The sequence below is a fragment of the Culex quinquefasciatus genome, chromosome 3 (assembly GCF_015732765.1).
Source record: "Culex quinquefasciatus strain JHB chromosome 3, VPISU_Cqui_1.0_pri_paternal, whole genome shotgun sequence".
NCBI lineage: Eukaryota > Metazoa > Arthropoda > Insecta > Diptera > Culicidae > Culex > Culex quinquefasciatus.
The window spans coordinates 199,457,992-199,530,080 of NC_051863.1; the positions used below are offsets into that span (position 1 = coordinate 199,457,992).

At 36.6% G+C, this 72,089-nt stretch overlaps 1 protein-coding gene across 1 annotated transcript; it reads right to left on the minus strand.

Moving 5' to 3' along the window:
* Positions 1-15,830: 15,830 nt before the first annotated feature.
* LOC6049345 lies at positions 15,831-50,833 on the minus strand. Its single transcript, XM_038266068.1, has 5 exons — positions 50,242-50,833; positions 35,121-35,639; positions 34,932-35,036; positions 31,446-31,549; positions 15,831-16,959 (listed from the first exon to the last, which is right to left on the minus strand). Exons 1-5 carry the CDS (start codon positions 50,831-50,833, stop codon positions 16,354-16,356), a joined length of 1,926 nt encoding a protein of 641 aa, XP_038121996.1. The 3' UTR covers positions 15,831-16,353.
* Positions 50,834-72,089: the final 21,256 nt, after the last annotated feature.

Sequence of the window (72,089 nt, forward strand, 5' to 3'; positions counted from 1 at the left end):
AACAATTAGATATTTCTTAAATATAATTAAAAGATTCAAGACATTCAAATCATAAACACTCGAGGATCTGTTCATGGAAAACCCAACTAGCAACAAACCACCCATTCTCTCTCGAGAAAAAAAAAACAAGCACACAAAAGAAGCACTCGGAAAACTTTCCACGGTGAACACACAAGCTTTCCCCGGCTCGTTTGTGGTGGTGGCAGTGCTGCTGGCTGGTGGCGTTGTCTCTTCGGGGAAAACTTGCCAACTTGCGTGCTGCAAAGATAATTAACCAAACTTTTTTAATTAATTATTTCAGAATAAATTAACAAAATCAATCTGAGCGCAAAAGTTCAAGTGTTACCAGCTAACCAGCAAGCCCTCCAGCATCGAGAACACAACAGCTGCTTTGGGTGGCGAGGGGCGTTGGAGTTCCCCAGAAATCACTGCCCGCTTGGGGACGACAGTCACGTGGGAGACTCCGCGGGGACGTGAATCGGCCCGGATTAAGGTTATGTGGCAGTTAAAGGCTTGCCGGCGATTGTCTAATTTGTCGTGATGGTTTCGGTTGACTTTAGTTGGTTGGTGGGCTGGAACAGACCGACCCAAAGGCGGAAATCCTTTTGCAGAATTTACTAACAACGGAATCGGAGGAAGCTTTAGAGTGCCATGGTGTCAACATTTCAATAAAAAAATATTTAAAATGAATTAGAGCTTCAAAAGTCCGGAGATGTTCAAAAAGCTTAAAATGGCTCAAATTTGAACACTCCAATACTAAAACAATGTCGAGTAGTCACCATGCTGCACCAGTTGTGGGCGTCCCGCTTAAATTAATTAGGCTTGGCCTCAAAGTGCGAGGAATCTTGTCCATAGCTGTTAAATTTGCCTAATTTAATCAAAGTGGCCCTCGAGATCACCCGGGCAGTGCCAAGGGTTCCCGGTTTTGCGGCTTGGGGTTTGGTAAACACACATACACACACACACTCAGCCGGACTGAGAATTCGATATCCGGTCCGGTTTAGTCAAAGTGGGGTTTTTGATTACTAATGGTTTGGAATGTCGGTTAATTATGCGCCAATTAGTGCGTTTCATCCTGCCCTTTGGTCAGCAGTGGTGACCGGGGGCGTTTTGCACTGATGGTTCCGTGATGGGCACGATTGCAGCCGCGGATCGGAACGCGATTTGAATTAACTTCGGGAGTTGAATTTCCGCGTCCGCCACGTAGATGGTTTCCAGTGGATTGAATTAAATTACCTCTTGATTGATGGAATTAGTGCTCAGTGTTAGCCATTTTGGTGTCAGCTGTCGTTACAAATATTTCTTTGAAATATATAAATATCATGTTAGTTTATCAATGGAAATTTGCAAAGGGCTTTTGTTCAAACTTAATTAAAACTTTTTTGAGAGATCCTCTATGTTTCCGTTAAATATATATTCAGGGCATTTCACACTCAATTATCTGAAGGCCTCGAAAAAAATTCACTTCGAATAATCGAATCACTTAAAAAAAGTTTGACTTCTAAACTACTCTAAAGTGATTTGGAAATTTAAAACCCAAGATGACGGCCAAAATGGACGTGCCGAAATATTGAGAAAATAAATTTTATAATTTTTAAAGCATCCAACCATTGAAATTTACAGACATTGGGACGAAAAATAGTTCCGAAAACTTATCAAATGATGTGTTTCATGAGTCATTTACTCATCAAAATGTTTGCATATTTTGATGAGTAAGACAAGAAACAACTTTGTAGAAGGTTACAAACCACTACACATTTTGAAAATTATGTTTTGTCTAAGTTTTTGAATATATGGGATTTATTCAGAAATTAAAATCATAAAACAGTGTAAAAATGTATTTTTTACAAGAATTATTTGATAATTACATATTTTTTGTGTACAAATATCACGTGTCTACTCTGATTTAGCTTGTTCAACCGAAACTTTGCAGGTTTGTGATTGTTAATGGTATTATTGAATTTTAATGAATAAATTTGATATTTTCTTAAGCAAACAAGCTTCAAAAGTCATATTTTCATGAGTATAAAATAAAGATAAAATTTTATAAAATGTTTTCTGTACGAAATGCACTCAAAAGTATCAGAGTCTTCCAATTCAGAATTCTGAAAACACCGTCACAAACATTTATTTTTGTTTGAACAAAAATTAAACAGTATTTTAACAAAAAAAAATTAAATGAAACTTTATTTCCAAACTATTTGAACAAAAATCAAGACACATATATTTTTTATGATGAGATTGAAGATAAGAGTCTTATAAACTTCTAAAATATTGCTTATTCCTTGATCATTTAATACAAAAAAAAACTGAAACAATCATTTCATACTAATGAAAAGTATTTCTCCTAAAGCTAGCTACAGTAATTTGCTGTATAATTTCGAGTATAAAACATGTTTTGTATCCATGCAACTAGTTAGTGTTTGATTAAGGAAATATTTAAGGAGATATTTATTCTTAAAAATCTTGTAATACCCTATCAATCTCAAACCTGTAGAAATTTCGGTTGTATCAGCTAATTCCAAGCTGAATCAGAGCAGATCGGTGTTATTTGTACACAACAATGATGTAATAGTCTTTTTGTTCTTGTAAAAATAATATTTCAATACGGTTTTATTATTTTATTATTTGAATAAATCCCACATGTTCAAAAATTCGGTTAAACTAAATTTTAAAAATGTTTATCGGTTTGCAACCTTCTACAAAGTTGTTTCTTGTCTTATTTTGCACATTTTGGCCAGTAAAATACACATGAAACACATCATTTGACAAATTTCGTGGACTGTTATTTAAAAGTTTCCAATAAATGATTAAGGATTTTAAAAGAAAAAACTTAAAATAGAGATATCTCAGAAATTTCCCGATGAAACATTTCGCACTTAGAAGCATTGGAAAGCTGAGAAAATTTCCTATAAGACACATTTGAAAGTAGTGATGACTATTTTTTCTCCTTAAGGTTTCCCAGAAAACACGTCGTGACGAACCTTTTTGAAACAATACGAAATTTTTGAAACAATTGTTTTCAAAAAGATCGGAAAATTTCACGAATGTTTCATACTTTGACATCGTAAATCGGACCATTAGTTGCTGAGATATCGACGTTAGAAAATGTTGGGTTTGTTGGGTGAGACTTATGGCCTATCTACAATCACTTAGCTTAGAAAATTTCACTTAGCTTAGGAATTTGAATCAATGGAAATGAATCTGAGTTTCTACAATGGAAAAGTAATCAAATTAGAAACTGACGTTTGGTTTGGAAAATTTCAAAATCTACGGTAAGTTGACGTTTCCATATCAAAGGTAAACAAACAACTGCATAGCAACGTATATCAGCCCAGCAAGTTTTCTAAGTTGATTGTGGATGACGAACGTAAGTTGCAGACTTTCCTAAGTAACTACTTTACTTAGATGTTCTAAACTAAGTGATTGTAGATAGGCCATTAGAAAACATCATTTTTTCTGTTTAAAAACCTTTGCATGGCAATATCGCAGTCACTAAGGGTCGTATCAACAAAGTTCAAAAAAGCAAAATATAGAGAATTTTCTCATCTTTTCAAAAATATTTTTTTCAAATGTTGGCAAAGATGAGCACTTATTTAAAAAATGATAAACTGTGACTATTTTCAAAAAGTCACCTAAAAATGGATTCAACTTGAAAACGATGCACTTTATCGAGATTTTAGTACAGTACTTTTTGATTACAAATGAAATTGAAAATTTTTGTACGACCAATATTTCGATTTTTTGAAAAAATCTGTATTGTTTCAAAAATGTATAACTCGGTAAAAGATTTTTTGCCCATTCCGGAAATTTCTGAAAAGTTTTCCCCAAATCGAAAAGTTTACCACCAAATCGATCAAAACATTCCTTGAAAAGATACAGATTTTTGAATGAAAACTGTCAAATTTGTATGGAAAATTATATGAACGAACTAATGAAACTTAGCCGGATTAAAAAATACAAAAAATCCGAATGACATACATAATTAATATTTCAATCAAATCATCTGATCCATTACTAAAATGTATTTTCAATTGTTTAAATTGATCTTTTAAATTTTCCAGTGAAAGACAGTTATGAACCCATTCACTCGGGTTTCAGCTTTCACTCCCAAGCAGAGCTCGTTAAAGCACCCGGTGAAATGTTGTCACCAGAAAAGATGACCCTTTCCACCAACCCACAATTTCCCTTCCAGGCAATGCAAAAAAGAAAAGGTGAAAAAACCCACCCACCCAGAAAACTATTCCACTTAATTGCATTTTCTGTTACTTCCAGCCAAAGTTTGTAAACTTTCGCCATTTTCCCTTCTTTTTTTGCAACTGCAACTGATGACAGGCCACTAGCGAACGAACGAACGTTGTGGTGGGTGGCCTCCCGCCGCTTTTCCACTCCCCCAAAAAAGCTCGCATTCGCGGGCTCACTTGCAGGGAGCGTGGTTTTTAAGTACACGTGGGCCATCTCTCACAAACGAACACACACTCGCAGGTGCCGCGGACCGGACCGGAAGTGAAGAAGAAAGGAGGGGGATTGCCTGGTGGTTAAGGTTTTTCCCGCCGAATTTATGCTACCTATTAAGATATGCAAATGCGCGCTCGGGTGACTATATCGTCAAGTTTTTGCTCCTTAAACACCCCCCTTTGAGCACACACACACACACTCCCTAACTGAGGCCCAGAAGGGACCTAACCGGAGGGACGTCCTGGCCGGACAGGGGGCAAAATGTGAAATGTTTATGAGTGAAAAGTTTCGCGAGAGTCCGTCGCGCACTGCATTTGACTAGAAAGTTTAACGCTCCGCACCCTGTTTTGCGAGCGCTGATTTCCGGAAATTGGTCATTTGAGAAAATTGTTCGTCATGATTTACTGCACCGGAAGGGCCCTCTAATGAAAAGTACAACGAGAGTGGATAGTTAGGAGAGCACCAGGTGAAGGTCATTAGATGTTGCTTCTAAGCGGAAAGCTGTTAAGCAATGGCTAAATTAGAGGTAATTTGTGCTACCTAATTTGCCACGCATAAACGTGCTAACAATATCCGTTTTGAATGTATAATGTCGATCGTAAATGCCAAGAAATCTGAGGAAATGAACAAAAAGCTCTGAAATTATAAGTTAAAAAGGCGAAACTAGATCTACGAAAAACGAAACTATTAGCACTACGCCCCCCGGGGCATGGCCTTCCTCTAACGTGGGATTTCTGCTCCAGCGCCTCTGACGAGACAGGAGAAACCGGGACCGACGTTTTACTTCACCATCCGATAGAAGCTCAGTGGATAAGGCGGGAATCGAACCCGCGTCTCATAGCATCATCGGGATCGGCAGCCGAAGCCGCTACCCCTGCGCCACGAGACCCACGAGATCTACTTGATGTAAATATTGTTGAGATCGAAGTCCAACGGTAAATCATGGTCGTAAAAAAAAAAAAAAAAAACGAAACTATTGGCACTACGCCCCCCGGGGCATGGCCTTCCTCTAACGTGGGATTTCTGCTCCAGCGCCTCTGACGAGACAGGAGAAACCGGGACCGACGTTTTACTTCACCATCCGATAGAAGCTCAGTGGATAAGGCGGGAATCGAACCCGCGTCTCATAGCATCATCGGGATCGGCAGCCGAAGCCGCTACCCCTGCGCCACGAGACCCACAATCATGGTCGTATTGCCCGATTATTTTACTTTTGAAATCTGGTAAAGAAACGATGTTTTGCCAGAATAGCATACTGTAAGCTTGCAAGATTGCAATTTTTTCACAGACCAGAAAAAAAAGACTTTCACTCTTATACTCCCAGAGTGTTTCCCTTATGAATCCACTCTCACACACATGCACATACACAAAAACATGAACGCACACACATAATTCAATAATTTTAGATTTTTAAATGCATGAATTAGAAATAATGAAAATGCTTTTCTCGAAGATCTCAAAATATCACGAAATGTTACCTTTTAAATCAATCCACTCTGCACTGTGGTTCAAATAGCAAATTTGAGTTGAAAAAAGTATTTCACAGAATAATAGCATCTTGGAAATTTAGTATCATCGGGGATTTGTTGAAATGCAAAGGGGCCTACTTTTGGCATGGTTGTAAATTAGAGCGGTATCTGTTTGTGTGTTTCAGAAATTCTAACTTTCGAGAAAGCAGTTCGCAACCTGTTTCTCCCCATTCCCTTCTTGAAAATTGAATTTGAATTTTCAACTTCATCAATGGTTAGATGCAAATCAAACTAATAAATTAACCTTTTTTTCAATTCGTAAAAAAATCTCTCATTGATTAAAAAAAAATCCTTTGAATTTTGGGAAAAAGAACCAATAGGGATGAGTTGGAATGATTACAAAGTATTGATTGAGCAATGTTTTTAAAGTTTAGATGATTTGGAAACTAAATTTAGTTGCTCACAGTACATAATAAGACAAACCCCTTCTTCTAAGGATTTGAATCAATAAAAAAAATCTCTAACATATGTCATAAAAAATTATTTAAAAAAAAAATTGTTTTTTTCCAATCTGAATCTCAACTGAATCTGCACTCAGAATTGAGCCAAAGTAATATGTTGGGTTTCTAAGATACTACCGTCAACTTGAGCGAAACGGAACTGCAATGAATTGGGACTGCAGTTTTTAGACCACTTAACAGTTCTTTATTTGGAAAACGATCCACTATTTTTGTTGGTATGTGTCTGTTTTATTCGAAACCAACCAAACTTATCCAAAGGAGTGGATTAATTATATAAATTTAGAAGCCCAAAATATGAGTTAAGCATGACCATTTGGTCATACACTCAAAAAAAAATTACTTCGGAAAATCAAATCACGAAAAAAATGTTTTTGTTGTATGACCCCTACGCTACGCTAAACTGATTTATAATTTTTCAATTCAAGATGGCGGCCAATATGACGGTGACAAAATTTGGAAAAAAAATGCATTTTGTATTTAAATTTCATGTTTGATTAAAAATATTGTCGCCTAATTCGAATTTGATGTTAAATACAAGAAAATAAAAAAAACGATTTTTATTTTTCATCTGATTCGATTATCCGAAGTCCATTACAAACCTTCGGATAATCGAACTACGGAAATCGAAACTTCGGTAAATCGAGTCTGGACTGTACTTTGAGCTTTTACAAAAGATGGTCAAACTTATTTGGCATATTTTTTTTAATCTTGAAACAACGTCAACATATTTTTAAAACTTTGTTTTCTTTGTGAAATAAAGATATTAACATGTGTTTTGTGTTATGGCTTCAAAAATACGTTTGCTGGTAACTATCTTTAACGATTTTTTTTCGAAAAAGATAAATTTTTCAAAAGAGTAAGCACGTGGCAACCATTTTTAAAATATGATGTCCTATGAATCTGACCAAAGAAATATAAAAAATGACATTTCAAGTCATGGTTTCAACATTTGAATAAAAAAAAACAAGAATTGCCGATTTTTTCTAGATGAAAAAAAACTATTGCAATACTTTAATTTGGATTTTTCCAAAAAAAACTCCATATTTTTAACGAGGTTTACCGAGTTGGATAAATACGACAAGTGCTGAAAAAATCAAGTTTTGCAACGAGTTGCTAACAACTTTTTTTGCAATTCCGAAAAACGCTTCTTTAATGGAATTTTATGTCAAACATTCATGTGTTTAGTAAATTCATCGTTCAATACAAAAAAATATAGAAAAATGTTACTTTTCAATACTAGTGCTGAAAAGATCAACTATTCAGCACCCATTTCAGTGCTGAAAAGTAAAACTTTTCAGCACTGTTATTGAAAGGTATTAATTTTCCTTTCTGTAATTTTTGGTAGGGAAAAGTAGGCCGTTTCGTTTCTCCAGAAGGACAGGAAAAGTTGTCAATTTCACAGTGGAATTGCAAAAAGTATTTTAGCACACAGTTTTTGCCGATTAAACAAATGCAAAATGCTGATTCTAAGGAGAATTCGTGATTCTAGGAAACAATTTTACTTAAATTTGAGTCCAACATTATATCATGACTATGTTACGTATCAATCACTTTCTGAATCTTAAAATATAATAAAAGTTTTCCAAATTCCTATTTATACTGATTGTTTCAAACAAAAACTGTAATTTGTTTTTGAGTTTTGGGAAAATCCATACTTTGCCAACAGTTCAAATTGTTAACCAGTACACAGAACAAAGTATGTTTCCATGACCCACTTTACTCAAACAGTGACGAAAACTACTCTCATTTCATCAAGTTGGGTCGCAGAGTGCACACACTTTGATGCAGGAGTTTCAATTATAAATTGCATTTTAAATTTCTTCTTCCAGAAACCAACTCTGAGAACCTGCCACCGTTCCCACCCGAGCAGTTTGTCTCTGGGAAACACAAATACCTCAAAACTAAAGACAATCCGTCAACGGGTTGGGGGAGGAAAAAGCACATTTCTCGAGTGAAAATTTATTCAGCAAGTTTGCGGTTGTTTGCACCGCAGACTTTGGAACATCTTGCTGAAAAATCGAGGCCAGAAACGATACTTTGTGGTCACTTGTTTGCTCGTTCACGACAAAGAATCACTGCAGCACCTTTAGGGGGGCCAAAGGGAAAAAAAAGTATCATTAGAAGAATATGAATTCAATTAACTTCTTGTTATAAATTAGCTATTTCCCCCATGGGACCACTTGCGAGCCTGCCGGCGTTCGAGATTTTTCCGGTGGATTTTCGCAGCACCTTTATTGCTGTTCATAAATTATATTCCGTGCGAGGGGGCTTCGGCTAATAGGCAAGCGCAAACACCGGTGACCGCAAATATACTGCGAGAGGGACCTGAAGAACCTGTTCCGGAAGGGAAATATCTCAAGGGGAAGGGGGGGGGGAGGTCAGGAGCAGACGGGTGGTAAAAAGGGACCCGACCATATGAGCATGTCGTCGCTACTTCATCGGCTGAGGGCGCACCCAATAGAATAAAACATTTACGGAACAATGGAACCGTACAAGAGTGGTAATTTGATATTTCTTCAGAAATATTTAAAAAAAACCCAAACGCAAGCTAATTTAACTCAGAATAACATCCCAAGAGTCGATAAATAAGCAATTCAAAAAGTTATAATACACTGCTCTGCACAACTTTCACCATAAACTACAGAAAGCGTCCGCAAGTTTCGCAATTTATTAATGAGGCACGTGTTGGCAATATCACAACCAGACGGACCACCGAGCAATCGGTCCCGACCCATAACTCATCCCGCGGAATTACAGATTCCAGGCTCGAAACCACTCCGGCGTCGACGACGACGACGACCTGGGTCCGGGAAAAATGGAAAATAATAATCTCCGCGAGCGTGGCAACCAACCATCCATTCTTGTGAAATTTAATCTTCTTCTGGGCCACAATATCCCGTCTCCGGGCCTGTAGGCACACGGAGGCTGGCCAAGCTGGGAAATCCGTTCCGCAAAAGCTTCTTTTGGGCTTTCTTTTTTTTCGCATTCTGCACACAGGATAATCACGATGTTTTGTTATCTCGGTCCAATTTGTATCAGATTTCAATAATCTTGAAAACAGAAATCGCCAAGCTTTTGACCTTTTGATGGTAGCCAAGCTAGCAAAAAAAGAAATTGATTTTATGTGACTCTGGACCAAACAGATTAACTCTATACTGTGGAACTGATGGGAGGAAAAAAAAATGTTCCAGTTGCAATGGATTCCGAAGATTTTTCCGCATGCCTTAAATTATAAAGGGCAGATTCCTGAAGCTAAAAATTACTTTCCATTCCAATCAGATCGATTCTTGTATTTTTTCGATGGCTTTTGAACTGAACGGGAATAACTGTTGAGTAAATTCTACGAGAATTATTACACTCACTCGAAGGTCATGTAGCCCAATTCAAAAAAAAAAGGTGCCGACTATGGGAATTGAACCAGACTAACGTGTTCGGCCATCAGGAGTGGTCAGATGTCGATGTATGACACTGGTAGCATTATTCTTCCGATTTTGACTTTGAGCCCTCAATAAATTTTTAAGGAACGATTCTCTCGACTCTGAATTTTGAGTGAATGATATTCAAAATAAAGAAAATCATTTGAAATTTTCAAATTTCTAAATTGATTCTTATTAATCTCTGAAGTTCCGTACTATTGCATTGGAGTCAAAATAAAAACATGAAAAAAACATGAAAAACTCTAGATTTTTTTTTATTTCAATACTTTTTGATTGAACATTTCAACTCAAAAACGAAAAGAGTGTGGAGAAGTAATACTTTTTGAAACTAGTTCAGAAAATTCTAAGTTTTCAGTATAAAAACAAGAGATTTTTTTTTAAAATTAATATGTAAATAAAAAAACTATAACACAATTACAATTTTACAATTTTCTTTTGGGGATAGAACCCCTGGCCACCGTCAGTGCCGCAACATCGGCCACTTTCACACAGTGCCATGTTATCCCTGAATAAGCACCATGAAATGTGACAGCACTAATGCGAAGTGATGGAAGTGGAAACATTTAATGAAAATTCTTTTAAATTCCTTCGGTTTGGCTCCCAGGAGAGAATCCCTTTTTCTACTTTATCATTCCCCGGGAAATTTTCACTTCTTTGTTTTATACTTGCTTTTTCGGAATCATCACCTCGTGGGAAAATAAACCGAAAAAAAGGTACGGTCAACTTCGCAACTACAGACCTTCGCACCATGTATCGGAACAGTTGGTGTGTGTTATCCGGGCAACGATTCCGACCGAGGCCAGCATCTTCGGGGGGAGGAGGTGTGATGAGAAGCAAACATCCTGCCCCGAGGAGGGAGAGGTAAACTGGTCCCGGTCAGTTCCCCTAATGAATGGCAAACTTCTTGAGTTGACCCTTAATTAAATGGAATTTGCTGCATAAATATTCCCCCGTAGTATCGGTCGTCATCGCCGGCTGGCGTCGTCGGTAAGTGTCGTCTTTGCTCTGTGCGGAGTAGGGTAAGCAACCTCGGCCGAAACAGGACACCGGACTCTGGGCGCCGTTTGTCCGGTGAGTGATAGTCAAATAGCGCACTCTGTGTATGTTCATCAAACAAAACGAAGTGTTTGTGGCGCCTGCAATGATCTGCTGGGGCATCTCCAGGGATTGGGTTATTTGTGGCATGCAGCGTTTTGTTCCGATAAGAATTGCTTCATGGACTTGGTACCTAAGATATGTTTTTTGCTTCAGAGTTTTTTACTTGTACAAAAACAATAATATAACGAGCATAGTTGCAACCAATTTCTAATTAATATGGAAACAAATTCTGAGATTGTTGACGTATCCTTTTAAGTTAACAAATATATTTTGTTTATATTTTGTTCAGGGTGTCCTAAAAGTGTCCTTTGTTTGTAGGACCTTTTTTAAATAAAACTCTAGATTTTTTCACTTTGCATCAAAATATACCAATACATCATCATATAATATCATGAAAATAAAAGCATCTTGTCTACAAACTCTTGTTTTTATAGTTAGTCATACCTAATACTAAATAGAATTTAAAAGAAAAAACAATCATTAATGAATTTCGTGAAATATTTCGTTCAATTCAAGCATAACAATTCATTGCAAGTTATTTTATCCAATATCCAAGATCACATATTTTATCCTAACTTTCATTCAACTCCGTGATGCTTACGAACGTCACGTATGTTTCCACGCGTGATGTCAGTTTATTGTTTGAAAGAAATCATTCATGATTGAAACTTTTCAGACGAAGAAAAGTTTCAAAGCATTTCAATTTTATCCGTTTGAATCACTTTTGCAAGGTAATTATCAGAGAAATGTTCCAGAAAGTTTCATAACGTTTTATTCGCTGCGCTGATAAAGGTTCGTGTCTAAACTAGAAGCTTCTTCTAAATTTTTGAAGTGAGTGGTGAATTGAATTTTAGAGGAATTCTTGTTTTCCTTTCTTTACATTTTGGTGAGTGGTGGATTAAATGTTTCATCGGTGCACTTAAAAAAAACAAATAAGGCCGCTGCAAATATTTTTTTATGTACCTCGACTCTGGCCAAAGAGGAGAGGGGGAAAATATGAAAATGCCCAGATATTTTGCAATCTTCAATTTTCAAAATATCAAAGTATTGGCGTAATATTTTTTATCGAAAAAAACTTTTTGCAGTACTGTACAACGGAAATTTACAAAAAAAAATATTGCTGATCGATCTCAATTTTGAAAATGCATTTTAAATTATTTGCAGTTCAGGGGACAAAAAATATTGTTTCCTAAAACTGCAAACATTTTATGGATTTGGAGGCCTAATCAACTCAAAGCAATCTAAAATGCCTTTTTAGAACTTTTTATGAAAATGCAATGTTCAGCACCGCAAAAAAAAATTTTGTCACAAAATAAATTGTGTGTCAATACTAAGATATTTTGGAAACCAATGATTGCAAATCAACTGAACAAATGTGTAATGCCTTTTTAAGACACCTTTTTCATTCAGGAATAATAACTAACCCCTTGAATAATAAAAACACAAAGAGCAACCTTGCTTGGTCCATACCAAGGCATATAGATTTGATAAGGTAAGACGAATTTTCAAACTGTAAAAAAGTAGGCATCACAGAAAACCTAATTTTATCTGAAGATTTTCAGAAAAGTGAAAATCTGACCTAATTTCTGAGAAAATTTCATTAGATTTTATTCTGAAGGGCTGTTTAACATGCGAAACTAAACCAAAAAACGCTTTTTTAAGAATTTTATTTTTTCAAGAAAAAAAAATATTCTCAAGACTTTTTTCGGTTCAGTTTGGCATGCTTAGAAAACATTGCGAAAAAAATCCGGTGAATTTGCCCACAAAATGGTCAAATTTTGAATTTGCTGAAAATTTTAATATTTAAATGTGTTTCGTGCTAACTATTTTTGACAGCTGGAAATCTCGCATAACTCTAGCAAATCTACATATTTTGGGTCCATACCAAATTCCAGCATAAAACTGTCAAACTGGAGGTGTGGTTGCCAATCTCTTTGTCAGACCGAAGAGTGAAAGATGTGAACACAAGTAACGTCATGATTCGAATTCCCGGGCGCTTCGAAACCCGGACACCTCATCTTGATTTATCAATTATTTTGATATGAGTTCGCGTTTTGAATGTCAAAACAGTGTTATTTCATGCTTGCCATTTTATTAGGGCACATAACTTTTTAAACCAAGAGTGTGCCCCTTTCACACCTTATGTAAACTGTTATTTGAGTGAAAGGGATACACTATTGTCTACAAAAGTTATGTGCCCTTTTGAAATTTTTAATGATTTCTAACATCAAATTTCATTTATAGTTCGTTTGAACGTTGTAGTCAATGCCAAAACAATTATATAAAATAAAATTATAAGTTTACCAAATATGTGAAACATTTTAAGTGAAATATTTCATAGGCGTCCGAAGCACCGGGAAAGCAAAGCAGAAATTGATGGTTTTGAATTACTTAAATTCTAGCAAATTTTTATATAAAATATCGATTATTTTGATGTTAACAGCTTATTTAAGACCTAACGAATGCCATTCACTAACATTTCAGTCCAAATTTGTGCGATTCATTAGCAAAAACGAGTGTCCTGAATTCGAAGCAAAAGTGTCCGGATTTCGAATCAGCTTTTATCAGTGTCCAGGATTTGAAGCACAACAAGTCATTTTAATTTTAAAATTCTGATGAAAACTTGTTAGAATGGACATATTTTGCAATTTTTTTCTCTTAAAACTGACTGTTTATACTACATCCTGATGATATTTCTACATTTTCAACTTGTTACATGATTTTTTGCCAGCTATTACAAAAATGATATCATGATTTCGGATCATAATGTTATAATTTCAAATCTAAAACAGTTTTGGAACTAAAATCATTAATTAATCGATAAAATAAACAGATTTGAAGCTGTTTTTGATTACTTCAAATTTGAACCGAATGTTCGGAGTTCACCTGAAGAATCTTGAAATTAGTTAGGTGGAATTGTTATTCTTCCCCTTAAATCCCCTTGATTTAAAAAGGTTCATCATCCCGGTACGAGAATCGAGCTCACGTCCTCTGGTTTGGAAACCCAGCACGCCCACTACACGGAAAAAAGAGTCCCCGAAATCGTGAACAAGCGTTCATGAAATTCGGAACCACAAAACAAAGTGTTCAAATTCCATGGTACGATTTTGATAGACGTACCATGAAATTTGAACACTTTGCTCGTGGTTCCATATTTCATAAACGCTTGTTTACGATTTTGAGAACTCATTTTTCTCCGTGTAGTCGAAACCCATCCCCTACCGGTCAGTTTTCCCAGTGAGCATATTCACTCTTCTAAGGGATCTGACTTTGCCGAGCCAGCCAGGAATCGAACCTATCACCTTCCGCTTACAAGGCGAAACCCGTAACCTCATGGCCACACGGAGAAAAAAGAGTTCCCAAAATCGTGAACAAGTGTTCATGAAAATGGAAACCACGAACAAAGTGTTCAAATGCCATGGTACGTTGTTGGAAATCGTACCATAGAATTTGAACACATTGTTCGTGGTTCCCATTTTCATGAACGCTTGTTCACGATTTTGGGAACTCTTTTTTCTCCGTGCACGGAAGCTCGGCATCAATGTCAATCAATGTTGAGCACGCATCCCTTAAAAAGTATGAGTACATGGATAGAAATCCCGTAATTTTTTTTCCAAAATTGGCAACATTTTTTCCCGATTTGATACCTCCCCAAGTAACCACAAGCACTAAATTGAAGTATTTATTCAGTACTAAATCAGCACTCGAATGCTTTGAAGTAGTAAATAAGCTTTGCGAATGCCTCAAAGTACCAAAACTTTGCAGCATTACAACTGGCATTAAATCACCATTTACGACCTTGAAAATATGCTTCAAAGCATTTGATGTTTATCAACAAAGTAACCCATCCATACGGGAAACATTTCAGCCAGTCACGCTCTTATTGACTTTTATCCTTCTCCCGTTATACTGTTCCAATAAGCGTGCGGGCTAAGGCGCATTTCCCCCAGTGTGCAACAGTTTTATTTTTGCGTGAACTGGGTTCAATTCCCGCTGACTGAAGTGTTATTTTTTTGTTTTTTTTTTTTTGTGGAAAACTGCAGCCTTACTTTTCTCGCAAGCAAAAAGCTGCTTTCCGGAAGTCTGATACACTTTGTGAAATTTAGCCAACCGTGGACCAAGCACTCCTCGGAAAAACAGTTTTGGTTAGCTGTTAGCCATTACTTGTCCCTATTAACCCCAAGCCTTCCGTAATTGATTGTACTGTACTTGACTGGATGGCCGCAATTTGCTGAGTGACTCGTCAATAATTTTCGTCCAACAAAATGACAACGGGTTTTTCTCATGAACCAGAAACTCGAAACAGCAGAAAGAAAGTCTTCCTTAATGTTCGATGCATCAACCACATCGATTAAAACTTTCAAAACAAACACTCATTTCAGAATACATCAGTTGGCTGGCGCGCATCCTGGAGATCGACGAGAAAAATGCAAGAATAACATCAAAGTGTCACACTCACACATGAAACGCAACAGGAGAAAAAAAAAAAAACAAAGGAGGCCCAACACGAAGTGTGTGGAACAGCTAGCTGTCCTTTTTTTTCCCCCAGCCTTGACGTCGATAAAGCAGTTTTTTTTGTTCGAGCTTTCGGTGAGGCATTAAATCGGCATCACTGTGCGCCACTTGAAATATTTCTCAAGGGAAAAGTGGTGATTTAATGTTTTGAAGCATTATTTGCTGGTATTAAATGCCAATATAATGCTGATTTAATGCCGCTATTTAGTGCCTGGCGGTTACTTGGGTCCCGCTCTCGACAGTCCCTTCACTATCGACAAGGAAAGGGTTCACTGTATTATCAAATGATAAATTCTTCAAAACTGGAAAAATTAAAACTACAAAATGTTATTTATTTTTCAGAATTACATTTATTTCCTCGTTATCTATGGGAGATTCTAAACTTGACTTGTGTTCCACCTGAAAGGTGCCGTAAGGTGATGCATTTACTTTTCCGAACAAATTAATGCTTTAAATTTATCAATAAATATGCTTAAAACCTATTTACAGTAAATATTTCAATAAATACTCGGAATGTTTTTTTTTTCACGGTGCACAACTGCAACTACCATGACCTTTCTAATCTTATGTACACGACATGATAGTACGAGCCGTGGTTCACAATTTCAGTGCGAGTTTAACTACATACTAAGCTGATTTAGGGTTACCTTAAAACCGTTTGAGATGCTTGTACAAATTTACAGGATGATTTTTTTTGTGTTTATGTTTCATTGATTTTTTTTGTTGATTCTTAAAAACTAACAAGTTCTGACTTTAAAAATTAGAATTAAAACGATTTTAGCTAACATTTAAATTTTATTTTGTACACACATACGCCGACGCCACGTTGACTTAGTTGGATTCCTCGCTGTCAGGTCACGTGACATTGATCTCCTCGTCAGAGTCATCCGAATTCGAATCATACTCGTCGTAGTACAAATTGTCCGACGAGCAACTGTTTGACCGTTGACTGCCACCGGTGAAGATCGTCGCGCCTGGCCCTCCTCCCGCACCGTTGAGCAGCATCTCACGATCACGATCCACATTTGCATAAAAGCTGTTGATCAGCTGGGGCCTCGGGTGCTGCTGGGGCTGGCCGTTGGGGCCGCTGATGTCATCGAACTCGTACTTAAAGTCCATGCCCGGTGCACCGGGTTTGGCCAGCTCGAACTTGGCCGGCTTGAAGTTGATCAAGGCGGATGTTTTCGAGGGAAGTCCACCTCCGCCCATCAGGGGTGATTTGGAGGACTGGGGGGAGGCTGGACCGGGCGGTGATTGTTGCTGTGGGTCGGAAATTGTTGGAGGGGGTGGCGTCGACGGGGGTGACATGGACTGTTGCCGATCGGTGCGCGCGTCCGACAGGTCTGGATTTGGGTTGTTCTTGTTGGGGAGGGTCTGATCGCGGGAGCCTCCGTTAGCGAGCAGTTCACGCTCCTTCGAGTTGCGCCACTTCATGCGACGGTTTTGAAACCATATTTTGACCTGCGGGAAGAAGGGATATATTGTTATTTTTACTTTAGTAAATTGATTTTGAATCTTTTTTATTTGAAATAAACACTGTGAAGTTGAAGTTGAACAATTCATCGTCTTTGCAGATTGTTGCCATAATTTAAAGTAAACTTGCAGGCAATGATTCGTTACAACCAACGCCGACGACGATGGCAGCAAATGGGATCCTGTCAACGCCAGACAGGACACACACTCCGTCCGGGATAGAAAGGCAAAGGGAGAGAGAGGGGTCACACGCGCGCTTGACAAATATGTGGGAAATGCCGGTCGAGATTTATGCTTTCTATGCTGCTGCTGCTGGGTGTGCGAATGTTTTTGAGGAGGTATAATTATTGGTATCACTTTGGGATTGAAATTTATCACCGGCAATTGGAAACTGAAAGTCATGCCGGTAACAGTTATTACTTTCAGACAATTAGTTACGCAAATTCCACCACACATCCCAAATTTGTAACGATTTCTCGTGATGCGTAAAGTGACAAATGATGCTTTGACAAATTCATTTCTTTGTGGTTGCAGAGTGCATCAATCACACAATAATGGCTGAGATATTCCCACCAAGATTTCCGACCAAACGACGTTCCACTCGAGTTGAACCCACTCGATGTAATCGCTACATAATCCAATCAACCAAGATCTCCAGCCACTTCTCAAAGAGCCATTCAGCAAATCCCCCGGCGATCATTAATTTACATTCACAAATAAACAAACAAGAACCCAACACAACAAGAAGGTCACCCTCGCTCTTCCGGAGCCCTTTCCGGCGCGCCTAATAGAGTGGGTGGCGGGCAGGATTTCCTCGCTGCTTCCTGGGCCCGTAGGGCGTTAAACCGCAACCAAACGACGGCGCGCGACGCCCTTCCCAGAAGCCACGTTAACCAACCAAATAAATATTTGAGATTTTTCAAGCCACCCTTCTCGGCATTATGCTTTAAAAGAATGCGCTGTTGCTGTTACGGAAGGTTAGAATTGAATTGACACCCAGGGATCGCCGCAGGGAGTCGTCCTGTCTGCTGTGGCCGGATCGGTCCAACGGGGAGATGGGCCTGGTTTGTGTACTGGATTTGGGCTGCGTGCAAATAATGAGTGGTCACGTGGAGGGAATAAAGCTTAGCGGAGATTTTGTTTTGATTGTTGAAAGATGTTGTCACGCGCGTTGGAAAATGATTTTAGGAAACTGCTTCTGCTAATTGTTTGAACACTGTAGATTTTGAGCTAGTAATGATAGAAGCCAAAAAATGTCATTTTGTCTTCCAAACTTTTCCAGTACAGGCACAGTATGTTGTTTTAATTAAAAGCAACATCAACAACAATTTAAAAAAAATAAATACTTACAATTTTTGTTATGTGAATAAGAAGTCAGATTTATCTTTAAAAATGCAATGCAGAAAACCCCATTTTAGATTGTTTTCAGTTGAAAAGACTTCTACTTCCATTAAACTTTTCATGTATTTTGAAGAAAATGACAACAATTTTTGTCCCCCAATTTTTCAAACCAATTTAGAAGGCGACATAAACTTGTGTGCCATTACCTGAAATTTTGAACAATATATTTTTGCTTTAGTGAAACTACTGGAACTTAAAAAAAATATACTTTCATGTGAGCAAAAGGTTCATTTTGCATAATTTGTTCGTCCCTACAATTTCTGTATTACCATCTAAAAAAAATCGTGTTCCCATGTTCATCTTATGTTCAACGAAAAACATTTCTTCTCTGGTTTTTGTTATCTTCAATCATTTCTAGTATTTTTGTAAAACGTATATACGTTTATCACGTTTTTTTTAATTGAAGACCTCTTCTACAAACTCAAATCAACATCTTTTGCCAATTCGTAGTTGATAATGACTTTCTAGCCACTTGTTAATGTAAACTCAAAAAATAAATATGAGTCGCAATAATTGATAAAACAAATAAATTTGCATTAAATGACCGGCGATTTTTTAGAGATTTAGAGCGTTCAGAAAATTTATTGGAAATTTCATATCACAAAATATTTTTCAAGATTGTCAAGCAAAGATATTTCTTCTGAATTATTCTTATTAATACCTTTAACCTCATTGAAGACATCATGATATAAAAACTGTTCTCGAGATACAGATTTTGATTATTTTGATAGCATTTTTGTTAGAACATTTACCAAAATTATATTAAGATCTGTATGAACGAATCAATAATAAAAAATTGCCCTTTTTGGTCATAGTTAAAATACTAACACATTTAAGGCATTTCAACAATTTTCATAAATTTGCTTATTTTTAGAAGAAATTCTCGTGGGTAAACAAATAAGATTTTATTGCCAATCGTAAGAAAAACAATCAGTTTTCAACCCTTAAAGTGATCGTTTTGCGGCACCTTAGATTGGTCACGTACGCACTTTTTCAGCATTGATAAACGAGTATGCTGATCATTGACGCAAATATTATGGTAAATCCCACGCAAAGTATTCCTCCCCACGGATGATTAATTCCATTAGATTTGACGACATTTCTACCATTTGAACACGTTGTTTAGCGTCTCGAAATTTCTAGCTGTAAAATATTCATAAACTTTTGATGACGCTGACGACTTCCTGCTTCTCCCCAAGCAGCTGTGAACCAAACGCAATGCCGCATTAAGGAACTCAATTTTCGCTAATATTTTTGGGAGATGAATTCATCAATGATCTTTTTTTCACACGTTTGCGTCACGGCGTTCCCACACGCGTACATTACCCTTGGTGGTCAAACACTGGACGGATATTTGAAGTTTGTTCAAATATCATCATCAAATCAAAAACAGTCACATGACAAATTAACAGCAACTGATTTGCCAAAATTTACCCATAAACGGTTACCAAAAAACAAGCAACCAGGAACACGACAAGGAAGCACAACCTTCTAAATAATGTTTTCAAAGTTCATTACCGTTTTCGCTGGTTTTGCCTCTCGTGTGGGCAAAACAAACTTCATGCTCGCTGCAAGTCCGAAGGTCGGCTTTCGCGCGCGCCAACTCAAGCCAACAGTGCTTCCACGTTCTTCGATTAGAGCAACTGTTTGCCTTTTAAACCATTCAAATGGACTTTCAGATGACGGGATTCGCAACGGAGTCGTATTTCGGGTTCTTGTGCTGAGTGATTTGTTGTAACTGTTTCCTCGTTCAAAAGTCTGCACTGTTTGACCAGGGTTCGGTTTCATTCACTTAGTTGCAAAGTGATTCAATATGGGAAACATATGATCTTTCTCGCTGGCTGATGGTGAGGGTGACTTTGCCGATTCTTCTGTTTTGACGCGAGGGGAGAAGAATATCTGGCATTTATCGATTTTTAATTCACAGAAAACAAATCAGGAACAAAATTAGCTATGAATCTACTCTTAAAAGCGTATTTGTTAGAGTATAACAAAAATGACTTTTGGCGGGCATTCAAGGGTTTGATCCGGTGGGCATACTAAGTGGGCATACTAATATATATATATACCAAAAACATGAGCAAGGATCTGACCAACATGCCAGTGATTTTGAAAATAAACGCTTAAGTGGCCAAAGTGCCTCAAAAATTGCCATTTTTGAAAAAATCTTTTTGTACGGTTAAATCCTATTCAAAATTCAAATGCGCCAGCTCCTGTTACGGTGATAATTTCATCATATTCGTGTTACTGAGACGATTTCACAATAGAAACATGCGCAAAAATGATTATTTTCATCCATTTAAACTCTTCAAAATGAAAGTTAAAAAAATAAGAAGCTGCTTTTTTCTGGTGTCATCTAGTATCCTTGGAAACGAACTTGATTTTCAATAAATGTGAATTGAAGATTTTTTTAAACTTTCATTTTTTAGAGGGTTAAAATGAATGAAAGTAAACATTTTTGTGTATATTTCTATTGTGAAATTGTCTCAGGAACACAAAAATGATGAAATTATCACCGGAAAATTTGATCTAAGGGGTCCCCCGAGCAAAAATTTACAGCCAAAAAATTCACTTAAAGTGTCTATTTAATACGTTAAACTGCCTTACCCAAAGCGTTCTTAGTTTCAGATGGTAGTCCCAGATGTCCCCTACAAGCTGCAGGTCAAACCGAGTTGATTTCTGGATGGAACACTTTTTTTATTTGAGTTTTAAAATTGGGTAATTCTCCGCCAACTCACACAGCAGTTGCCCCGACCCCTCTTCGATTTGCGTGAAACTTTGTCCTAAGGGGTAACTTTTGTCCCTGATCACGAATCCGAGGTCCGTTTTTTTATATCTCGTGACGGAAGGGCGGTACGGCCCCTTCCATTTTTGAACATGTGAAAAAAGAGGTGTTTTTCAATAATTTGCAGCCTGAAACGTTGATGAGATAGAAATTTGGTGTCAAAGGGACTTTTGTGTAAAATTAGACGCCCGATTTGATGGCGTACTCAGAATTTCGAATAAACGTATTTTTCATCGAAAAAAACACTAAAAAAGTTTTTTTGCAATTCCGTCGTGAAACTAGTTACTTTTCCTGTTATTCTTGAACGACGAAATAGCCTACTTTTCTGTACCAAAAATAACAGAATCGAATAGCAACACTTTTCAAAATAAATGCTGAAAAGTTCTACTTTTCAGCACTGAAATGGGTGCTGAAAAGTTGAACTTTTCAGCACTTGTTTCGAAAAGTAACACTTTTCAACATTTTTTTGATTTAAACGATTTATTGACAAAATACATAAAAATTTGACTTAAAATTTTACTCAATGGGTGTTTTTCGGAATTGCAAAAAATGTTGTATGGAACTCGTTGCAAAACTTGATTTTTTCAGCACTCTTCGTATTTATCCAACTCGGTGAACCTCGTTGGATAAATGTACGACTCGTGCTGAAAAAATCCACTTTTTGCAACTTGTTGCATAAACTACTATTAAAATTCTCCCATTTTCCGTTACTCGACTATAAATTTTTTTGGAACATGTCATTTTATGGGAAATTTAATGTACTTTTCGAATCTACATTGTCCCAGAAGGGTCATTTTTTCATTTAGAACAAAATTTTTCATTTTAAAATTTCGTGTTTTTTCTAACTTTGCAGGGTTATTTTTTAGAGTGTAACAATGTTTAACGAAAAAAAGTTTTGAAAAAGTTACTTTTTGCGTTTCTCTTTGTTTCGTCGTCCGTGTCTGTCGCGGGTGACCATGAACGGCCATGATCGATGACGACCAACTTTTTCAAAACTTTTTTTCGTAAAATCGCGATAACTCGTGATGTTTATAAGCAAACCCCTTATGTCTATATATCAAAATTTTTGTAATTGTCTGCTCTACAACTTTGTACAACATTGTTACACTCTAAAAAATAACCCTGCAAAGTTAGAAAAAACACGAAATTTTAAAATGAAAAATTTTGTTCTAAATGAAAAAATGACTCTTCTGGGTCAATGTAGATTCGAAAAGTACATTAAATTTACCATAAAATGACATGCTCCAAATTTTTTTACAGTCGAGTAACGGAAAATGGGAGAATTTTTAAAACTTTTTTAGTGTTTTTTTCGATGAAAAATACGTTTATTCGGAATTCTGAGTACGCCATCAAATCGGGCGTCTAATTTTACATAAAAGTCCCTTTGACACCAAATTTCTATCTCATCACCGTTTCAGGCTGCAAATTGTTGAAAAACACCTCTTAGGACAAAGTTTCACGCAAATCGAAGAGGGGTCGGGGCAACTTTTCCCGATTTCGTGTGAGTTGGTAGAGAATTACCCAATTATGCTATCTTTTCACTAAAATGCCGATAGCTCCCTTTAGATTTAACCATTTTGGATGCTTCTTTCTGAATTTTGTTGCATTTTTCAAGTCCTTTCAGATGCATTTTGAATTTTGAAATTAAATTAAATTTTGCCTAAGTTTATATTTTTAAGATTTTTGACGTTTTTGAACCTTCAAATATTGTGTCCCGATTTACCCTACTTCCCGTTGACCTAGAGTGCTCATATTTTGGCCAGATGCTAGTTTTATTTGTACAAACAACCTCTGAAAATTTTAGGCAGATTGCTGAGGTCGATGCGAGATGGGTATGCTTTGCTCGTACACTGAAAAAAAAAATAAAAGTACCATATTCCTAAATTCTAGGAATTTTGGCTCCTTTCCTTATTAAGTAATTCAAAAAACCCGATTACTTAATAAGGAAAAGAGGCAAAATTCCTAGAATAAAGGAATTTGGTACTATTTTTTTTATTTCATTGTAGACTCCCTCTTAAATAGTAGTTTATAAAACAAGTTGCAATAATAAGATTATTCCAGCACGAGTTGTACATTTATCCAACGAGGTTTACCAAGTTTGATAAATAAGACGAGTGCTGAAAAAATCCAGTTTTGCAACGAGTTGCTAACAATATTTTTTGCAATTTAGAAAACACATTTTGAATGTAATTTATGCCAAACATCCACGTGTTAAGTAAATTCCCCGTTTAAAACAAAAACAATCAAAAATGTTACTTTTCGATACTAGTTTCAGTGCTAAAAAGTAGAACTTTTCAGCACTGGTATTGAAAGGAATTAATTTTTCATTCTGTTAATATTGGGAGGAAAAACTAGGCCGTTTTGCTTCTCCAGAAGGACAGGAAAAGTTAACAGTTTCACGGCGAAATTGCAAAAAAGAATTTTAAGCGAAACCTTTTTTCGCTTTAGTTTTGCGTGCGTGTGTTTGATCATCTCAAAAGCCAAAAAGTTTCACTTGTCAAAAAGTTTCACTATTCGATACAGTTGCTGATAATTAGGCACCGAAATGAGTGCTGTTTTAAACTTGAAAGCACTGTTATTTTTTGGTGATGGTATGTAGGTCGTTTTGTAACTATCGAATGAGAGGAAAAGTTATTGTTTTCCGAAAGGATTAGTAATAATAAAGTTTTGTAATTTTATTAAATTCCAAAGGAAAAAGCAATTTAAAAATTCAAATTGTTGTATTTATGCCACCGTAAAATAATTCCAAATATCAATGGATTTTTTTCTTTCAAAACCGTGGCATAAATCTTCATAGGCACTGATGAAGTGTATAAGTTAGAAAATATTATAAATTTTTCAACTTATAAATAATTTACAGAAATAAAAAAACTCTTCTCTTTGGGCAATTCCATGTCAAATAGACATATCACGCTTATGTAAGTAAATTTTGTATACATGGAGCCAGTTGCATTCGATAATTACATTTGAGAAGGGGCAAGTAAGTCAAATATTTTTGTATTTTGTATTTTAAATATTGCTGTATCTCGACGCCGTTGCATCATCCCAAAAAGTAATTGAAGAAAAATTTGTAGAAAATTTGGCCAAATTACTGTAAAAATACACTGACAGAAAAATACACGCCGCTTCTATGCGTTTTTTTGATTTTCATTTTTAAGAGTCAAATTTTAAGGTGAGCCTACGATTTTTTGGTTAAATTTTTTGTGGAAATTGTCCAAGATGTTACAAAAAGACTCACGAAAATTTTACATAATGTCACCATATTGACCATTATTTTAAGTTTAATTCTTATGAAGTTACAGCGGGTTTGAAAACAGAAATGTTGAAAAAAGGGGTTATGGCACATTTTTGGCAATTTCTTTATGAGAGACTAGATTCTTCAGTATTCTTCTAGACTAGATTCTTCAAATATGTTAGCTCATCCGATTTCCCAAAAGTTTGTCTACAAAGTTTCATTGAAAACGGAGAGGGTCGAGAAAAGGAACATAAAAAACATGTTTTGGGCTAGAATTGCTTCTTTATGACAACAGAAACTTTTTCATAAATAAAGTTTACTTTTTTTATTTAATTTATTTTCAATGAGAAAGTGTAGTCATAACATCCGTAACTCTGTGAAAGTATTTCAACATCCAGATGATTTCCAGCAAAAACAATTCGCAATAACTCCACGAGCAACAATCAGAATCGCCAGACATAAGTGCATAATCAATTAGCAATGACGTGGAAGGAAAAGCGGAAAAAGCTATTAAGTGCACACAAAGCGAGTAATGGAATCGGTGCCACTGCTTCTGGCCACCATCGTTTGAGCTCCGGCTTACTGCTGGTGCTGCTGTTCTGTGCTACCTAAATCCACCCACGATCGACACAACAATGGACCTGCGGGATTGAAAAAGTAAGGAGTACCCGACAGCAACAACAAAAAAAATCTCGCCATTGACGACCTTCTGACGGCCGGAGTTGAAATTGGACCTCCGGAGGCCGCCAGGCAGCATCGGAACATCACTCATCATCGAGGTGAACCAAACCACCAGCGCCAGTCGAAAGGGACGCGAAACAATCAAGATTGTACAACATGACAAATAAAGAAACGATTGCAGAAGCTTGAGGGAGGGGGACACGGAAAAGTCCGGAGGAAAAACGACGAATCTGCCGTTGACATTTTTTCGACTTTGATGTTTTCTCGCTCTTTCGGTACTCGAGGCCACGAGAAAGAGAGGGAGAAGGTTTGAAATTGATTTAATCTGATGTTATCGGGGGAACGTAATGAATATTTTCCGCTTTTCCGGAAGTTTTTCTCCGACTTGGCTGAGTTTTATGTGCACATAAGTTGGGATTATGTACCCCAATGATGCTCATGAGCCGTGAAATCACCAGAGCTCCTTTCTTCTCCTCTTTGGGCGGCGAACAGAAAGTTTTTCTTGCGGGTTTTTATTCGAATAAATTTATGGATTTGCCGGTGCCGGTTTGGGATTAATCTTCAATTAACTTATCATCCAATCTTTCAAGCTGAAGGAGTGGGGGATGATGGACGTCATACTTTCATTATATTGGATCGCCATTAGGTTGACGTTTGGGTGGGGAGAAAACATTAACGAACCCGGATTTTGAGGGTGAGATTTGTAATTTTATACTTCCGATTCCACTTGACGATCATTAGGAAGGATAGAATTGAAAAGTCCATGGGCTGCGTTGAAAAGTATGAATTTAAATCTTTAATTTGCTTTACTTTCAGATGTACAGTTATTCAGATCAATGCCCCAAGAACTTTCCGAGCTCTGGTGCGTAGACGATGGTCCTTCAGTAGCCTGTCCCCTCACGGCAACACCAGCCGACTGCAGGCAAGTCAGATCATCGTCTGTTTGTGAGTAATTGCATTTAGAAGGTGACAATGGCAGCAGAAGTGTTTGTGTGTGTGTGCCGGCAATTTTCCATGGCCTGGAACCGTCTCCCCTCAATGTTTCAGTTCAGATTCCAGCTAGTGTCGTTGTTGTTGGTGTTTGCCCTCCGGCAAGGAATGTAAGGCCGGCGCCGGTAATTTTGCGAAAGAGTTGACACTGGGCGCTGTCGTCGTTGCTCTGTTTGGTGCCACTTTTAATGACCTTTCGGGTGCGTTTGAAAAGTGTGAGACCGACAAGAATACCAGAGAGTGAAAAGATGAAATATATTGGACCAGGTCCTGCCATAGTGAAATTCTCAACTCATTCCGTGCCGGGAACATCGCAAAAAGTTAGTGTGGAAATGTTGTTCTATTCCCAAACGGATAACGAGCGTGGGAGTGACTTTTGCTTCGTGTCTGGCGATGAGGTTGAAAATTTCATAAAACAGGATTAAGTTGTTATCTCACCGACAGATATCCGAAACAGATTTCCGAGCGAGCAGAAGAGCACAAGTAGGAACGAACGGTATAGCGGCAGATACACTGATGTGGACGGACATGGAATACATATGTTCGCTGCACGTTTATCATTTCAATCATGAGTTTACCCTGGGGGAAGATTAGTTCCGTACTGGCTGGCTGAATCTGCAGTTTGGGATTGTGAAGTACAACATTTCGTTCAGATTTGTGATCGTTGGAGGAAGAGAGAAAGCAATAGTTTAATCTGAAAATCATTCTGTTGACTGAAGAATTCAATTAAATCTTATTTATCAATTTCCAAATGATCCATCAAAAACATTAATTGACGAACCAAAAAAATATAAACCTTTTGATAAATTCGATTTGTTTTGGAATATTCTGGTAATTGTAGTCTGTACGATCAAATCATTACAAAAGTTAGGGAATTATTACCTTCAATCGTTTTTTTTTTTTTTCAAAGCATTTCAAATCAAGCCGATAGTTATGACAATTGTACATTAAAGTTAATTCAACGACACTTGGAAAAATGCCAGTTATTTGCTAAATTCTATCACAATCAGAGCTATACTGCCCCTGATCGCATAAATGTCCCATATGCATTTTCATCGATTTCGAGTTATTGATGCAGTTTGGTTCAAAATCGTGTGCTCTTTCAAAAGAGCCTATAACACTCAGTACTTTGTTCTAGAAATAAGGAGGAATTCCATTTTTTTTCACGAAAATTTAACACGTAGCCTTATGTATGGGACAAAATTCAAATGCGTTTTTCTCAGCTTGCTGTTTTTGCATATGGGACATTTATGCGAACATGGGCAGTAATAATTATTTCAAAAATTAAAAACATACATAAATTAATCTTGAAATAGCAACAACTTTCAAACAATGTATTTTATCAAAAATGGTGACGGGTGGAAATAACCGAAAATGTCTGTATTTTTTTTAACTGAGTTTTGCGACGAGTCTCCCGAGAATATTCATTTCATATTGATTAACGTCAATGGATCATTTCAACCAATTCGTACATGTTTAACATTTGGTTTAAGCACTGAAACATGTTCTGCTAATTGGAAACAAATGCATTAAAAAATCTTGGTCATACTACTTTATAAATGAAAGAAATTTAAAATAATTGACTAGCGTCTTCAAAGTTTTTATTTTTGTGTATTTTTTTAAAGGGTTAAACTTTGAGGAAGCCTTTCCTATGATCATGTTGCAAAATTCGTATTTTTTTGAAATTTTTGACATGTTTCAAGGGAAAAAATCGCATCTCTTGAGCCATAAAAAAATACGATTTTTGTAATAAAAAAAACTAACCTAATCCACCTATGTGGTTGATGCCTTCCTCACTTTTCACCAAAAATGGGTAATATGAGTGGTTTGGACACACATTTCAGCTTTTTTAGTTCCAGAAAAAAACAGATATAACTTATGTGGTAATAACTCGAGACAGGGTTGCCAGATCTTCAATGTTTGGACTCATTCAAAAGGCCTTTCAATTACCTAACCAACGATGGGTCGGATGATGGATCCGGACATCGTTTACATACATTTAGGTGAGATCCGGCTTTAAAAAAGTACATAAATATCACTTAAGTGGTCATAACTCGAGACAGGGTTGCCAGATCTTCAATGTTTTGGACTCATTGGAAAGGCCTTTCAATTACCTAACCAACGATGGGTCGGATGATGGATCCGGACATCGTTTACATACATTTAGGTGAGATCCGGCTTTAAAAAAGTACTTAAATATCACTTAAGTGGTCATAACTCGAGACAGGGTTGCCAGATCTCCAATGTCTTGGACTCATTGGAAAGGCCTTTCAATTACCTAACCAACGATGGGTTGGATGATGGACCCGGACATCGTTTACATACATTTAAGTGAGATCCGGCTTCAAAAAAGTACATAAATATCACTTAAGTGGCCATAACTCGAGACAGGGTTGCCAGATCTCCAAAGTTTTGGACTCATTGGAAAGGCCTCTCAATTACCTAACCAACGATGGGTCGGATGATGGATCCGGACATCGTTTACATACATTTAGGTGAGATCCGGCTTTAAAAAAGTACATAAATATCACTTAAGTGGTCATAACTCGAGACAGGGTTGCCAGATCTTCAATGTTTTGTACTCATTGGAAAGGCCTTTCAATTACCTAACCAACGATGGGTCGGATGATGGATCCGGACATCGTTTACATGCATTTAGGTGAGATCCGGCTTTAAAAAAGTACATAAATATCACTTAAGTGGTCATAACTCGAGACAGGGTAGCCAGATCTTCAATGTTTTGGACTCATTGGAAAGGCCTTTCAATTACCTAACCAACGATGGGTTGGATGATGGACCCGGACATCGTTTACATACATTTAAGTGAGATCCGGCTTCAAAAAAGTACATAAATATCACTTAAGTGGCCATAACTCGAGACAGGGTTGCCAGATCTCCAAAGTTTTGGACTCATTGGAAAGGCCTCTCAATTACCTAACCAACGATGGGTTGGATGATGGATCCGGACATCGTTTACATACATTTAGGTGAGATCCGGCTTTAAAAAAGTACATAAATATCACTTAAGTGGTCATAACTCGAGACAGGGTTGCCAGATCTTCAATGTTTTGTACTCATTGGAAAGGCCTTTCAATTACCTAACCAACTATGGGTCGGATGATGGATCCGGACATCGTTTACATGCATTTAGGTGAGATCCGGCTTTAAAAAAGTACATAAATATCACTTAAGTGGTCATAACTCAAGACAGGGTTGCCAGATCTTCAATGTTTTGGACTCATTGGAAAGGCCTCTCAATTGCCTAACCAACGATGGGTCGGATGATGGATCCGGACATCGTTTACATGCATTTAGGTGAGATCCGGCTTTAAAAAAGTACATAAATATCACTTAAGTGGTCATAACTCGAGACAGGGTTGCCAGATCTTCAATGTTTTGGACTCATTGGAAAGGCCTCTCAATTGCCTAACCAACGATGGGTCGGATGATGGATCCGGACATCGTTTACATACATTTAGGTGAGATCCGGCTTTAAAAAAGTACATAAATATCACTTAAGTGGTCATAACTCGAGACAGGGTTGCCAGATCTTCAATGTTTTGGACTCATTGGAAAGGCCTCTCAATTGCCTAACCAACGATGGGTCGGATGATGGATCCGGACATCGTTTACGTGCATATAATTGAGATCCGGATATTTGCGAAAACACGTTTTTATACATAACTTTTGAACTACTTATCGAAACTTCAAACAATTCAATAGCGATGTATGGGACCTTAAACCAAGTCGAATGCAACTGGTTCGATCAAAATCGGTTCAGCCAGTGCTGAGAAAACTCAGTGAGAATTTTGGTCACATACATACATACACACACACATACACACACACATACACACACACATACACACACACAGACATTTGTTCAGTTTTCGATTCTGAGTCGATATGTATACATAAAGGTGGGTCTAGGAGCTTTTAATAAAAAGTTCATTTTCAGAGCAGGATTATAGCCTTACCTCAGTGAGGAAGGCAAAATGCTTTCAAAAATTGAAATCCTGATTAAAAATTGTATTATACATTACTCTTTAATGTTAAATCAAATTTAAAATCGAAAATTTCTTCTCATAAATTTTAATGCATAGTGCCATTTTCGAGGTGCATAAAGATTCATTTTGACTAAAAATTATTTTTCAGCTTAAAACAGTAGTGTTCACAATACGGTGCCTAGAATATGAAACTTTAAAAAAAACCTCGCCCCACAAGCCCCACAATCTTGTTCCTTAATTAATCTCAGGACTCTGAGCCAAATTTGAGCAAAATCGGTCAAAATTTACTCACTGATACTCGGGCATAAAATTTGTACTGGAAAAATCTTAAAAAATGAATGAACAACCAAATTTTCAAGTTACGATAAAAAGTTTTTCATTAAAACAGGCCACTTACTAATAATTTGGTTGCGTATTTAATTTAAATTCAATAGACAAATAAGCCCCCAAACATGGAATCATCATCACTACTGTCATCATCAATCAGCACCATCATCATCAAAACAGTCTTTCCTCATAAAATTGTTCAGTGCGCATGCTCATTTTTGTTTCCACTAGAGTGGGAGGAAACTCCCTCTCTCTCTTTCTCACAGTAAGTTTCCACATTTTCCCATTTTCCTTCACCATTCCAAGAAAGAGCGCATATTTTCTTTCTCTTTCAACGACTGAGCAATGCATCTGAGCAGAAAAAAATAGAAGAAAACTCTCCTTTCACGGGTGGATCATGGCGGCCAATTTATTCAAACGATTTGAATTGGAGAGATGAACTGAGATTGCGGTTTTTTCGCTTCTCCACCGAGAATTGTGAGCAGTTTTTCTCGTTGTCCCTGGCGGTGATAAATAAAATCTGCCAGAAGAGGGCAAAACATAGTTCGGCCAGCTGTTGGGAAATGCTGATTCCACTGACGATGATGATGATCGTTTTGCTCTTGTTGGCTTATGTGCTACTTTTTTTGTATGTAAACAGGGCGGAGCAAAATTCTTTTGTGCTACTCGACTTTTTTTTCCAACCGTCAAAACCGTAGTTAACTGAGTGTGGTTTTGGCCATTTCGCAATGTTAGGTACAGACACTATGTTCTGCTGTTAAGCCCAACATGCTCAAAGTATGCTGATAACTGCTATAAAATTCATTCCCCTGCACTATTTTCCCAGCGGAGCTGAAAGTTTACATGTCGTCGTCGGTTGGCGATTATATTTAGATATTTTATGTACGACATTTTTCACAGCAAAATTCAATTAGATGACAAAACAAGAAATCCCCCCGCGAGGCCAGTGTAAACAGATGAATAAATCATTAGCAGAAAGCGGTGCGATCCTTGTGGAACAACTACAGTAGTGGATGTGGCTAAAGTGCGGGGAAAGTGTGGTACCAACCTGGGAATCCTTGAGGCCGAGCCGCTCCGCCAGCTTCTTCCGGTCGGGTTTGCTGATGTACTTCTGGAGCTGAAACCGTTTTTCCAGCCCTTTTCGCTGAGAGTCTGTGAATTATAGTGAGATAAAAATGTAAATTATTTTGTTTTAGTTTTGGTTTTAGAAAATCCCTTACACATAAAGATCAATCAAGCATATCAACAAATCAATTTAAAATCTATGGTTGAAAATAAATAGAACCAAAAATGTTTATTTTGCAGAAAAAACGATGTATAACAAAACCATAGCTAAGAACTTTCTACGATTAAAAAAAAACTATAACTTTTACGCTCAAGTTCATATCATTGATGAAAATTTGATTGACTTTTTAGCGTAATTTTTTCATCTCTTTCAGAACTTGATTTTGCATGTGTTATTTATATATTGTAAGAATAATAAAAGCCAAAACATCAAATAATTACAGAGCTGTATATAAATGTTAGAGAGTTTACAAAAATTTCTGAAAATATGGTAAAGTTTACTGTCCATCATTTCAAAAAAACGGATTTAACCTAATTTTGAGAAATCAAGACTTGAGTTCGAATCATCTGTTAAAACTTAAATTTCATTAAATTAGTGTCTATCTTGTTTTGATTACTGACGCAAAAAAAGTGAATAACATTGTTATGGGAAAATAATGCGTTGACCAAGATTTGTTGCAAAAATCAAAAATGTTTTTTTTTCTCGGAATAAATCATTCAATTTCAATTGTGGGCTGTTTAATGACCTCTCCCTTAAATGCCAAACATTTTAAAATTAGTCAAAATTTCTCTTTTAGACAAGCTGACATAGGGCTTAAAAACAATAAAAGAATCTCAAACCCAAAAACATGGTCGATTCGATATCATATTTTTTTTAATTCTAGTGGTTTTCAAGCTTGCACGGGTCATTTGTGGAAAACTACTGTTCACCCTCTACCGCCAAATTTTTTTTTCGTTTTTTTTTTATTTTTCCCGTGTTCAGGAGATCATTTTGAGCAACTTTTGTCCAACGAAAAACTTTACTTATCTTGTTTTACGTTTTTCTTGTTTCATTTTTAGTTTATATATTTGCATTCATCTTAATTAATTGTTGATTTTATGTTTGTTTCTGATATTATGTGGCTAATATTACCACCTCATATCATTACCTTTTATCTATTGATTTTTTTTATTTGCTGTAAAGCCACTTATTCATTTTCTGCATGTATTTCACATTTTTTTACTCTAGAATGAATCCATTATCATATAAATTGTTTAAAAATGCTTAGAGGCATAGTTTGGGATAATTTAAAAATTACTGCATTCAAAAATACATATAATAATGAAAATGTTAGTGAAAAACATAGCAAAAGTTGACCCCAGAAGAAATGATTTTAATTTTAAACATTGGCAAAGTCACATAAAATAAGTCACATTTCCAACCCTAAAATTTTCTTAAATTTTGAGAGTTCTTCTTTCTTATGTTCTTAGAGATCAAAAATTGGTTGAAAAAATAGTTTTGCCGAATTTTTTGAAAAAAAATATGTTTTTTTCATCAAAATAAAAGTATTTCGAGCCAAAATAAAGATTTTGCAGCATTTTTCAAACATTAAATAAATTTACTTTGAAAATTGTCCTACTGTAAATGCTTTTAAGTGTACAGTTTTTAATTATTATTTGTTTTTCAATAACACGTTAAACTAGTAACCTTCAATATAATTCGAGCTGTTCTTTTTGTATTCATATTCATAGTTGCCTAGCTTTTGAAACTTTTACAAACTACTTGAAAACTTCTTCTTGTAGTACTTAAAACGCTTCTCTGCCAAGATTGGTATGATTCGTTTAATTCGTTTTTTTTCCATTTAGCAAGTCTTCAACCTATCAATTTTACCCCGCAAGAATTTACTTTATTTCGTAGCAAAATTTTAAAATCAGGATTTGTAACATAGGATTCGTCTTTACTTCAAATTTCCCATATTTCATCCAAGGTAGGGGCCATCAATAAACCACTTGGACACTTTGAGAAGGGGTTAGGGGGAGGGGTTGGCGACTGTCCACGCTGGTTTATGGATGGTCCCTTAGTAGAGTTTCGATAAATCGTGGCACCCGTAAATGAACTTTGTGTTGTTAGAAAAATGCGTAACAAGTTTGACAGCTCGCTTTGCTGTCAAATATTGAAATATCTTGATGAAACATTTATAGGCGATTCTACATGTAGTTAACCATTTAGAACATGTTTTTTTCAAAAATAAGCAGTCATGCAATTTGAACGGAACCCGTTCTGCGTTCGTTCTCATTCATCAAAATGAACTGAACCCACAGCGCAGGAGCCATTGGTTTTCGTTCCAAAAACAGAACGTAACTTTTTCGTGCCGTTCTCTTCAAAGTTTTGAACGCGTTCTGTGAACCGCCTGTAGCCAGAGGCTCTCTATGGCAACTGTTTAGCTCAAATAAACATTCAGTAATGCTATTTGTATAGAGCTTAGTTAGCTCGGTGGTAACATGCCAGTATAGTATTCAAAGGGAGTGAGTTCGAATCTCAAATTTTTGAAATACTTTTTTTTGTGTAGTTGGGTGCCAAATTTTAACGCTCGCTGAAATTACATTTTGTACAAATCAAGGGAAACTCCGGCTGGGAGGCTAGGGAGACTAAAAAGAAACAGCTCAAAGGCAAAAATCATCTGAATACACCTCCAACTAAAATGGAGACGTAATCTTATTGTCACCGTGATTTAATGGTAGTTTATGCAACAAGTTGCAAAAAGAAGATTTTTTCAGCACGAGTTGTACATTTATCCAACGAGGTTTACCGAGTTGGATAAATACGACGAGTGCTGAAAAAATCAAGTTTTGCAACGAGTTGCTTACAACATTTTTTGCAATTTCGAAAAACGCGGAATTATATGTCAAACATTCATGTGTTGATTAAATTCATCGTTCAAAACAAAAAAATACTTACTTTTCAATACTAGTGTTGAAAAGTTCAACTTTTCAGCACCCATTTCAGTGCTGAAAAGTAGAACTTTTCAGCACTGTTATTGAAAGGTATTAATTTTCCATTCTGTTATTTTTGGTAGGGAAAAGTAGGCCGTTTCGGTTTTCTAGAAGGTCAGGAAAAGTTGACAGTTTCACAGTGGAATTGCAAAAAAACTTTTTCATGCTTTTTATGTTCAGGAAAAAAGAGATTCGAACTCACTACCTCCGATTACTAAACCTATTTGCTACCACTAAGCTAGCAGTACTGCCTTGTAAACAAATGATTAAAAGTCAATAAAGTTCAGCTAGTCTACTGAGGTTTTATCTAAGGAAAATGTTGAAGTTCTGAACTGGGTTCTCCGTTCGTTTCAAAAAAGCCTACTGAACGAACGTTTCTTAGAGACGAGCGTTCGTTCTAAGAGCTGTTATTTTTCGTGTTGCTGTGTGAACTTGAACGAACGGAGAACCCGTTCAAAAGCATGACTGAAAATAAGTTCAGTCAAGCAAATTATACCTGAAAACACCGCCCGCCGCATCATCCCCCGTCGGGGTTTCCCTCGCGTCGAGTGCGCCCACGGAAAGCCTTGTCCCGGCGGCAGCGGAAACACTTGGGGACCTCCTGCAGAGTTAGAAGAGAGTGCGGTCAATGATATGAATACTAGCTCTTTCTCCCTTTCTCGTTCAAAGGGAAGATATATCTTACCCGGCAGATAAGGATTCCGACAGTGGGCCAGCAGCGAGTGCAGATGGGGATGGTTGAGGCCATGCTGGAGGAACGGCATCGGTCGACTGGGGAGTGGTTTCGCAATGATTTTATTATCTCGGGGTTGCTGCTGCTGCTGCTGCTGTTGTGGTTGTTGGGCTGCTGACTGCTGCTGCTGAAGACGAGTCCCATCATCTTGTAAGTCGGGACTGTTGGGCAAACTGCCAGCTTCACTGGTCGTATTACTACAGCTATTATTGCCGTTGCAATTACTACCACTGCTGCTGTTGCTGCTGCCGTTGTTGTTGTTATTGTTGTTGTTTGCAGCAGGACTTGCACCGTTCATTTGCACTAGGTGATGGGGATGATGGGGTGACTGGGACTGTTGGGGGTGATGTTGTTGATGGGGGTGGTGAAGCTGGGGGTGATGACTCGTGAGAAACGCATGATTTGCTAGGTGATTTTGCTGGATTAGATTTTGTTGAATATAAGGCCAAAGATGTTGAGGTTGGATAAATTCTGTAATGGAAAAAGAAAAAAAATCGTTCAATCAGATATCAATAGCAATATCAATGCACAACTTTTCCAAAAAAATATGCTATCCAGCATATTCGATCAATAAAAAAAACGAACCCGACCGTGACCGGTTCTGCCCATTTTTGGCAGCGGTCACTCCCATAACGGGCACACTTCCCAAAAGAATAGAACGATGTGTTTAATGTCATTTTATTGACTGACTGACGCCCCGTCAGAGGGCCAACAATTTATGCATCGCCCGCCTTTTTTTCGTTTTGTTCTTTTATCACTTTTCAATAGACTGTCGGGACCATTTAATGGATGGATGGCCAATAAAAGGGCATAAAAAAACGACAATTCCCGATAATCGCCTCGACATACCGCACAGACAATCCCCGAGCCCGGCCCAGCCCAGAATTAGGATAAAAAATCGCTGCCCAAGATCGTAAAATAAAACTTGATGCATTGTCGACTAAATACCAGTTGTTCAATGGGTGCATCGACAAAACAACGACGAGAACAAAAAAAAAACGGCAAAACCTAATCACTCTCAATAAAGCATAAAACATAAAATAACAATAAGCATCGATGGTCTTGCAGCATGCGCTTTTTTGCGTCAGGGTTAGGGTGTCAGAACATATTGGAAACAGTTAATTTCCCTTCCTTCGGGAGGGATTGCACATTTCCAGACCTTCAATCACCACCTTGTGTGCACACAGACAATAATTTAAACATGATTATAAATTGATGTTTTTACAGCCTGGCTGGCCCTCGGATCTAAAACCCGTCGCTGTGGAGAAGTGGATTGTTTTTTCAATCCCGTAGCCCCGGAGGATTTGTGTCAATCTGGTACACTGTTTTGGGTTGTTGTTCCTTTCAACCCAATGTTGTTACACTCATTTTTTGGACTCTTCAAGAGCCGACTTATCAAAACTGCACAGCACCCCTCCGCTGGGTAAAGCTACTGTAACATTGCTCACGGAACCGGTACCAGAAGCCCAACCGCAAAACGCAGCCAACAACGTTGGAAACGCCTTTTATTTTTGTTTGGGATTAGGAGATTTAATAAACTGTTTTATCGAGCGTTGCAGACGGTTCTTGAAGAGACGATCTTTGGAGGACATTAGCGCTTGAAATTAGCTATTTTTTTAAGACTGCAGGGTAGAGTCGTTGATGGGGTTCCCGTTTTGGTTCGGGCGGTTACTTTTTAGCAGCTGGGCAATTGTTCACGCTGATGATGCAACTGGATGATCATCCGAGATTCATTATGCGATTTTTAAATTTAAAAGTCAAGTGATGCAAGACAACCATCAATTGCATTTTTGAAGTGCTAATTAAAATTTGTTTAGTTTGTTTTCTCTCAACATGTTTTGGTTTTCCCAAAATTATTTGCAAAATTTGTAAACAAAATGTTAGAGCATTTCACAATAATGATTGAACGTTTTATAATGTATTTTTTTAGGTTTGTATAAAACATTGACCATCCATACTCTTCTATAAATTTCTCATGTAATACTTTTGAGTTTAAGGTAGGCCATACAACCTGTTATTGAGTTTGCGGACGTTCTTAGGACATTAGACAGTTGCAAGTATTTTTCATAGTTTTTGCCTTTCTTTTCAAAACTGGTCCAAATAATCAGGACCTCATCAATCGGCCCGAAATTTCCAGGGGCTATATTATCGTCTAACGTCAACGACAATGGTTATCGTTATCGTCATTACGATAATTTTATCGGCGATGATTTTATTGCCGATAATTGACGATAACTCATTTTTAAAATCTTTTTAAAATCGACTTAATTCAACCATATCATATTGAATTTTCAATCCTTTCACTAAGAATAGAAGAAATTATAGAATACTCAAAATTATTTGCCAAATTCTGCATTTCTTCGAAAGTACTCAAATTTTCAAAATTTGAAATATGTGAACGAATAGAAATTTTGTACGCTTTTTTACTTTTTTATAGTTTTTTTATTACTAAAATTTTAACAAAATATCCTATTTTTTCAAAATCAACTCAAAATTTGCAATATGGATATCGAGTGGGAAGCGAGACTTTTTTTGATGTTTTATCTTATTCGAGTTTTTTTTTTGCTGAAAAATATTTTTTTTACAAAATACCATATTTTTTTCGAAAATTATCAAATTTTATATGATTTACAATAAGTGTATCATACGAAGCAAAATTAGATATGCATTTTCAAATTAGTAAAATCTTGTTTTAGAAAATGCTAAAATTTTCACAAAATATCGTATTTTTTCAAAAGTACTCCAATTTTCATAATTTGTAAAATGGGTATCAAACGAAGCGAAATTGTGTAATATGTATCATTTTTTTATAGTTTTATTGAATGGTAAAATTTTCAGAAATCATCGAATTTTCGAAAATACTCAAAGTTTAAAAAAATGCATTATAAATATCAAACGAAGCGAGATTTTTTTTCCTTTTACAACTTATCGGATTTTTTTTAATTTAAAAAAAAGCTACCGTAAAAAACTACCGTACTTTCCGTAAATACTCAAAATTCACAAAATACCGTATTTTTTCAAATTCAAAAGCACTCAAATTAGTTTTGAATGCGTTTGCAATTTATTTATGTTTCATTTTTGTGAAAAACTGTTTTTTTTTTCATTCTTGAAAAATAAATAATATTTCTCTAAAAAAACTATGCATCAGTAAAAATGCATTCAAAATTTTACTTCGTTCGATACACATATTGTAAATCATGAAAATTGGAGTATTTTCGAAAAATACGGTTTTTATGAAAAAATAGGTATTTTCAAAAAAAATATAAAAAAGTGAAAACGCAAAACAAATTTTGCTTCGTTTGACACTTATATGGCAAATTATGAAATTTGATTACTTTCACAAAAATAAGGTATTTTGTGAACACTTTTGATTATTACATTTTCAAATAATATCTTCTTAGTAGAGGTATTAAAAATTTAACATAATATGGTTGAATTAAATCAATTATAGAAAGATTTAATAAATGAGTTATCGTTGAGATTATCGCCGATAGAATTATCGAAATGACGATACATTATCGTTATCGTCATCGAGCGTTATCGATAATTTTATCGTAAACAACCTTAATCTGGAAGGGCTCAAAAAATGCAACAAAATGAACGGTGAATCATCTCACTTGGGACAATCTCAATTTTCAAACTATAAAAAAAAGTTTTCCATCCAGATATCAACTAAATTCGACCTGGAGCTTGAAGAGGACATCTGGGAACTGGATACTGATTTAAATTGGTTTTCGTGTTTAATAGAAGTATTTTCTCACAAATTCATTTCTCAATAAAAAAAATGCAAATTTAAAAATTCCAGCGTGAAACAGCAAAATTTAAAACCAACACCCACAACTCCTCACCGACCGCGACATAATTTCACATGCATCACAACATACTTAATAAACAATTAATTTAATGCTCGCCGACCAGCAACTGCTGCGCTCAAACCAGCACCTCCGCTCTGCTGCGGCGGAAGCAAATTATGAACACATAATTACTCCCACTTTTGCAATTTTCCACCCACAGTCGATTGCATTCCAGAACGCGCGCGTGACCTGTTTCGAAAATGTGGGAAAACTCTTCCCACACTCACCACATTCTGGCAGCCGTGGACTCTTGTTTTTTTCTCTCTCTCTCTTTTTTGGTAAAATGTCATAATTTATAATTTAATTTTCGTCCCATTTCCACAACATTACATGGTTGCAAAGTTGCGCAAAATTTATTGCTCACATCGTAAACAATTGCGCAGTTGCGTTTGGACATGAAACGCGCGCGGTCATTTTGGCAAACACATTAAATTCGGATGTTTTCCAAACTGCGACAATTCGGAGTCGCAAAAACCGTGCTGCCAGCCTTAATTATGGTCATTTTTGCTACCACTCTCGTGCAGCTTTGGTAACAAAACCACCATTTTGACATGTTTTATGGTGGGAAAAGTAATTGCCCTGTCGAGGCGCGCACTCTGGCGCAGCTCGAGGATCATCGATATTTGTGTAAAACATTTCAGAGAGTGTGGAAAAACTATTGGCTCTTAGAGCGGGCAGCACACATAAAAATGAAACTGTTTGTATGCAAAATATGCTCGATATCGCTAAAAACGGGCTGTTTGTTTGATGATGTATGATGTGCTTGTTTTTGGGGCCCACTGGAAAAACAATGTGTAATGTTTTCCACTGGAGGAGGGTGTCATGTAAAGTGGACTCATTGAAACTGATGTTGATGATGGAACACACGCGAATAATAATAATTTAAATTTTTGGGTTCGTTGAATTTGCCGCAACAACATTTGCTAAATGTCGGTCATAAATATTCATTTGTGGACACTTTTTACGGGTGCACAATTTTTGGCCACGAAAGTGGGTTTGGTCAAATTTTGCATAATATGCAAAAGGCGAGCCTATTCCGGGAAACGGAAACGTTGCGCGGGAAACCGCAGTGTGAGTGATGTTTTATTCAAAATTATTTTTTGGAGCTTTAAATAGATTGTGAGACTTTATAAATAAGAGACATGAAACCAGAGAATATCTCAAAACTCCCGCCAAACTTTGCATCGCTGACGATGTGCCAGAGACATAAAATTGTCATTAATATCGATTCCAAAAGTCGTAGTCTCGTACGCTGTACGACGTCTGTATTCCCCCCAAAAAATCTTGCTCCATTCACGCACACTTTTCCACAGCACATAAAACCATCTCAATCTGTTCTTCTTCCCCGCCTAAAGCTACCACCCACTAAAATTGAGTTAAATGGGAAAAACACTTAGCACGTAAAGTGTACCAGATTTCGTCGGCTGGAACCGATTTCGGGAAGAACGCTCTGGGTGCGTCGTCGTCGTCGTCGTCGACACGTACGTAGACCACGTGGTGGTATGAGAAGAGGAAGAAGAAGAATCATTTACCAAAGCATACTTCTAGGATGAGTCTGGTTGGAAGCTGTGCCACCGAGAGAGACGTTTTTTTCCGACACCATCGCCATGGTCCCAACACTGGGAGTGAAATCGATTTCCACGGAGATGACGACGACGACGACGACGACGACGACGCCTCGCAGAATCCTCCTGTTTGGCTGGAAATAATATAATTTGCGTCAGCTGGCAGCTCACTTAGGGAACCATTCTACTTTCCCTTTTTGGATCCAACCTCCCCCTCCTCAAAACCTCCTAGAACAGAGTTTTGTACATAGCCGAAAAATACAGTCGTTTTCTTGCCCGTGGTCCCCACCTTGAGAGTGAGAACCACCGACTGATAGAGGACGGGAGGTGGTCGTTAGGAAAATAAACATGTTTGCCAAAAGGACGTCGTTTGCCATTGATGACGACGTCGGACCGTGTCCTTTCTGCCATGCCGGCGACGACGGTGCATTCGAGGCCCAACCGAAATTTTGGGGAAAAGATGGCAAAAACGATCGGTTCCTCCCGACGATGGCGAGAACATCGTCCGTCGGCAAAGATTTGGCAGAAAAGGCGGGCTCAATCTGGTGTCAAGTGCAGTGCAGTACAGTGCAGTAGGAAAGATTTGGGACAGTTTAGTTCAATCTTGGTTATTACTTGGTATTAACCTTTTTGCAATTATATTTTTGACAAACAGAACAGATTCATTCTATTTTAATCATCGCAAAACAATTTAAAAAAAATAACTCGATTCAATATTTTATTTAACAACATTTCCCTTAATTTTAAAGAACCGAGTATAAAATTCCAAGAAAATAGGTAAATAATAATCCTATGAAGTTTTTCTTATAAAAAAACACCAACTATTATTATCTGAATTATTACACATTCGAAAATTTAGTAAATTTCATGATAATATAACTTCTTTTCTGATGTAATTTAAACGTCATCAGGGGTGACATTGGGTCTGGGGGGTCATACAAATTTCAGCATTTTTGTATGAATCTATCTCACCCCCCAGACCAAACATCACCCCTGAAAACGGTACGTCAACTTAAATGAATTAAAATTATCCTTTAAATTAGATGAAAATGTACGAAAAAACTTAGGCCGTTGCAAATATATTTCAAATTTATAAATCCCTCAAATATACACAGTAAAAAATGTTAGAAATTTGGATGATTTAAAATTTGAACACACACATTTTTTCAGACTTAAAAGATGTTTCCATTTCCAGAAGTTATATTGTGTAGCCACGCTCAACTATTCAAAAATGATTTGTCTAAAAAATGGTTAATTATTTTTGTTGCATTATTCCATCGCTACCATCTGAAATTACTTCATTCTAATAGCTTCCATATTATTGAAAAAATGCAATTTTTATTAATATAGATCTGCGCAAACATAAAAGGGATCAATTCGTTCTTATGTTGATGATATGTACTTAAAAAAACGCTTAAATACACAGATAATAATAACAGACTGAAAAATGTTCAGAAAAAATCGAAAATCTGGATAAAACAATAATTTTGAACAATTGTTTAGCCATCTTCCAATTTGCAATCGAAAAGTACGCAGTAAATAAAATCATGGTAATATTACACCTTGGAAGGGGTACATTTTTTGTGTCAGAAAAAATGTGTTATTTTACCTCTGAAAATGTGAAATTATGTGAAATTTTACCACTTTTCTTGTGTAATGCCATTTCTTTCAGTCTTAATTGAGGTAAAATTACATCATAAAAAACTAATAATATTCAACCCTCTAAAATGACACCTTCTAAATTTACAGAAATATTTACTGCACAGTAAAAAATAATGTAAATTTGGAAGGCGTAATTTTGGAAGGTTGAATATTACCTCTTTAATGTTGTAATTTTACCTCAATTTAGACTGAAAATGTGGCATTAAACCAGCAAAGTGGTAAAATTACACATATCCAGAGGTAAAATTACACATTTTTTCTGACATAAAAGTATTTGTCCAATTTTCAATGTAAAAATTGAAACCATGGGGAAATTTTCTGATGTTTTCAATGAAAATAATTTCTATTTTTTTTAGTCGAGCTTAACATCTTAAGAGGTATACAAATAGTTAATTTTCCTTATTTCATAGCTTAGACCACGAACTGTATGCAGAGGCTTGTTTGGAAAAACTAACGATGCAAAAATACTGCTATTGACATAGGGTATGCATGGAAAAAAAATACATCAAAATTTTAATCGTAAAGAAATACGCAATCGAAAACCCTAATTCTGCAAAAAATCGTACGTATATCAATTGAATCATTTATAGTGTAAAGAGATATTTTGAGTCACATCGGGAAATTTTATAAAATGAAAATATAAAAATCATCTGAAATAATTATCTTAAAACAATTAAGATTTAACTCAATTAAAAATCATTCATTTGATCAAAAATCAAACCATCCACATTAACGACCCCCGGGTCTTTTGTGGTCTCTATTGCAAGTTTCTGCTCGAACCTAGGAGTCCGAAGGCTTGAATGGGGAGAGCACCCAAACCTCTTTTTACTCCAAGGAACCTTCCACCCCAGTGTTTGAACTGACGACCTTTGGATTGCGAGTCCAACCGCCGCCAGCGATTCCACCGGAGTAGGCTTGGTTTGGTGTGTTGTTTGTACTTATGGCATGGAGACAACTCCTACACCTGGAATGACTTAACGGCCTAACAACCAAGGCCGGGACCGACATTTTACTTCCTCATCCGATGGAAGGTTGCAGCAGATGGGAATCGAACCCAGAATCATCCGCTTACAAAGCGGACAGCGTAACCATTCGGCCACGCACTGCCACACATTCATTTGATAATCACTGCAAATAATAAAACGTACATAAAACTAATTATTTCTTATTCCGTTTTAGAAGAAATCAGTATATCTGCAGTGTAAAACTCCCTCAAAACGTTCAACGCTCGATAAAGAGTGTTTATAATTTTATGCATATGCTCCAGCGCCGGTAGACGGCCGTCCAATCGAACGTTCTCATCTCAATTTTTCATGAGCGTTCGTTTGGCCAGCGCCAGAGAGAGTGGGTGGTATTTGCATACATGTGTAACACATTTCCGTCCCCTCGTTTGTGGGAGGGGTAGGTGCAAAGAACGGGAAACATGACTTCTTTCAACGCTACGTGTACTGCGACGGATATGGATCCTTCTCCTGGACTTTCTTTTCCGTGTGTTTGTGTTCTGATCACCGAGGGAGGCTTTGTAGGAAGGTCCTAATGGTGGAACACCCGAAATATTCGTGTTCCGTTCCATTCAGCCTGCCCGCCCTGGTTGCCACTGACAGACGACGTCCATAATCATAAACGAGCTCACTTTTCTCGAATGAAACTCGAATGCCGACGACGACGACGACGACGACGCCCCGACGAGAAAACCATAACGGCGTCATTTTCGACGTTGGTTTTTCCGGGCCCTTGTACGACGCCATCTGTGCCAAGGCAGCTGAAGGACCTCCTGGAGCAGGGGAGAGGAAAAGAAATCAAAGCGATATAAATTGGATTTCCTTTCCGTCCCTCCCTGTTTAGCTTCTTCACCCCAAAGAAACCACCCACTTTTTTGATCTTTGAAACGAAGTCGGATCGATTACCGGAACGTTCTTTTCCTGTGGCGAGGGCTCATGGTGGAAGTCATTCCTGCCGGTTATCGATTCCACAGACTTTTCCAAGGAGGAAGTTTTTCCTTTTCGGAGCAAGTGATTTTTTTCACGAGCTTCTAATATCCCCATTTGCCGTGGCTAAGTGTCGAATAAATTATCCGATAGGCACATAATCAATTGGCAGCTCAAGTGGGCACTTAAACGTTTTACGAGGGGGAGTTGTTTGAGGTTTTTCGATCGGTTTAACTTTCTGGACAGCCCCCAGGACTATAAATTTGTGGAATTTATGCAGTTGTCGTGTGTATTATTTCTGAATCTTACCAAAAACAGTACCGTTTTGATTAAGAGATTTCTCACGCTAACTTTTCAAATAATATTGCACACCTCAACACTTCACCGCGATAATTAATACCTGTCTTGACACCCTAAATTAAACGTCTTGAATAAATCTCGCACGTCCTATCTCGATGAAGGGATCAAAACTTTTCCCACACACACACAACGTGACACTGCCACCCACGTCGCATGGAAGCATCACTCAAGAAAGATGAGATCCCCCACCGTAACCATATTCCGGAGTGGAGCTCAAAACATCCGGGTGAAATTATTATCTTTTGTAATCCAATCATCAACAATGGGAGCCAGATGACTTTGGCTTGCTCTCCTCCCTTTTGTCTTAAATAAGGGCGAGAAGAGTTGTGCTTGTTTAAGTGCTAATGAAATAATCCTTTTCACATGCCAGCCATGGAAACATATGGCTCAGAAGCCCTTTCCATGAGAAATTTAGTTTGTATGATGAGATTTCGCTTCCATATTGTGCACCGATGATGACTAGCTTCTCTACTAATGATTTCATGAGGGTTTCAGGAAATAACGTTATTCGTTCTAGTTTTGTTAAAGCATAGTTTGTGATATGCTTTCCATTATACTTGCACAACAAATTATAAATTTTGGATTTAAAATTAAGGAAAAATAAAAGATTTTTTAAAATTTCTTCGAAGCTTCAAGAAAACTTAATTTATAAACATTTAAATGAAGTGATATAATAATGAATCATCTATTTATTATTTTAAACATAACGAAAACACATTAATTCTTGAAGTTGTTGTTTTAATGTTATTAAAATGTTTTAATTAATTGTTAAAATGTTTTAATAAAAAAATACCTAATTTGAATAATTTTCAAAGTATTTTCAAAATAAAACATTTATTTTTTTGTCATCAATTCTTTATGTTCAAAATGAATGCCTAATTGATTTCACAATACAAACTTGTGATCTGTTCATACAAAAGCCTAATTTCGGCTATGTTGTAGGCAAAGATTATGACTTTAAGAAAGACAAGCAGACAAGTAAAACAACTACTATCTTGACTTAATTATTATATATGTTTTTTTTGTGGAAAAAATGCAACTTTTGACATTTGATGCATAACGAACGTTTATATTTCGGAAAAGTAATGAGTTTTTTTTTTTTCTAAAAGTGATGTTGAATTTTTGCAATCGAAAAAAACTGTGAAATTTTGATTAGATGCACTATTGTCAAGTTATAACAATTTTTTTGGTCTAATTTGTCCATTGCAATTTTTTTCAAATTTGTTTTCGAAAAACAACTCTCAAAATTTTTAACAACAGCAAATTTTTAAAAGTACTTTGTTTTGTAACAATTTTGAGTATTTTCACAAAAAAATATTATTACTTTTGCAATGCATGAAAAACTTCTGATTATTTTGTATTCAAATAGTAAAAAACTAAAAATTAAAAATAAGTGCTTACGTAGTTTTGGGAAAATTGAAAACAATTTAAAACAAACAAACGAAGCACAGTCCAGACTCTATTATCCGAAGGTTTTGGCAAAATTTCACTTCGGATAATCCAATCATATTTTTTTTTTTCGCTGTCTTATTTTTGATTGTCGAGTTTTAGTATGTCCCCCAAACTACTCTAAAGTGTTTTTTTTTAACCCAGGAAGACGGCCAAAGTGGCGTTGATGAATAATTCAAAAATGCATTTTCAATCGTTCAAATTTTAATAAAATGGAGTCACAGAACTCAATTTTTTTGTTAAAAATTGTACAATACAAAAAGGAACAAAAATTGTTCATGATTCGATTATCCAAAGTCACATAAAACCCTTCGGATAATCGAAACTTCGGATAATCGAGGCTTCAGATGATCGAGTCCGGACTGTATTGTAAAAATTTTAAGTATTTTCAACAGTTTTCATTATTTATTAACAGTCTTACAAAATGTATGAAAAAATCCTATCATATGATTACATATGATTACATCATACAATATGGTAATAACAAAAATATTAAGAATTTATTCGGTAATACGAAGTTATGTGAAAGTTTTTGTTTACAATCATGATTATTGTGAAACTAATGAGAACTTGAAAATCGAAGAGTTTTTTTTAAGTGTTTTGATATAAAGTCAAGTTGCGAATACTGACTAGAATCCTATGAAACACCCATATAAGGCTCAAGAAACAATGAACAGGTATTTTTAATAATACACGTGTAATTTTAATGGCAATGAACACACAGTGAACATTTCGTCAGTTGTGTGCTATTTTGTGACAACGACCATTTAGTACTTTTCGAGAAAATTGATTTTTAAAGTTTGTTGGTAAATAATTTCAAAACTATGAATGATAGAACCAAACTTTTTGAAGCAATCGGTTCGTATACTATCGCTTAACAAACGCTCCAAGTTTCAACTAATTTGGTTACACCAGTTAAAAGATACAGTAAATAATTCAAACAAAAATCTGAAAAGCACGTGTCACAAGTGTGTTTCGAAAGTAAAATTGTACTACGTGTCACAAGTGTGGACAGAATTCCATACAAACTAAAATAAGTTCAAATCAATGGTTTATCGACTTAATCAGTATATTTTTATAAACAAAAGGTTGCATTGCCTTTAGAAAGTATGTGTGTACATAAATTTGTGAAAAACAAGAAAAATTTTCCACATTTTTCAACAACATGTATGACGTGTCACAAGTGTGCACAATCATTTTGATGATAAATTGGTCTATGTCACAAGTGTGTATTGCAATATCTGGGAAACGGAAGCGAGTTTCCAAAATCGGGTTAAAGCATCTTGTAGTGTTTGTTAAGCATAGCAAAACGTCATCATTAACTCATTTTTGACCAAAATGGTCTATGTCACAAGATAGCACACAGCTGACGATTTGTTGATTTTTTTAAAACATGATTTCAAAAACCTCGCATTTATTTTGAAATGAATACGTAAGTCAAATCCAGAAAAAAATTAAAAAATAATAATAACATTTCAACAGAATGGATCATTGAATAGTTTTAAGGCAATTACCATTCATTGAATTCCATTACCATTAATTGAATTATTCCAGTTTGCCCACCAGTTGAAAAAAAAAAACATTATCCATTCACATGCCAATGGAGTGTTGACTGAATTACAAATAATTAACCAACAGCTCAATCAGCACGATAATTGCCGACCAGCAAACCACCCACCCCAACATCCATGCCCCACCCTTTTCCTGCGGAAACCCCCCACACATCCAACTCCCACGTGTCACTACTGATGCTGATGCAAACAAGGAGGACGCTCCTCTCATCCCCTTCCTCTTCCCCGAACGAGCAATCTCGTTCCGGCGATCGTACACGATGTTCATTTGTTCGCATTAAATGAGGTGTTAGTTGCATATAAATTATTTCTGTACCGACCAACCACCGTCGAAATGCATTATGGGCTGTGTTTTGCAGCATCACCCATCGGATAAACGGACGTCGGTCCTTTGGCGGTCATCGTCACCGCCCGCCGCCGTCGTGGACAACGATGTGCAGACGTCAGAGTTGGTACAATTTACTACAATTCTGCCACTGTAGAGACCTCTACAGTGAGCCCATTGTTTTACGGCGTCTACTGGTTTCAGTCAGGGCCAGTTCGGAAGACCGCAGGTTTACTGTACGCAAAACAGAACCAACGTGGCAATTCTGTGTGGTGTTCCGATAAAATCGGATCATAATAATAATAACTCATGGAGTCCAAGTGCCGGGCCCGGTCTCATCATCTGCAGCCGCAAGAGGAGACCCTCTGGCAGCGATGATACGATTATCTCGATAACTCAATCCAGAGGCTCAAGCCACCGTTGTTGGTTCGGTTTGGACGGTTAGTCGGTTGGCCGGTGGATGAGCCCATCTGCATAATCTGAAGGTTTGACCAAATTGCACCCACGAACAACAACACACTGTTTAGTATGTAGAACGAGCCGTGTACGTTGGTAGCATGCACTGATGTACACTTTTCGGTCAGTAGCTTCTGCATCATCTCTGGGGGTCTTCTGCGAGGTCTGGTTGATGTGGATGGAAGGTATGTTGAATGGCTTCCGGCAAACCGGAACTGGCGGTTTGTGAAAACAACCGTTTCATTGCCGTTTTTCTCATGTTTAACGACGGAGTACTGTGAAATTTAGTCCTTTTGCTTGTCTTACTGAGGAATGGCTATAAAATCACTCGCAAAATACATTTCTTTAAAAAATCACCTGTAGACCTATCTTCACCTATACATATCAACTCAGAATCAAATTCTGAGCAAATTCTAATGTTGATGAGAGTCTGGAGTCCTAGAAGTCCCTATTAAAAAAGTTTTACTCAAACAAGATTTAAACAGATACAGCAAGCGTTGATTTGCACATAACCTCAACAGTTTGACCTCTAGCGGAAATATTGGGTAGCTACTTTTACAAAGTTTGTTCTTATTAGATTTTTTTGCATGGCGCAATTGAATACAAGCTAGAAGCGTTGAAACTTTGTGTGGAAGGCATCAATAACTGAGATGGTTTCAATAATGTTTTTAATTGGAAATTATTTTATAACAAACCAGCTCCAAAAGGTACAATTCTAAATAGCATTTAAAACAAAGGTAATAATAAAAAATCTTTTTTTAACGTTTTGGATGTTTTTGAAATCGTCTTAAGTCAGGAGTATTCGAAAACACCCAAAAAGACAAAAAAAAAAGTTTATTGCGCCATTTAAAAAAATACATAATTATCTTCCAGACATTGTTGAAAACACTTACTTGACAAATATAGTTCATCCATATCCATTTAAAAAAGATAAAGAACAATTTATCAGACATGACTATCAAAGTATCATTCAAATTTCGAAAATAAAATCAATTGGAAGCAAATTACAAAAACACTTGAAAAAATCTATAGTATTCGTTATTTCACGGAGAAAATAGAGTTCCCAAAATCGCAAACAAGCGATCATGAATTTGGGAACCCCGAAAACTCACCATGGAATTTGAACACTTTTTTCGTGGTGCCCACTTTCATGAACACTTGTTCACGATTTTCAAAACTCTTTTTTCTCCGTGTTGCAAGGCAATATAAGGTCGGATTTGTTAAAAAGAAAATAAATTATTAACTAAACTTCAATAACTCTCAAATAAACCAGATCTAGATATAAATTGAGGTTTAGTTTAAAAAATAAAAATATTTGAAAACCATCTCTAAAAAACATTACTACTTTGTAAACAATAATGACGGTCAAAATAAATTATTATAATAAATGGTTGCGTCATAGCTTCAACCCCAGACTAGACAAAATTTATTATTCTTTAACCATGGATCAGCTATTGTCCGCTTGAAACGAACTGTGAAAGGCAGCGAAGCTAATTTTTTATTTTTAAACAATTGAATTAAAAATCCATCTGAAACTATATTTGGTCGCAGATTGTGGTAATAAAAATAAGCATTATCGTTGTGTTAAATTATATACATTTATGAATAATTTAAGAAATAATTCAATCCTATTAGCTCGCCTAGAATTCAAAATCTATCAATAGATATTAGAGATTTACTTGGTTACGAAAATATGAAATATTAATTGATTAATAAAATTATTAAACAATGAAGACAAAAGAAATAAATTATTTTTCATCACTGATTGTGACTAGAAGTTTTACAAGATTTAAATAATTTGTAGTAAAATAGTTTATTTGTTTTTCAAATAACAGTTAAATTCATAATTTTATCAATGGTTTCATTTATCAGAATTAATTTTCACAGAAGAACCCAAACTTACCGTTCCTAACTTTCACACACTCTTTCCTATCACCAAGAATGGCCGACACACTGAACTTGAGCACCGGTTTGGCCACCTCCTTCAGGATAGTCTGCTTCGAAGCAATAAATTCACTATAACCACACTTTTCACACCGGAACTCGTAACAGTCACCACTTTCCCCCGGGGAGCAGTTCCTTCCGCCACCATGGTCCTTTTCCGTCTCCCGCACCCTATGCACCGCCGGGTTCGGTTCCGATTGGTAGTGACCACACTTGCCACAGCAATAATCCAGCATTCCGTTTTCGTCCCGTTCCGAACCGGTATGGCCATTGTAGGCCCTCAAAACCGTCGCCGGACCCAGCTCATCGTCCGAAAAGGACGAATTGTTCACATTAAGACAACTGTTGAAACTCTTCGGCGAATCACACAAACTGCCCGAATCTTTGACGTGTTCCTCGAACTCACTGTCTTCCGATCCGGATACCGAAGCCACGGAAGAATCTCCGCCGGCACTGACCCTGCTGAGCGAGCTGCGACGTCGGTGACCACGGTTGACCACCACCACGTCCTTCTCCTGCAGGATGCTGTCGACCATGAACGCGGTGGACATCCTGAACTACGCACACTAGAACTTAATATCTCGACAAACACTCGTAACCATTACGGACCACACACCCCGACTCAGATTAACTATCGCACTTTCAATCGAAATCTAATAACGATAATCATAAATGTTTTCCCCGTAAAAAAATCGAACTCTATTGCCAGCATAGAAATTAGGTTCGTTCTAGTCCCGGGGATCGCTGGTCTCACACTGGTTGCATTCGTCCTACTGGCAAGGGTCGAAAGTCGAGCAGCCGGTCGAGGAAAAATCCTTCCCAAAACAGGGAGGATTCGATGGCAGCACATACACGATGACGACGACGACGACGCAGTGTGCAAGGATAAACAGCTTCTGACCTGTTTGGGCAGAATCGTACGGCGCGTTTGTGTGCGGCATGGTTTGGCACCCTTGCTTGTTCGCAGCGCAACAACCCCGAGCGAGGGGTGCACACAGCTCTCAAACCCTCCTCCCGATGAGGACGGGGCGATGATGATGATGCTGGTGATGATTTGCTGCTCAGATTTTGGTACACACTGATGATGGTAAAGGCAGTTCTAGGGTTTAGGACTGGATTTATTCATATCTAGGAGAAATATACCCATTTTAATCACTCTAAGCCGTTCGACCGATTCTCATCACTTTTGCCGTTTTCTGCTATTAAATCAACATTTTCAGATGTATCAACAATAGAGAGTTGCTTGCTCACTTTTATTTGAGCTATTTGTTACTTTGGAACAGTCAAAAACATTTCTTAAAAGCTGTAATTCATGATCAAAGTGCTGATAGGCCGATAATAGAAATAGGCTGAGAAAGGGTATAGTTCCCCTATATCGCGGAGAATTGGCAGTGTTGACTATGATAAAGGTGCATCATTTGGAAATTTCTCATTTTTGATATGTTTTAGATGATAAAAATGTCATCTTTTGAGCTTTGGCACAAGTTAGTTAAAATTCATTTGGAAATGTTTACAATTTTTTGATACAATAATTGTTTTTGAAAAATGTTCCGAAACACTCTTTTGACCATTTCAAATGTTAAGGCTGATTTGAAAAAAAAGTATTAAAAAGATTGTAAAATTGAAATTGACCTATTTAAAATACATTGCTAAACGTTCATTTTTTTAATTTTTACCAGAGGACTTGAAACCATCTAAAAAAATAATTTTTGGACCAAAGATTGGCACAAGATATGAAACTTTTGAGAAAATATTGTTTTCATAAATTCATTGATTTTTTCTTATTTTTGTTAGTAGTAGAGGTGGGCAAAATCGCTCTTTTTGAGAGCCGCTCATTTTCGCTCGCTCATTAAAAAAAGGCGCTCTTTTGAACGACTCATTTGTTTTTTTTATCTTTAATTTTGATGAATGGGCTACTTTAAAGTTTTTTTACATTTATGTTTTTCTAAGGTTTTTATGTTTTTAATGATTTTTTATTATCTTTTTGAAAAAAAAAACAGAACATTTGCTTGCAAACCATAGGTTTTAGCAGTCTCTATCTGGAGTTTCAGAAAGAACTGCGCTTTTTTTGGAAACCATAGTTCGTTCGCTCTTTTTAGTGAACCGGATCTTTTCAGCGGCTCGCTGTTTGCCCATCTCTAGGTAGTAGCATTACTGTCATAATATAAAGTATTTTGTGATACTTTATGGATCAAAATGTTGCAGGTTGGGCTTTTAATGTGCAAATGAATACAGTCCAGACTCAATTTTCCGAAGCCTACATTATCTGAAGTCCGATTTTCAAAGGTTTCTGATGAATCAAAGATAAAATATAAGCAGAGTTTTTTTAGAAGTAAAACAAAAATGTTTTGGAATAATGTCAGGGTGATTCAAAAATATTCAAAAAGCAAACATGAAAATTTAAATTAAAAAATCTCCAGATATGTTTTCGTATTTCTCTTCTCCCTTTTAACATCTTATTTTAGACAAATTGGAGGGGATTATTCCTGTTACATTAGCAAATCCAATTTTTCATATTCTCAACACCTTGCACAGTGGGAAAAAGGGCCTAAAAAATTAACGCAACATGATTTCGCGCAAACCATCGTTTTACACTTAAAGCTTCGTTTTTGCACCAGGAACAATAATCTGATGAAAAAACGCACTGCGCCACCGGTCCGGAGTACAGGCCACCGGAAGATCAAGATTTTTGAAAAAAAAAGTGTAAGATTTATCCAATTGTAAACTGATAAGCTTTTTTCAACCATGAATAGTCGGTGGCCATATCTGGAACCGCATTAGGAAACAGTGTAAACCAGTCATGTGACATATCAAACTTCTTGATTTTGGATGGGGACATGAGTTATACCCTTTTCTTTTAAAACATGATCTTCGGATTTGGCTACCGGAGAACCTGAGAACCGGTCAAGGAGGCAAAAAAACATCCTAAAAATACTCACCATTCAAAATCATGAAGTTTGATACGCCGCACGACTAGTTTATGCTGTTTCTCACTGCAGTTTCGGATGAGGCCACCGGTGATCGTTGGAACCTGTTCCGATGGGTCCTATGGTAATATTATTCTAGGATTTTTTGCGCGAAATCATGTTGGGGTAATTTTTAGGCCCTTTTTCCCACTGTGCCTTGGATGTTATCTTCGATTTAAAATTTCCAAATCGTTTTAGATCATTTTTGGGGTAATATTTTAGCTCCCCGAGCAGACGGTAATAACTTGGGAATAACATTTTTTTGATATTTGTAAATACTAGGTCAATAACATTTTTTGTTATTTATAACATGATTTGTTATTTCCCGTTATGATTTTTTTGTTATTGGATCGTTATTGTAATAATAAACTAATAACATTTTCAGTTATTCTTCGAACAAATCTCTGTTATTATTTTTTGTTATTTTAACAACTAATCCGATCATCCCAATAGTTCGAGTTCGAGGTATTCTTCCATAACAAAAAATGTTATTCCAAAGTTGTTTTGGCTTTCCTCCAATGTCAAACCAATAACAAATTATGTTATGATAACATTAACTGTTATAAAACCCTTATGCAACAATGGATTTTTCAAGAAGATTCCATAACACTTTCTGTTATTTTAACAGTATTTGTTATTGAAATGGCATGAATTTTGTTATTACCGTCTGCCCGGGTCAACGACCCTAATCAGGACAACAACAAAAATATATTCGCGATTCAACTATCCGAAGTGAAATTTCCCCGAGCAGTCTAGACTGTATAAAAAAAAACTAACGATAGCTTGAAATTACCAAATGTTTTGATTGTGTAAATTATAGTTTGTGTGTGTTATTAATTCTTGTTTGCCAAAAATATAAACCGATTTGAGAGGGCATTTGGATACATCTGTTTGATAGATTTAACAACGCTTTTCCTAAACAATTCTTGGTCTCAGCCATAGTCTAGGAAAATAGGGCATAAATTTTAACATGTAAGGTATCCAGAATATTCATTTATTTTTAATTCTTTGAAAAGTAACAAAAATATTGGTCGTGACCTGCCTGTACAACAACCTCTCGAATTTACCAGCTACCTCAAGACTTTTCACGTAACCTTAAGAATGATCCAAAAAGAACAAAAAATCTTTGTCACATAACCAAGGAAAAATAAAAATAAAAATATGCCATCGTTGTAGTACATAATGACTTGTTCTGTCACAAACTTTAAACGCCGTTTTTACTGAATAATGTTCTACTACAAAAAAAAAATCCAACTGGCATCACTGCATGAGAAGAAATCACTTTTGCGGTTGCAAACATATTCCCTCACTAAGGACCAAATAAAATCATCAAAAGATCATCACAATCATCACATCCTTACGATACCCAACCCCCTTTGCTGTATAGAGTGAAAATCCTGCTGAGAAAATCCCAAAGGAAACTGGTCAACCACCGCCAAAGAGCGAGAGTCAACGGTTGCGACTTCTCTCCCTCTCCCCGCTCTCACCAGCGAAAGGACAAAAATGGGCGGAGCTTCCGCATCGAATCCCTTCGCCATCATCCTTTCCGTTTCCTCCTCCTCCTCTCAATCGTCCGTCCTACTCACTTATGTTTTCGCTCGCGTATCGTTTTAAGGATTTCATTTTTATTCTCCAACTTACACAATCGCGCACCCCATTCATATGTATCAGCCGAGCACGTGTTTAGAGGATCAAATTGAGAGGCAATCTCGAGAAAAAAAAGTCCTTTTCGCAGTCGACTCCAATAAATAAGGAGCTCTCGGGGAGCCTCACGAGAGTGTGTGGGAAACCTGATAATGATGGCAATATAAGGGATGCATACAAACACGTCGAAGCCAAGCACATTTCCATATATTTCTCCAATAAAAATTTATCCTTTTTTCCTTCGTGGCTGTCGTGCTGTGATGGTGGTGGAGTGTTTTTGTTTGGTTGCCTACGGATTTTTTTTCTCTCTGTCGTCTCAAGCATCACAGGAATTTTCCAATCGAGACAGGGTTTTGCATAATCTCATTTAACTTTTCCTCGGTGAGATTATATTATTTGCGCTCTCTCTCTCGCTTTCTCATACTCTATTTCGTGCCACCAACGACTTCTCTGGAAGTATCCAACGTAAACGGTTTCGGGATGCTGGAGTGGGGCAGCATCATTTCGCTTGTTATCTGCAAATATGTTTGTTATGTTGTTTTATTAATATTGTTATGGCCAGTGCTTGGTTTGGCTTCTATTGACTGGATGTGGGCTGGTGCTTGGAATGACTGGCTTTTTGGGGCTTTGGAGAGATTTAGCGGTGAATATATTGCTTTATTTCTGATTTATAGCCGAGGAAACAGATGATTCTTATTGCAGTTTGAACACAAGTTTAGATTAATTTGATGTGCCTACACAATTCAAAATGAAATAAAATTTCAAAATTTATGATGGATTTTTGCATCAAGGAAACAAAAAGAAAACAAATAAACCAACAAATGCAACAACTTTAAATAATGAACAACTTATTCTCATGCTTTTAGACAGAATTCATTCTATATTGGAAATATACACTTATTTGCTAACAATCAAAATCACAAATTTATCACCGAATTTTCATGAAAATATAAATATTCCAATTTTATTTTTGAAGTTGTAAAAACTAAAAAATACCATATAATAACTGTATTCAATGCAATTAAATAGATATTTGTACATTATTCGAAGGTAATGATTAAAAAGAGTGACAGCAGCTAAAAAAGATGATTTTTTGTATCGAGTTGCATTTAGCATTTTTTTGCCATTCCGTCGTGAAACTACTTACATTTCCTATCATTCTTGAATGACGAAATAGCCTACATTTGTGTACTAAAAATAGCAGAATCGAATTGAAATACTTTTCAAAATAAATGCTGAAAAGTTTTACTTTTTAGCACTGAAATGGGTGCTAAAAAATTGAACTTTTCAGCACTTGTTTCGAAAAGTAATACTTTTCAATTTTTTTTTCAAAAAAAATAAGTTTTTTTTTAATTAATTGATTTATTGACTAAATACATGAACATTTGACTAAGAATTTCACTCAAAGGGTGTTTCAGTTTCGGAATTGCATAAAATGTTGTATGGAACTCGTTGCAAAACTTAAATTTTTCAGCGCTCGTCGTATTTATCCAACTCGGTTAATATTCGACTCGTGTTGTAAAAATCCTCTTTTTGCAACTACTGCAAAATGCAATCCCATTTTGAAATTACTTACTTTTCCTGTCGTTCTAGAGGTACTATAAAGAAGACACTCAATTGTTCTAAAAATTGCTTTTTGCAGTTACGTCGTGAAACTACTTACTTTTCCTGTCACTCTTGAACGGCGAAACGGCCTTCCAAAAATAACATAATCGAATAGTAATACTTTTCGATACAAGGGTTTAAAAAGCTTTATATTCAACACTTAACGGTGCACATCATCCAGATCTTTTGCACCAAGATTTTTGTTACAGATATTTTAGTATTTTCGAAACTACGGGAACTATCGATGTAATTTTTTATTCATTTCTCAAAGAACTGTCTAACTAAGCGATTTGCATCATAATTTGCATATGTTTAATATCAGATTGATGCAGGATTGGGCTCGTAAGTTTGTCAATTTTGAAAATAAGGAGACAACAACTTACTTGGTTGCTGTGCACCCTTAAATGGGTAACTTGTATCGAAAAGTAGTACCTTTTTAATATCGTTTTGTATTAAACGGGGATTTGACTAAACACCTCCATTCGAAGATTGTTTTATTTTTTTTGGAATTGCAGCATATTGTTGTTTGCAGCTCGTTGCAAAACTAGTTTTTTTTCAGCACTCATTTTATTTACTCAACAACATTGAACACTTTTAATGTCAAAAATTTTATAAAACGAATTCCATATGATTTATGGTTCAAAATAAAGTTTTAAAGAATAGTAATATTTTTTAACCAATTGCACCAATTGTGCTGTTCCAATGCACTAACTCAAACATAAAGTGCACTTATTTCTCGTATAACAAAAAATTCTAAGTGTAATTATAGGTTTTTGGTGCCCTCTACCCGTGCCATACCTTCACACTTAGGAGACCCTGGAGGCGGAGTTTTGTCGCAAAAAGAACGATACACGCATGTGGATCCGTTGACAAAACCGCAAGGTTTAAGAGATTCCGTCTCGTAGAACTGAATTTGTTGATCCGTTGATTTGTATCACTAAAGGTTACATAAATTTAAAAGTAAACAAATCGTGCAACAAAATATCTACTCAAATCTTATTATTTTCACCATTTCAAGCATTGCCAAAACAAATTTACCGATTCTAAACTTAATTGCAATTGCTTAGAATAATGTAACAATTATTTTAAAAAAATATTTACCGCTTAACCTACAAACTTTTTAAAAATATGTTTGGTTTAAAACATAGATTGACATTAACAGTTGATTAAACCTCTTTTTTAAATATTGTATTAATTATCACAAAGATTAAACTGAATTATCAAAATGACCAAATAAATGCATTTCAATTTATCGTTTATGTTCCAATTCAATTGATTTACCATTATACCATTTGAAACTTCCTCAATTCGACAGAATAGATCGATATCCCAAAACGAAAGCATTTTAAAATTACTTTTTCCTCCAGGCGTGAAAATTCCATTAAAAACTAGGGTATGTATAATAAAGTGAGCATAAAGGAATGGTGCAAAGTGAAATCAAATTATGTTTCCCAAGAACCAAGCCACCCTCCACTCACTGCCCATAATTCAACTTTTTCTCCAACCACCCCCGAAGAAAGGCCCCATATTGGGGAAAAATAAAAGGAAAAAAACTTTACGTCATTTGGCTCCGGCACGAAGAGGGAAAAACTCACCCACACACACACAAAGGGCGTCATGATTGTAAACGGTATAAACTCAATTCGCCACCACCCACTGGGGAAAAAACGGCGGCTGGCAAGTCGTCGCACCCTGATTTGTGCGGAGAAAATCCGATTGTGAAATGCGTGACTCTTGCCGGCTGAGCAGCGGCAAAAGGAAGCAAGAAAAAAGATTATGTGGCGACATCTGTTTTAGACATCTTTTAATAAAATTTTCATTTTTATTGCTATTTAAGAGGGATGATAAAATATATTATTATTACAAAAGTTGAAATAATAATAACCGGTGTGGCAACGGCAAGGCCGGGCCGCGTTGACTTTGGAGAGCCGGAAATAAACGATAACAATAATAATATGACGAGGATATTCGAGGCAATGATGATGACAGCGGGACAGGACAAAATAAATACATTTGTGGAGTTGGTGGACCCGGGTGGAAGTTGGAGCTGACCCAGCAAGAAGGAAAAGTTTTTTTCTTTCTGAGATGTTCCAAGGAAGCAATAAGATGATAGTTATGAAATGCGACTGGGCACGGCAGTTCCCAGCTGGACTGGCTTGGACACTTGCCACGTAAAGCAATTTGAGGGTGACACCGGAGGAGCGTATTCAAAACGTCGGTTATCAAATTATTAGGAAAGTGTCCCACTCGGTAGCACGTGCTGCTGACAGATTACAGGAAATTGACCAGTGGGAAATTCAATAGCTGAAACTTTTTGTTTTTTTTAATTTTTAAACCAATGTAAACAATATTACATTTAATTTCAAAACGTTCAGAACGTACATAAACGTTAATATCATCGTCATTGTTGGTCAGATCCATTGATTTGCAAATTTACTTCTATTCAAACTGAATCTCTATGATAATTTGCAAATTACAGCCCTGTCGGATAACACTTCTAACTCGGCCTGTCACCTCACAACAAAAAGCGAGTTGCACAATGGAAAACAATCCATCTTCCGCTATTTTACGCCTCATTATGAACAACTTACTTCAGAGTTCCCGGACTCACTGACATGTTATTGTGATTCTCGCGCCCGTATCAACTCACCGACACTGCACTTCTGGCAGGGAAAACCATTACCAATCCGGCGCCCCCTTTTTGCGCTGCCTGTGCTCTGCGACAGTTGGTTGAGCTGCAAAATTAACTCCTGACTTGGCCTGGGCCTGAAGAGTTCCGCAACCGAACAAAACACTAATTTGACGACCGTAACATCATCAATCTAATTATTCATCATACATCATCTGCATTTCCCAGAGACCCCAGAGAAAGGGAGGACGACCGTGGCCAGAAGGACCCCGGGATTCGAGTTTATGAATCGAAACGTACCGCAAAAGTTTTTCGCTTGCGCGGTAATTGAATTATACAATTGTCTTCCTCTCTCTCTCTTTCACTCTTTTTCGCATTGATGCTGTGCTGAGCAGGGAGGTTGTCCCTTTTTCTCCCCCTGAAACCATTATCCGAGCAGGCGGGTAGCTTTTCAATTAGGATCTTCCAAGCTGTCACACTTCTCCCGAGCGAGCCCCGATTCGATGCGCTTCTTCTTGCCACACAGCATCTGACGGTGACGATTGCGTGAAATATGAAATGAAATTTTTATTATCGGAACCGAAGTTGAGAAAATTGAGGCCCGAAATTGCGTGCATGGTTCAGGGAGGATGCAAAAAAACAAGATGCCTAATGATCTTTTGTGGTTCCAGATTCGGTGTGCGATACGCTTTGGAAGTGCCAAATTAGCAGTTGTCTGTAGTAAATCATCTATTGATGGATGTTCATTTGGACAAATGATGACAAACTTTTGTAAATCTCATTTATCTATGACGCAATTATGCGAAATTCTGACACTTAAAAAAACTGTTGGCAAAACCCTGATATCATTTTAAAATTTGTTAATTTTTTTTTGTGATTTTACTTCAAACGCTCCTACAAGCTAAGCGACAAACTTTAGCCCACACTTACACTAGGTAGCCGTGTCGGGGGTGGTCCAAGGAACATTTTTCCTTAAGGGTTCATGGTCATCCGTTCAACCCTGAACTTGCGCAAAGCCGAAACATCCGGCGACGCCGGAATTCTTCAAAATCTCAGTTTTAACGGTCAACGCATGCTACAAACTATGACAGAAGCATCATTTGAATGAATGGAAAACGCGACGCCAAACGTCAACTCACTAATTTTTTTTTATTTATTAAATACACAGCAAAAAATCCGATGGTAAAATCGCATGTAAAAGCATGCACATCACCTTCGTCAAAATAAACACTTAATATTACACACTGCATGTACAATTTTGCAAACGCAAAAAAAAACTTGCAACCGACGGGATTCAAACCCAGCACCAACAGTAAGGACTGGCGCCTTAGCTCACTCGGCCATCAGACCAATGAAACGTTGTTAGGATAAACGCATATATGAGCTTGACATTTCGGTCAAGTAGGTTTCCCATACTGACGGGCTACATATTTCAAGGTGTACAATTACATAAAAATGCATAAAATAATGCAATATTTATTTTACACCCAGGCCTTTTACACGCAGCTGGATTACTACTTTTTTAGCTGTGTATACATAAGGGGTTTGCTTATAAACATCACGAGTTATTGCGATTTTACAGAAAAAAGTTATGGATAATTGACTTCTTGAGCTTCAAATCTGTTTTTTTTTTGTATATTTTGAACTTTCTGGATGTGTTAAATATTTAATTTAGGTTTACTTTTTACAAATATAATTGCATTCGTTTCGGGCTCATAAGACTTGAACAAGTTTTTGTTCCTCGGCTCGGGTCAAAGGACGAAGGTTGGGGCACAAAATTCTGGATTTCAAATTTAAAGCCTGTTTAAAAAAAAATATTTAAAAGTTTCGACCAAATGCTTACTATCAAGGGGTTTCCAGCATCAAGGATTACTGACCAGTCTAAATGGAATTAAAAGGATTACTGGCAATATGTCATGAATTACTTTGATTTCCCAGAATTACTTGAGATTTCCAGAAACCACGCAGAATTGCTCAAATTTATAAAAATAACTTGGAATTACTGCCTAGCTTCCAGCATATTGAGAATTGGATCGAATGACAGCTGTCAAATGCACAAAACTACGTGTTTGGCAATAGTACGTCCATCCCGGGAATTCCCGGCACAAAATTCCCGGGATTTTTATATGATGTACGGGGAATTTCCGGAATTAAACAAAAATCATAATTTGGCCTGGAAATTACATTAGTATTACAATTAATAAGTTTAAACTTTTCTAAAATTTAACATAAATTGGTACCATTTTATTTGTTGTCATTTTTGTTTTTAGACACCTCAACCGCTGCTTTATTCCTGTTATATAGAAATAATTAAAAAAATAAATATTTATAAGATACTTATTTAATTTGAATTAGAATTGTGGTGCATATAAAATTCAAAGCACAACAGAGAACAGCAAAAATTTGTTTAACACTGGAACGCCCAACGCATGTCCAACTTACACAGACGCCCAAGCCTCCCAAAAAAGGAGGAACAGTAACTTCAACTCACTGGTTCTCGGGCATTACTCAACCAATCGGGATTCTTGTTTCCAGTGATTTGTAAGAATGTCTAGATGTTCCTAAAATTGTGCAGAACTTAATTCGATTAAATCTGTAATTTTTGCGATCAAAAACATCATTCCACCTTTTTTAAAACGACTGCCGCCGCGGAATTTTTGGCGATTTTTTTTTACACGCCAAAAAAATTTGGAGCTATGTTTTTGATCGCAAAAATTACAGATTTGATCGAATTAAGTTCTGCAAAGTTCTATCCAGCTTTTTAAGCGAAAATGGCGTTCAAATGGTGAACGTCTGAAATGTCAAAATCACGCAGTGGTACCAACATTACGAAAAAAGTGTGCCATGGCATGACAGCCGCATTTTTTTTCTAATGTTGGTGCTCTTGCGCGATTTTTGACATTTCGGACGTTTAACATTCGAACGCCATCTTCGCTTAAAAACCTGGATAATCATCTAAACATCTAACAAATCACTGGAAAGAAGAATCATCTTGATTGGTTGAGTTATGCCCGAGACCGAGTTACCGTTCCAACTTTTTTGGAACCTTGGGCGTTTGAATGTTAAGCTATCTAAAAACTGCTATCCTTGTTTAGATTGATATTAATAGTATTGAGTTAATTCTATAAATTTAAAGCTTGAAAAACATAACAAATATAAAGATAAAATTCAAAGCACAACAAACAACAACAAAATCTTCAAAACTATCTAAAAGTGATATCCCTGTTTAGATTGATTTTAATAGTATTGAACTAATAGTTTGTTTTAAAAACATAACATAGATTTTATGACGTTTTCAAAAATTTCCCGGGATAAAAAATATATTTTTTTCCGTTTTCCGGTAAACTCAAAACCCGGGAAAATTGGACGCCCTACTTGGAAATCATCGAATATTGTGGTAAACATCAACGTCAGTTTGACTACTAATTTTGACATTTGAGTGTTTTTCATCCAAAAACATTTGAATTAGATGGCATCCGAATTGGCGGACATTTCGAATCCGCTCTGTACTTCTTACATGGGAAATACACGAATTACTGAGTAACTATGGAATTACTCGAATTACTACGGAATTACTAGGTAATTCCAGAATTACAAGAATTACTGCAGAATTGCGGAGTAATTCTGGAATTACTGAATTACTTATTCAAAATCCGAATGATCCCGTACTAGCTGTAACTTTGGTTTCATGCATGAAAATTAATAGGCAATAAATAGAATTATAAAAGGTTTATCGAAATTATCTTTTTAACAGTTATTTTTTATTATTTTATTATTTTCTGAAGTATGTTTTCACAAAGAAGAATCATGGAATTACCAGGATTACTGGGATTATTAGGAATTACCAGGATTACTCTGGAATTACTCAGTAAATTCGGAATTACAGAATTACTTGCTCAAATTCCAAGTAATTCCGGATTAGTGACCAGTCTGACACGATGCTGGAAACCCCTTGCTTACTATGTTATTAGAGTTTTCCTCTGTCACAAATTTGAAAAATAGCAATGAATTTAAAATTTAAAAATCCTGAGGCATAACACCTATTTTCCAACATTCCTATTTTGTGTCAAAAATAATAATAATAAGATTCAAAATGAAGAAAAAATGTTAATCAATGTATCCTTAATAGGTTACAACCCAAGTAGCACTTATAACTTGTCGTCTGTTGAATAATAGTTAGACAGCTGTTTTTGATCAACATACGAGAAAAAAATTTCAACGTTAGTTAAATAACAGTTTGTTTCACTACTTTTATAACAGACTTATGTAACTCTTGAGATTTGTGCCATACAAGTGTTAAAACACAGTCAACTTCACTCTTTTCCAACTTTAACGCACAACATAGGGAATATGCACTCGCTCCTAACTCCATCCAATTTGCAAATTTTCACTATTTAAACAATTTATTTTGGAACAATTTTGATAGAAACTTGCTTGCTCACTTCCTATTGGGCTATTTATCACTTTATTTCACTTGAAAACACTTTTTATGAGCTGTAATTTAACGTCAAAGTGCTGATATGCCAAGATGCTGTTCCCTCATCTGCAAAATTTTACTCGAAAACAGTTTGTTGAATAAAAACAATATTGCACTGTTTGTTTCACTGCTTATCTAACATTGCCATGTGACGGCATCTTCCAAAAAATGGGCGTGGCCAACGATTCTATAAATAACCTTAGGTTTTCTCACTTTGTTACACAAATGTTATCGGAGAATAGATTATAAAACTGATGCTCAACATACATATTCAACTTAACATTGCGTGTTGTTATGTGGTGTAAATTTGTACATGAGGAATTCAGAGTTTCAAAAATGTTTATATATTGAAGATTGCAATAGTGTTAATTGTTGACCGATTCATTTGTGAACATATCGCTGGTAAAAGCTACAAAAATTATCAGCTTATAGAGTTTATGATAGAGAAAACAACAAATCAAAATCATACCGATTTTCAATATTACTCCGTGGTACGGTAATCGAAATGACAGTTGAAACGGTTTGTTATAACAAAGTTATATAGTGGAGTTATAAAAACTGATTTGAAACAAACTTATATAACTTCAATTCCAATGACAGCCTTCGTTGGAGTTAAGTTCTTTAGCTAACAAAACAGACAGCAGCCTTTTTATTGACGCTTGGGCCAGCTTGTTTACTATGAAGCCTCGTGGAGAGATGTGGAAGCGCGCCGGGACCTGCCGTGGAGATAACAACAAATCGTCGAAGTCATCGGATCGAATCTTGGGACAGAGGAAGTTCATCAAAAAAGGAAAATCTAGAAATTCGCCATGCAGGAAATTTCACACTAATCACATGCGCGCCATGATTGTTTTTCTTTTTTTTTTAATTCAATTTCGAATTATTTTAAATGAATCTTGCAGAAACAAGCGTACTTTTTTATTAGCTTCGTCGTTGATTGAAATTCTAATAAGAAACGTTTGTTTACATGTAAGTTAGTCGACGGTTAGATAGCTGTTTTCAATCTAACTTTCCTTTCCAGTGTGCGTTTTGATTTGACAGCACAGCCGTAAACCACGCCCCCTTTTTTTTCGTTGAATCTCTTGTTAGATGGCACAGTGTTGTCAAATACATTTGTACAACTTACTCTGATAACTTGCATCTTTTTCTGGCAAGTTATACAACAAAAAAAAGTGCGCTTTTTCCAGTTCACAGGAGTTGTAGAACAAGTTGTGGTAACGAGGCGGATTGGTTATACAACCAGTTAGGAAATACGTTTATCTGACAAAGTGTGTTGCTTGGGAACTGATTATTTAGTTTTTTTTTTCAAAAATATTTTGTTTTTTGAATTATTATTATTTGCCTCCAGATTAAAAAGAAGAAACATATCAAACTTAACAACAGGAAAAAAAATCAAAGAATCTTTGATTTTTTTTTATCTCACCCAATCGCTCAACTCACTTCCAACGAGGGTGCAAATTGCCATCGCAACCCCTCTCACATTTATGTGTATCACTTACCCAGAGGCTGCTGCTGTCTGTGTAGTTATGGATCGTCCTTCCACTTGCACGCACATTTTTTTCGACTGTTTCGACGGCGAGCATCTGCTGCAGCATATGACGGCGAAGAAGAAGAAGATGATGCAGAAAAAACAGTGACTGAGGGGATGAAGAAGAGCGAACGCTAAACGATGGCTAATCTGTTTAGGCTGGAATCGGGGATCTTATGACTTTGGATGATATCGTCGTCACCGTTTAGAAATCAATTTGTGAGTTGGTTAGCCGAAGGGGGAGATTCGGTGGAAGTGATGCATACAGTTCAGTGGTTTGAGGGGGTGGTCTGAGAATGGTTTTGTTTTTGTTTTATTCATGGCTGTGGATAAACTGTGCTATGAATTGATTCTTAGAGTACTTTATGCATCTTTTTGACTATATCAGAGCAAATTACTGTTGCCCGTTATTAAAATTTTACTGGAGTCCAAATAAGGCTAATGTCCCACGTCAATTTATTTGATAGCAACAAAGCAAAAGGGTTCAACCAGACATCCCGAAATTAAAATTAAAAAACTCCGCTTGATATTCAAATGTCTGAATTCAATTAGCATACTTCAATTGGAAAAGTCATGTTTTGAGCTCCTTCGTATTCAAACTGGACCAAACCAAAACAGCACAGCCACGTCAGTTCACCCTTTTTCGCCATCCTTCAGCGCTCTGTAACGAATATGAATATTCCATGTCATCGAAATGCAAATAAAAAAGACACTGCATAAACATTTCCAGCGCACCGCAAAAGCTTAATTTCCCCCAGAGTTGCAAAAGCGGCCACAGCAGCTGTAATTACTCACCAATTTTGGCCGGTGAAATGGGAAAAATCGAACACCAACCTCGAACCGGATCGCTCGCCGGACTGGGGTGAGACCGACCAAATTTTAATAAATCTGATTTCAACATAATATCATTCATTTAATATAATTAAAATATTACCAACGAAACCGGGGTCCGGGTGCGGTGACCAAACTTTTTTCACCACCAGGCTTCCTCACTCTTCCCAAAAGTTGACTTTTGCATACACTCTCTGCTAGTAACACGTCCATTCACTGGCTGACAGCTTGTTCGATGTAAATTAAATGATACTCACACTCCAACACCCCTTTTCGGGAAAATTGTGACCGGATTCTAGGTTGGGTGCACGAGCAGCCCAGAACTCATCCTTTCTTCCTTCGCAGCACTTGGGGTGTGAGGTGAGGTGGGCTGCAAGCTGCACTGTTCGACAACCGATTTTACATGCAACAATTTTAATGAGCAACCCCTTTTCCCACCTTGAAGTTCTGCGCTGATGGCATTCACGTTTGGGATGAATGTTTGATTTTATTAAAACTTGTCAAACAGTTTGCTGTACAATGTAAACAGGAAACTCGATTAGAATTTGTTGCGATTTGGTTACATTGAGAAGGGTGTTTTGACACACCTATTTACAAAGTGATTCTGTTCAGTCAGCTTTATGATTTTCAATCGAATTTTGTATTATTATCTACATTTTCTACGGTTAAGTCGAGTTTTTATCAGGAAGCTGCTGTGTCCTATCCCTCGCCTAGACCAGACAAAAATCCATGATAAAACTGACAGACCAAATCTGTCAGACCAAGACTGTCAGACCAAAGAGCAAAAAGTAAACAATCTTGGTCTTCGACTTAGGTACACACAAATAAAGAAAAGAAAATTTGAAAAAGAATTTTATTTTTCCAATTCAATGACTGGGTTTGGACTGCAAAATTGAATGTACGTCAGAAAATGATTAAACAGAGCGGCGTCCTGTACACCGACAATTAAAAAAGCAGTTAAAAGCCTTATTCTTCCATTTTAATTTTAGATCGCGTTTTCGGTTTACACCTGAAAAATCTTGAAATTATTTATACGGATTTGTGATTCCTCTCTTTCCATCATTCCCTTGGTTTTTATATTTTTAATTCCTTAAGTGTTATTGTATTGATCAAAAAGTTCAAAAAGGATCGTCGATTTATGATTAGATTTCTAATCTTTTCTAGCAAATTTGAAACTCTGTTCTACACTACAAGTATTTATAGAACATTTCAACGAGGACATCGGATAATCGAGTCTGATCAAATTTGCTTTATTTCCTCTAATCTATATCAAAAACAAATTAATGATTTTCACATAATAATTTGCTTACATGGATACATCACTTATTTGAGCACTAAACTCCTAAATCCCTTCAAGATCCCTGTCTACACTTTTCAAAGACCTGCACCCCATCGATTTCTTCAAGCTCCGACGGTAATCATCAAACGCCGTCAACCCAAAGGCGCAAATCGCAATATCGTTTGTTTAATTTCCCTGGTAAAACCTAGAATAAACGTCAAAAACAGTCCTCTCTGGCCCGGCCCAAACCAACCGTCGCAAATAATGGCACGCGACAGAGCAGATTGTCCCCACGATGTCGTCACCGTTTCGTTTTTCACCCAGCAAGTGTGACGTTTGCAAGTGACATCCCCCTCAACCCTCTGCTGGCTGCCAGGAAAATCCGGGGTGTCTGCGTGAACCCGTGGCCACGTGGTGGCCCCTATTGTTGCCGCCAGACTCTAATCACGTTATACACTTTTAATACTCATTTCACGCGGGCATGAAATTGGTTCGAGTTAAAAAAGTGTCTCCTGCATTTTATTGCCAGTGCCACCAAGCATCGGAGTTCCGAAGGATCGTCCATGGTTGACGGCATGGTTTGTTTTACTTCTTGCTTTGGGTCGTATTCTGCGACCGACCCCTGCAACCATTTCAATTGGAATCCATTTAGTGATAATAAGCGAAACGAATGCCATTCAGTTCAGCCTCGTAAGATCTGGACCACACAAAGAAAGTTTTGTTGATTTGCTCGCAAAACTTCTGCTGCCAGTAGATTTGCTAGAGGAAAAGGAGCATAACAATTTAAAATGGCATACTGAGTAAAAATATTTTTTTATTTTGGGTAATTATTTACTTTACATTTCATTCAACGTCAAAATTATGCAACTCTTATTTTGAATGAAACAGCATTGGACACTCCACATTAGATTTTTTATGGGTCTATAATACAAAAACAACAAAATTAATGCCAAATAGCATAAAAAATTACAGCATAATCGTTTTCCATTTTTTTTAAACATGGATTTTTTTTTTCAAGAAATAAATAAAAATCTTAAATGTTTATTAGAAAAATAGTTAATCCGTTCGAATTGTTACTCTCAATTTCGACAGAGACCAATAAAAAATTTCATTGAGGGATAATTTAATCGGCATGCACCATAAATTCTCAGCTCTAATGGGTGGAAAATTTCGGGTGCTCATGAACCTTGCGGCTTCTCCCCCTTTTTTCCATAAAAGATGCTCTATGGGCGATTCCGAAGCCGATGAATACGGTACGGTTCGGCTCAAACAGCTCAAATATAAACAAATCAGTTATGGTCACGTGTCAACTGCAAGCAAAACTCGCATGAAAATTTTCGTTGTTCATGCTAATAACCTCGTCGTCGTCGTCGGCGTCGTCCCAGTGATAAAATGTGTTTATCCTGTTTTATCATTTTTCATTAATTTTTATTTCTCCTTTTCATCCCGGAGTAAAAAAAAGGAACCACAATCTGGCAGCTCAGTTCTGGGACTATCCCTTCTCATCACACTGTCCAATGCGATGGTCGAATAATTAATTAATTTCTGTTTTGACTTTTTCGACACGCCACGTGACGAGAACGACCGGAAAAGGTAAGGACGATACTTTTCTGGGAGGAAAATTTAATAATTTTTGGCGTCCGGATATCATGCTGGGCTGAATTAGCGATGGGGTCGAACAGAGAACGGTTATGGTAATGAAAAGGGGTTTACACGGTGACTGAAGGTGAAAGACATCTTGTTGATGTTTTTTTTGTCAAAGAAGTCACTCGAAAAAGGATCATCTTAATTGAGCCTCCTAGGCCCACCTTCACGTAAACACATTATCTCAGGATCTAAAACTCTGTGTGTGAGTGTGAGTGTTTTTAATCAATTATTTTGTCTCGATTATCTCTAAATTGTGTTTTCTGTACAAAGTTCTATGAAAAAGTGAGAAGGGCACTTACTATTACAAACAATGTCGTTACCACCAAAAACATCATTGTTCTATCATTGATCACGACCATGTTAACGATTACCCCCTTTCCTCCGATATCACAAGTTAATCTAGCGGAAATGAATATAAAAATGTTCCACCCGTGCATCAAACCACCTTCCTTTCCAACCAGGAAAAAAAAACATCCCTTCCTTCCAAGAAAAATCACACGTGCCGTGCTGGACCATGCTGTGGCAAATCGGCACGAGAAAGAAAGGAGCAAGTTTTGGCCCGAAAATCGGACGACGAGGGTGGAAAAAAAATCACATACAAGTGTATTTGACAGCTTCATCGTCTGAATAATTGTATGCTTTTTATTGCCCTCTTTTCGGGGCTTCGTGTGTGCGTGCGTGTGTTGGAATGGGAAAAACGAGGCAGAGTTTTCCTAGCGATTTTTTTTGTTTGCCTCCCTCAACAATCTGGAAAACTCATGTAAGCTCAACGTTATCGATTCAAAGTTCGCACAACTTTTAATTCACTTTGGAAAAGTTTAACGGTCGTTAGCCTGCGAGCCAAGAAATGGAGAAATGATTAATTTTTCTACGAGGCACGATTTAAATTTTGAAAAGGGTTTTCATTTCAACTTTTCATTGTCTCTTCCATTGTCAAGTTGACTCGGCGAACGGAAAAGTCAGAGCGAATCGTTTTTGACGTTGTGTGAATAGTTTTCCCCCTCGTCAGGAGCCGTGCTGCGAGGAACATGCCCATTTACAACACGTTCACTAACAATGTTTTGACAAATTAAACTTCGATTTCATTCATCTCAAAGTGTCATAAAATTTTAAAATTATGGCTTCGTTTCTGAAACGCCTCACTCAAAGCAGTAGCAACAGCCTCTTTTCCCCAGGTAAATGATCCTTTTTCCCACTTGGGCAACGAAAAGGGGTCCGATATTGATTGGAAGCCAACTTGAAAGTCCCTCTCGGTGTCGATTATGGTCATAATTGTTGTTTCTACCGGTCGGTGGGTCGTTGTACAACAAAGTACTGCTCTTATTCTCAAACGGGTCACCCCGACTGGCAGTGAAAGGGTCTTCCATCCCAGAAGGTACCACCCCGAAGGGTGTTCGTTTTAATAACCCGGGCTGTTGTTGGGTTTAGAATGTGAATTAATAAATGAAATTAGTTTTCATCATTGTGACAATGGAAAATTGTTGCTCCGAACTCACTTAATAAAGGCGACCAAAGAGCAAAAAAAAGGGTTTGAGCACATTGTAGGCACTTGAAAATGGTTAAAAAGTCGGTGATTTACGACATAATCACAAAAGGTGAGTACTTCGAGGACTAAATGTTTCCAAAAGTCATTAGGCAAGCTAACGACACGATTAGAATACAAGATCAAACAACACGCAGGAACCAGATTTCCTGTGAAAAATGGTTTTCCTCCGAGCAAAAAGGCGCGAACAGCCCTGCATCGGAATGGACTGAAAATTTGTCAAGTGAGAATTAATTTGGTTGGCGTTTCGCTTGTGTCCGATGAATACACACATGAGGGGATCCGATCTGGACAAACACGTAGTGGAATGGGGCCTTTTCGGCGTATTTCATGAAGGGGAAAAATATGGGCACCATATAGTAGAGTCAGGCATTCGGTACGGAGTCGTGGCCCGCAAGAGAACGTGACGACTTTTGCACACTGACGGTGGCAAAAAAGTATAAAAGGATGTTTGAGTTGGGATGCCAAAAATATTTATTTACAGAAACTAAATGCGAAATGAGATAAATTACTTACAAATATTACATTCGAAGTTTACCAATATGAAAAATTTAACTTTTCGGATCTACAGCTAATTAGATAGATGAGTAGGTTGTTATCTCGCGAAATTTAAATTTGTAATTTTTGATATGGGTAAAACTTTGTCTATACATTCCCTAGGTCAATGGAAGCACTTGCATACAAAATGGGTACATACATTTATGAAAATATGTATCTAGAGATAGGATTTCGGAAAATGTTAGTGTCTTTGGCAAAGTTGTAGATAATAATAAGGACTATTCAGAATAAAAATAGCTATTCTTCAAAAAATATTACCAGATTCTCAATTGGAGAAAGTCGGAATCGTTTTTTTTATTTATTTTCTAATATTTTGATAAGTTTAATTGGCCTTAAAAAGCCATCGTTTGAATCAAATTGTTGCAAAATTTGGTTTCAAAGATATGAATATCGAAAAACATTGATAATGTGGCCTGAAAACATAAAAATAAATTGAAAATCTATTAAAACTGGCAATTGGAAAGAACTCTGCCAATTTTTTGATAAAGTGCACCGTTTTGGAGAGCTAGCCAATTTTAGTTTAGAATTTTCTTAAATTTTAACTTTTTCGCTTAATGTTTAAACATGAATCTTAAGTAACAAAACAAATAGTAAAAATAATTTTAAAATATTAAAATTTGGTCTAAAATATGAAAAAAGTATTAAAGCCTATTTGAAAAGCATTTTAAAAGTTATGCTTCGTTTCAAAAATATCAGAAAATTTCCCAAAAGTTTCATTTTCAAACATTGAAAATTAAACCAGTAGCTTCCTAGGAATCGTCAGTTGTTTATTTAGGTGACACTTAGAAAAACTGATGTTTTTAAATGGCTCTAAACGTATTTTTACAAAAAAATACATTGTTTTTTATAGCCGTAAGGGCAGTTCTAATCATGTTTAAATCATGAAATTAAGTTTTATAGGTGAAAACATCTGAAAGCTGATGAAATATAACAACCTTGAAAAAAAAACTGTGAGTAACATTACAATAACTCATGAAGGATGAGAACTGTTTTTTGGGTTATTTTGAGCACCTGTGCCTATTTTGAGCAAATTTGTTAAAAATTACTTAAGCCTAATTATGATGAAAAAAATAATTTCAGGAAAAAATTACTGACTAACA

Coding starts and splice junctions, on each gene's coding strand:
- LOC6049345 (XM_038266068.1), bottom strand. CDS start 50,833: ATGTCCACCGCGTTCATGGTCGACAGCATCCTGCAGGAGAAGGACGTG. Junction 35,037..35,120: donor TCGGAATCCTTATCTGCCGG/GTAAGATATATC, acceptor CTAACTCTGCAG/GAGGTCCCCAAGTGTTTCCG. Junction 16,960..31,445: donor TCGGCCTCAAGGATTCCCAG/GTTGGTACCACA, acceptor TTCTTCCCGCAG/GTCAAAATATGGTTTCAAAA.